The sequence below is a fragment of the Phyllobates terribilis genome, unplaced genomic scaffold (genome assembly GCF_046119375.1).
Source record: "Phyllobates terribilis strain yellow unplaced genomic scaffold, ASM4611937v1 Scaffold_19__1_contigs__length_20705806, whole genome shotgun sequence".
Lineage (NCBI taxonomy): Eukaryota > Metazoa > Chordata > Amphibia > Anura > Dendrobatidae > Phyllobates > Phyllobates terribilis.
In genome coordinates, this window is record NW_027362779.1 from 13,000,685 (window position 1) to 13,072,773 (window position 72,089).

The window sequence follows — 72,089 nt, forward strand, 5'->3', positions numbered from 1 at the left end:
CCCTCCATCCTGGTATATGCTCCCCCATCCTGGTATATACTTCCCCATTCTGGTATATGCTCCCCCCATCCTGGTATATGCTCCCTCCATCCTCATATATGCTTCCCCTATCCTGGTATATGCTCCCCCAATCCTGGTATATGCTCCCCCAATCCTCGTATATGCTCCCTCCATCCTTTTATATGCCCCCCCATCCTGGTATATGCTCCACCCATCCTGGTATATGCTGCCTCAATCCTCGTATATGCCCCCCCACCCTGGTATATGTCCCCCATCCTGGTATATGCTTCCCTACCCTGGTATATGCTCACCCAATTCTTGTATATGCTCCCTCCATCCTGGTATATGCTTCCCTATCCTGGTATATGCCCCCCCATCCTGTTATATGCTCCCTCCATCCTGGTATGTGTCCCCATCCTGGTATATGCCCCCCATTCTGGTATATGCCCCCCATCCTGGTATGTGCTCCCCCCATCCTGGTATATGCTCCCCCTATCCTGTTATATGCTCTCTCCATCCTGGTATATGCTCCCCCATCCTGGTATATACTTCCCCATCCTGGTATATGCTCCCCCCATCCTGGTATATGCTCCCTCCATCCTGGTATATGCTCCCTCCATCCTGGTATATGCTCCCTCCATCCTCGTATATGCTTCCCCTATCCTGGTATATGCTCCCCCAATCCTGGTATATGCTCACCCAATGCTAGTATATGCTCCCTCCATCCTGGTATATGCCCCCCTCATACTGGTATATGCTCCCCCTATCCTGTTATATGCTCCCTCCATCCTGGTATATGCTTCCCCATCCTGGTATATACTTCCCCATCCTGGTATATGCTCCCCCCATCCTGGTATATGCTCCCCCCATCCTGGTATATGCTCCCTCCATCCTGATATATGCTCCCTCCATCCTGGTATATGCTCCCCCATCTTGGTATATGCTCTCCCCATCCTGGTATATGCTCCCCCAACCTGGTATATACCCCCCCATCCTGGTATATGCTCCCCCCATCCTAGTATATGCTCCCCCCATCCTGTTATATGCTCCCTCCATCCTGGTATATGCTCCCTCCATCCTGGTATATGCTCCCCCATCTTGGTATATGCTCTCCCCATCCTGGTATATGCTCCCCCATCCTGGTATATACCCCCCCATCCTGGTATATGCTCCCCCCATCCTAGTATATGCTCCCCCCATCCTGTTATATGCTCCCTCCATCCTGGTATATGCTCCCCCATCCTGGTATATACTTCCCCATTCTGGTATATGCTCCCCCCATCCTGGTATATACCCCCCCATCCTGGTATATGCTCCCCCCATCCTGGTATATGCTCCCCCCATCCTGTTATATGCTCCCTCCATCCTGGTATATGCTCCCCCATCCTGGTATATACTTCCCCATTCTGGTATATGCTCCCCCCATCCTGGTATATGCTCCCTCCATCCTCATATATGCTTCCCCTATCCTGGTATATGCTCCCCCAATCCTGGTATATGCTCCCCCAATCCTCGTATATGCTCCCTCCATCCTTTTATATGCCCCCCCATCCTGGTATATGCTCCACCCATCCTGGTATATGCTGCCTCAATCCTCGTATATGCCCCCCCACCCTGGTATATGTCCCCCATCCTGGTATATGCTTCCCTACCCTGGTATATGCTCACCCAATTCTTGTATATGCTCCCTCCATCCTGGTATATGCTTCCCTATCCTGGTATATGCCCCCCCATCCTGTTATATGCTCCCTCCATCCTGGTATGTGTCCCCATCCTGGTATATGCTCCCCCATCCTGGTATATGCTCCCCCCATCCTGGTATATGCTCCTCCCCATCCTGGTATATGCTCCCTCCATCCTGGTATATGCCCCCCATCCTGGTATGTGCTCCCCCCATCCTGGTATATGCTCCCCCTATCCTGTTATATGCTCTCTCCATCCTGGTATATACTTCCCTATCCTGGTATATGCTCCCCCCATCCTGGTATATGCTCCCTCCATCCTGTATATGCTCCCTCCATCCTGGTATATGCTCCCTCCATCCTCGTATATGCTTCCCCTATCCTGGTATATGCTACCCCAATCCTGGTATATGCTCACCCAATGCTAGTATATGCTCCCTCCATCCTGGTATATGCCCCCCCATTCTGGTATATGCTCCCCCCTATCCTGTTATATGCTCCCTCCATCCTGGTATATGCTCCCCCATCCTGGTATATACTTCCCCATCCTGGTATATGCTCCCCCCATCCTGGTATATGCTCCCCCCATCCTGGTATATGCTCCCTCCATCCTGATATATGCTACCTCCATCCTCGTATATGCTTACCCTATACTGGTATATACCCCCCATCCTGGTATATGCCCCCCATCCTGGTATATCCCCACATTCTGGTATATGCTCCCCCGTTATATGCTCCCCCATCCTGGTATATGCTCCCCCATCCTGGTATATGCTCCCCCTCATCCTGGTATATGCTCCCCCCATCCTGGTATATGCTCCCCCCATCCTGGTATATGCCCCCCATCCTGGTATATGTCCCCCATCCTGGTATGTGCTCCCCCAATCCTGGTATATACCCCCCATCCTGGTATATGCTCCCCCCATCCTGGTATATGCTCCCCCTATCCTGTTATATGCTCCCACCATCCTGGTATATGCTCCCCCATCCTGGTATATACTTCCCCATCCTGGTATATCCTCCCCCCATCCTTTTATATGCTCCCCCCATCCTGGTATATGCTCCCTCCATCCTGGTATATGCTCCCTCCATCCTCGTATATGCTCCCCTATCCTGGTATATGCTCCCTCCATTCTGGTATATGCCCCCCCATTCTGGTATACACTCCACCCATCCTGGTATATGCTGCCTCAATCCTCGTATATGCCTCCCCACCCTGGTATATGCCCCCCATCCTGGTATATGCTTCCCTACCCTGGTATATGCTCCCCCAATTCTTGTATATGCTCCCTCCATCCTGGTATATGCCCCCCATCTTGTTATATGCTCCCTCCATCCTGGTATATTCTCCCCCCATCCTGGTATATGCTCCCCCATCCTGGTATATGCTCCCCCCATCCTGGTATATGCTCCCCCTATCCTGGTATATCCCCCCATCCTGGTATATGCTCCTCCCCATCCTGATATATGCTCCCCCCATACTGGTATATGTTCCCCCATCCTGGTATATGCTCCCCCCCATCCTGGTATATGATCCCCCAATCCTGGTCCCCTTCTTGGTATATGCTCCCCCCATCCTTGTATATGTTCCCCCAATCCTCGTATATGCTCCCCCCATACTGGTATAAGCTCCCCCCATACTGGTATATGCTCCCTCCATCCTGGTATATGCTCCCTCCATCCTGGTATATGCTCCCCCATCTTGGTATATGCTCTCCCCATCCTGGTATATGCTCCCCCATCCTGGTATATACCCCCCCATCCTGGTATATGCTCCCCCCATCCTGTTATATGCTCCCTCCATCCTGGTATATGCTCCCCCATCCTGGTATATACTTCCCCATTCTGGTATATGCTCCCACCATCCTGGTATATACCCCCCCATCCTGGTATATGCTCCCCCCATCCTGGTATATGCTCCCCCCATCCTGTTATATGCTCCCTCCATCCTGGTATATGCTCCCCCATCCTGGTATATACTTCCCCATTCTGGTATATGCTCCCCCCATCCTGGTATATGCTCCCTCCATCCTGGTATATGCTCCCTCCATCCTCATATATGCTACCCCTATCCTGGTATATGCTCCCCCAATCCTGGTATATGCTCCCCCAATCCTCGTATATGCTCCCTCCATCCTGTTATATGCCCCCCCATCCTGGTATATGCTCCACCCATCCTGGTATATGCTGCCTCAATCCTCGTATATGCCCCCCCACCCTGGTATATGTCCCCCCATCCTGGTATATGCTTCCCTACCCTGGTATATGCTCACCCAATTCTTGTATATGCTCCCTCCATCCTGGTATATGCCCCCCCAACCTGGTATATGCTTCCCTATCCTGGTATATGCCCCCCATACTGTTATATGCTCCCTCCATCCTGGTATGTGTCCCCATCCTGGTATATGCTCCCCCATCCTGGTATATGCTCCCCCCATCCTGGTATATGCTCCTCCCCATCCTGGTATATGCTCCCCCCATCCTGGTATATGCCCCCCATTCTGGTATATGCCCCCCATCCTGGTATGTGCTCCCCCCATCCTGGTATATGCTCCCCCTATCCTGTTATATGCTCTCTCCATCCTGGTATATGCTCCCCCATCCTGGTATATACTTCCCCATCCTGGTATATGCTCCCCCCATCCTGGTATATGCTCCCTCCATCCTGGTATATGCTCCCTCCATCCTGGTATATGCTCCCTCCATCCTCGTATATGCTTCCCCTATCCTGGTATATGCTCCCCCAATCCTGGTATATGCTCACCCAATGCTAGTATATGCTCCCTCCATCCTGGTATATGCCCCCCTCATTCTGGTATATGCTCCCCCCTATCCTGTTATATGCTCCCTCCATCCTGGTATATGCTTCCCCATCCTGGTATATACTTCCCCATCCTGGTATATGCTCCCCCCATCCTGGTATATGCTCCCCCCATCCTGGTATATGCTCCCTCCATCCTGGTATATGCTCCCTCCATCCTGGTATATGCTCCCCCATCTTGGTATATGCTCTCCCCATCCTGGTATATGCTTCCCCATCCTGGTATATACCCCCCATCCTGGTATATGCTCCCCCCATCCTAGTATATGCTCCCCCCATCCTGTTATATGCTCCCTCCATCCTGGTATATGCTCCCCCATCCTGGTATATACTTCCCCATTCTGGTATATGCTCCCCCCATCCTGGTATATACCCCCCCATCCTGGTATATGCTCCCCCCATCCTGGTATATGCTCCCCCCATCCTGTTATATGCTCCCTCCATCCTGGTATATGCTCCCCCATCCTGGTATATACTTCCCCATTCTGGTATATGCTCCCCCCATCCTGGTATATGCTCCCTCCATCCTGGTATATGCTCCCTCCATCCTCATATATGCTTCCCCTATCCTGGTATATGCTCGCCCAATCCTGGTATATGCTCCCCCAATCCTCGTATATGCTCCCTCCATCCTTTTATATGCCCCCCCATCCTGGTATATGCTCCACCCATCCTTTTGTATGCTGCCTCAATCCTCGTATATGCCCCCCCACCCTGGTATATGTCCCCCATCCTGGTATATGCTTCCCTACCCTGGTATATGCTCACCCAATTCTTGTATATGCTCCCTCCATCCTGGTATATGCCCCCCCATCCTGGTATATGCTTCCCTATCCTGGTATATGCCCCCCCATCCTGTTATATGCTCCCTCCATCCTGGTATGTGTCCCCATCCTGGTATATGCTCCCCCATCCTGGTATATGCTCCCCCCATCCTGGTATATGCTCCTCCCCATCCTGGTATATGCTCCCTCCATCCTGGTATATGCCCCCCATCCTGGTATGTGCTCCCCCCATCCTGGTATATGCTCCCCCTATCCTGTTATATGCTCTCTCCATCCTGGTATATACTTCCCCATCCTGGTATATGCTCCCCCCATCCTGGTATATGCTCCCTCCATCCTGTATATGCTCCCTCCATCCTGGTATATGCTCCCTCCATCCTCGTATATGCTTCCCCTATCCTGGTATATGCTCCCCCAATCCTGGTATATGCTCACCCAATGCTAGTATATGCTCCCTCCATCCTGGTATATGCCCCCCCATTCTGGTATATGCTCCCCCCTCTCCTGTTATATGCTCCCTCCATCCTGGTATATGCTCCCCCATCCTGGTATATACTTCCCCATCCTGGTATATGCTCCCCCCATCCTGGTATATGCTCCCCCCATCCTGGTATATGCTCCCTCCATCCTGATATATGCTCCCTCCATCCTCATATATGCTTACCCTATACTGGTATATGCCCCGCATCCTGGTATATGCCCCCCATCCTGGTATATCCCCACATTCTGGTATATGCTCCCCATTATATGCTCCCCCATCCTGGTATATGCTCCCCCATCCTGGTATATGCTCCCCCCATCCTGGTATATGCCCCCCATCCTGGTATATGCTCCCCCCATCCTGGTATATACCCCCCATCCTGGTATATGCTCCCCCCATCCTGGTATATGCTCCCCCTATCCTGTTATATGCTCCCACCATCCTGGTATATGCTCCCCCATCCTGGTATATACTTCCCCATCCTGGTATATGCTCCCCCCATCCTTTTATATGCTCCCCCCATCCTGGTATATGCTCCCTCCATCCTGGTATATGCTCCCTCCATCCTCGTATATGCTCCCCTATCCTGGTATAAGCTCCCTCCATTCTGGTATATGCCCCCCCATTCTGGTATACACTCCACCCATCCTGGTATATGCTGCCTCAATCCTCCTATATGCCTCCCCACCCTGGTATATGCCCCCCATCCTGGTATATGCTTCCCTACCCTGGTATATGCTACCCCAATTCTTGTATATGCTCCCTCCATCCTGGTATATGCCCCCCATCTTGTTATATGCTCCCTCCATCCTGGTATATTCTCCCCCCATCCTGGTATATGCTCCCCCATCCTGGTATATGCTCCCCCCATCCTGGTATATGCTCCCCCTATCCTGGTATATCCCCCCATCCTGGTATATGCTCCTCCCCATCCTGGTATATGCTCCCCCCATACTGGTATATGTTCCCCCATCCTGGTATATGCTCCCCCCCATCCTGGTATATGATCCCCCAATCCTGGTCCCCTTCTTGGTATATGCTCCCCCCCATCCTTGTATATGTTCCCCCAATCCTCGTATATGCTCCCCCCATGCTGGTATAAGCTCCCCCCATACTGGTATATGCTCCCTCCATCCTGGTATATGCTCCCTCCATCCTGGTATATGCTCCCCCATCTTGGTATATGCTCTCCCCATCCTGGTATATGCTCCCCCATCCTGGTATATACCCCCCATCCTGGTATATGCTCCCCCCATCCTGGTATATGCTCCCCCCATCCTGTTGTATGCTCCCTCCATCCTGGTATATGCTCCCCCATCCTGGTATATACTTCCCCATTCTGGTATATGCTCCCCCCATCCTGGTATATGCTCCCTCCATCCTGGTATATGCTCCCTCCATCCTCATATATGCTTCCCCTATCCTGATATATGCTCCCCCAATCCTGGTATATGCTCCCCCAATCCTCGTATATGCTCCCTCCATCCTGTTATATGCCCCCACATCCTGGTATATGCTCAACCCATCCTGGTATATGCTGCCTCAATCCTCGTATATGCCCCCCCACCCTGGTATATGTCCCCCCATCCTGGTATATGCTTCTCTACCCTGGTATATGCTCACCCAATTCTTGTATATGCTCCCTCCATCCTGGTATATGCCCCCCCATCCTGGTATATGCTTCTCTATCCTGGTATATGCCCCCCCATCCTGTTATATGCTCCTTCCATCCTGGTATGTGCCCCCATCCTGGTATATGCTCCCTCATCCTGGTATATGCTCCCCCCATCCTGGTATATGCTCCTCCCCATCCTGGTATATGCTCCCCTCATCCTGGTATATGCTCCCGCTATCCTGGCATATGCTCCCCCCATCCTGATATATGCTCCCCCATCCTGGTATATGCTCCCCCCCATCCTGGTATATGCCCCCCATCCTGGTATATCCCCCCATTCTGGTATATGCTCCCCCGGTATATGCTCCCCCATCCTGGTATATGCTCCCCCATCCTGGTATATGCTCCCCCCATCCTGGTATATGTCCTCCATCCTGGTATATGCTCCCCCTCATCCTGGTATATGCTCCCCCCATCCTGGTATATGCTCTCCCCATCCTGGTATATGCCCCCCATCCTGATATATGCCCCTCATCCTGGTATGTGCTCCCCCAATCCTGGTATATACCCCCTATCCTGTTATATGCTCCCTCCATCCTGGTATATGCTCCCCCATCATGGTATATACTTCCCCATCCTGGTATATGCTCCCCCCATCCTGGTATATGTCACCCCCCGATCGTGGTATGTGCTCCCCCCATCCTGGTATATGTCACCCCCGATCCTGGTATATGCTACCCCCATACTGATATATGCTCCCCCTCATTAGGTATATGCTCCCCCATCCTGGTATATGCTCCCCCTCATTCTGGTATATGCTCCCCCCATTCTGGTATATGCTCCCCCCATCCTGGTATATGCCCCCCCCCATCCTGGTATATGCTCCCCTTCATCCTGGTATATGCTTCCTCCATCCTTGTATATGCTCCCCCCATCATGGAGAACAAGGAAGCACAAAAGAACTTCATGAAAACATGAAAATACAAAATCTTTATTGAAAAAAATCAAGAATAGAAAAAATGGAAAACACTCAGAGGCATAAAATTAAAAACAATGGAGGAGCATGGAGACGAGGAACAGGTTAAATGTACTGCCCTATGTAAATCAATTGCCTGAAGGCAAAATATGGCACTGCAAAAACAGGTCATAAAGAGGTAGCTCAAGTGTCTATCCAATTGAAAGGTCGCACAGTGAGAGACTTCTGTTTAATGCAGGTTCTAATATAGAAGCATTTTCCCAAAGTGGATGCAAGTATGACACTCAGTACATTAATAGAAATAAGTGTCATGAAAGACAATATAGTCAAAGTGACAACCAATCCAATATATAATATGAAAAGGTTCCATACTTACAGCCGCTGTGGTTGCGTCGCCGCACCTCGCTCCTGCTCTACCCCAGCATCCTGGTATATGCTCCCCCCCATCCTGGTATATGCTCCCCCTCATCCTGGTATATGCTCTCACCCATCCTGGTATATGCTCCCCCTCATCCTGGTATATGCTCTCCCCCATCCTGGTATATGCTCCCCTCCATCCTGGTATATGTCACCGCCGAACCTGGTATATGCTCACCCCCATCCTGGTATATGTCACCCCCCAATCCTGGTATATGCTCCCCGTCATCCTGGTATATGCTCCCCCTCATTCTGGTATATGCTCCCTCCCATCCTGGTATATGCCCCCCATCCTGGTATATCCCCCATCCTGGTATATGCTCCCCTCATCCTGGTATATGCTCCCCCATCCTGGTATATGCTCCCCCCATCCTGGTACATGCCCCTCCATCCTGGTATATGCTCCCCCTCATCCTGGTATATGCTCCCCCTAGCCTGGTATATGCTCCCCCCATCCTGGTATATGCCCCCCATCCTGGTATATGCCCCCATCCAGGTATGTGCTCCCCCCATCCTGGTATATGCTCCCCCCATCCTTATATATGTCACCCCCATCCTGGTATATTCTCCCCCCATCCTGGTGTATGCTCCCCCCTATCCTGGTATATGTCACTCCCCGATCCTGGTATATGCTCCCCCCATCCTGGTATGTCGCCCCCTGATCCTTGTATATGCTCCCTCCCATCCTGGTATATGTCACCCCCGATCCTGGTATCTCGTCCCCCCCATCCTGGTATATGCTCCCCCTCATCCTGGTATATGCTCTCACCCATCCTGGTATATGCTCCCCCTCATCCTGGTATATGCTCCCCCCCATCCTGGTATATGCTCTCACCCATCCTGGTATATGCTCCCCTCCATCCTGGTATATGTCACCGCCGAACCTGGTATATGCTCCCCCCCATCCTGGTATATGTCACCCCCCAATCCTGGTATATGCTCCCCGTCATCCTGGTATATGCTCTCCCCCATCCTGGTATATGTCACCCCCCAATCCTGGTATATGCTCCCCGTCATCCTGGCATATGCCGCCCTCCATTCTGGTATATGTCACCCCCTCATCCTGGTATGTGCTCCCCCTCCATCCTGGTATATGTCACCCCGGATCCTGGTATATGCTCCCCCTCATCCTGGTATATGTCACCCCCAATCCTGGTATATGCTCCCCCTCATCCTGGTATATGCACCCCCCCATCCTGGTATATGTCACCCCCGATCCTGGTATATGTCACCCCCCCCCCCGATCCTGCCTGTCCTGCTCATCCATCCACAAACACTCCTACTCACCCTTCCCCCGCAGCACATCGTCTGTGTTAAATATGTAAATAAAATGGCGCTGGAGTCAGTGTGTGCACATACTGCGCTATTTGGCGCCATTTTGTTGAAGACACTGCGAATTTGTCTTCAACAAAATGGTGCTGGATATCGCTCTATGCGCTGGCTCCGGCACAGACTCCTCCTTAAGCCTCGCCGGAGACGTGGTCAGCGCCTATGCACATGGTGATCTCCGGCGACGCACTCTTCCTCCAGCCTCGTCCTCCCGGCGCAGACTATAGAGGCTTAGGACAGAAGGACACATCCCTGGATATATATATCTCATCTCTCCCAATTACATGGAGTCTATTAGGATCCCTGATCTATTATGTGTCGCCATCTGCACAGATCCAATGTCACACAAAAGGAAGCGACATTTTTAGCGAGTAAACAGCGCATTCCGTCCTGTGCTGATCTACAGCGCCATCTAGAGGCTGATCAGCGGCGCATCAGCTCAGCCTACTCGTTTTCATCTTCGCACCAGATGACGCGTTACCGGGATAAAATATGATTGGGTCCCAGTGAAAATACAAGACTGGGAGCCGGCTGCTCTGCTCCAATCGTCGCGCTTTGGAAGATACCAACTCTTTGTAGCCCTCAGGGGGAGCTGAGGAGAATAAATTGTTATTGTTTGTAAAAGTGCAGATATTTAATGAACTGATAGGTAAAATAAAGATGCGGCTGCGATCAGTGACGGGACAGAGTAAGAGCGGCCGCTGCAGCCCCCCCCCGTGCTCAGATCAGTGGTAGACGCGACTCCTCCTCCGCCTTCGGAAGCCGGAAGTTGCAGGCAGTGTTGTGAGAGAGGAGCAGAGAGTCAGGTGGGTGATTGGTGCTGTGTGCGCTGCCCCCTGCTGGTCGCATCACCGCAGTGCAGGTTGTTATGGGCTGATCAGGGGCCCCTATGCCGCTCTCCATGGTGCGACCCCCACTGCTGTGTCTTGGGGTCTGTTACACCTGATATATAGGAGCTGAGTACAGGCTGCTGCTGGGGCCCCTGATACCATTACTATGTGGCCCTTACACCTGATATATAAGGACTGAGTACAGGCGGCTGCTGGGGCCCCTGATACCATTACTATGTGGCCCTTACACCTGATATATAGGAGCTGAGTACAGGCGGCTGCTGGGGCCCCTGATACCATTACTATGTGGCCCTTACACCTGATATATAGGAGCTGAGTACAGGCAGCTGCTGGGGCCCCTGATACCATTACTATGTGGCCCTTACACCTGATATATAGGAGCTGAGTACAGGCGGCTGCTGGGGCCCCTGATACCATTACTATGTGGCCCTTACACCTGATATATAAGGGCTGAGTACAGGTGGCTGCTGGGGCCCCTGATACCATTACTATGTGGCCCTTACACCTGATATATAAGGGCTGAGTACAGGCGGCTGCTGGGGCCCCTGATACCATTACTATGTGGCCCTTACACCTGATATATAAGGGCTGAGTACAGGCAGCTGCTGGGGCCCCTGATACCATTACTATGTGGCCCTTACACCTGATATATAGGAGCTGAGTACAGGCAGCTGCTGGGGCCCCTGATACCATTACTATGTGGCCCTTACACCAGATATATAGGAGCTGAGTACAGGTGGTTGCTGGGGCCCCTGATACCATTACTATGTGGCCCTTACACCTGATATATAGGAGCTGAGTACAGGCGGCTGCTGGGGCCCCTGATACCATTACTATGTGGCCCTTACACCTGATATATAGGAGCTGAGTACAGGCGGCTGCTGGGGCCCCTGATACCATTACTATGTGGCCCTTATATCTGATATATAGGAGCTGAATACAGGCGGCTGCTGGGGCCCCTGATACCATTACTATGTGGCCCTTACACCTGATATATAGGAACTGAGTACAGGCTGCTGCTGGGGCCCCTGATACCATTACTATGTGGCCCTTACACCTGATATATAGGAGCTGAGTACAGGCGGCTGCTGGGGCCCCTGATACAATTACTATGTGGCCCTTAAACCTGATATATAGGAGCTGAGTACAGGCGGCTGCTGGGGCCCCTGATACCATTACTATGTGGCCCTTACACCTGATATATAGGAGCTGAGTACAGGCTGCTGCTGGGGCCCCTGATACCATTACTATGTGGCCCTTACACCTGATATATAAGGGCTGAGTACAGGTGGCTGCTGGGGCCCCTGATACCATTACTATGTGGCCCTTACACCTGATATATAGGAGCTGAGTACAGGCGGCTGCTGGGGCCCCTGATACCATTACTATGTGGCCCTTACACCTGATATATAGGAGCTGAGTACAGGCGGCTGCTGTGGCCCCTGATACCATTACTATGTGGCCCTTACACCTGATATATAGGAGCTGAGTACAGGCAGCTGCTGGGGCCCCTGATACCATTACTATGTGGCCCTTACACCTGATATATAGGAGCTGAGTACAGGCGGCTGCTGGGGCCCCTGATACCATTACTATGTGGCCCTTACACCTGATATATAAGGGCTGAGTACAGGTGGCTGCTGGGGCCCCTGATACCATTACTATGTGGCCCTTACACCTGATATATAAGGGCTGAGTACAGGCGGCTGCTGGGGCCCCTGATACCATTACTATGTGGCCCTTACACCTGATATATAGGAGCTGAGTACAGGCAGCTGCTGGGGCCCCTGATACCATTACTATGTGGCCCTTACACCAGATATATAGGAGCTGAGTACAGGTGGTTGCTGGGGCCCCTGATACCATTACTATGTGGCCCTTACACCTGATATATAGGAGCTGAGTACAGGCGGCTGCTGGGGCCCCTGATACCATTACTATGTGGCCCTTACACCTGATATATAGGAGCTGAGTACAGGCGGCTGCTGGGGCCCCTGATACCATTACTATGTGGCCCTTATATCTGATATATAGGAGCTGAATACAGGCGGCTGCTGGGGCCCCTGATACCATTACTATGTGGCCCTTACACCTGATATATAGGAGCTGAGTACAGGCTGCTGCTGGGGCCCCTGATACCATTACTATGTGGCCCTTACACCTGATATATAGGAGCTGAGTACAGGCGGCTGCTGGGGCCCCTGATACAATTACTATGTGGCCCTTAAACCTGATATATAGGAGCTGAGTACAGGCGGCTGCTGGGGCCCCTGATACCATTACTATGTGGCCCTTACACCTGATATATAGGAGCTGAGTACAGGCTGCTGCTGGGGCCCCTGATACCATTACTATGTGGCCCTTACACCTGATATATAAGGGCTGAGTACAGGTGGCTGCTGGGGCCCCTGATACCATTACTATGTGGCCCTTACACCTGATATATAGGAGCTGAGTACAGGCGGCTGCTGGGGCCCCTGATACCATTACTATGTGGCCCTTACACCTGATATATAGGAGCTGAGTACAGGCGGCTGCTGTGGCCCCTGATACCATTACTATGTGGCCCTTACACCTGATATATAGGAGCTGAGTACAGGCGGCTGCTGGGGCCCCTGATACCATTACTATGTGGCCCTTACACCTGATATATAGGAGCTGAGTACAGGCTGCTGCTGGGGCCCCTGATACCATTACTATGTGGCCCTTACACCTGATATATAAGGGCTGAGTACAGGTGGCTGCTGGGGCCCCTGATACCATTACTATGTGGCCCTTACACCTGATATATAGGAGCTGAGTACAGGCGGCTGCTGGGGCCCCTGATACCATTACTATGTGGCCCTTACACCTGATATATAGGAGCTGAGTACAGGCGGCTGCTGTGGCCCCTGATACCATTACTATGTGGCCCTTACACCTGATATATAGGAGCTGAGTACAGGCAGCTGCTGGGGCCCCTGATACCATTACTATGTGGCCCTTACACCTGATATATAGGAGCTGAGTACAGGCGGCTGCTGGGGCCCCTGATACCATTACTATGTGGCCCTTACACCTGATATATAAGGGCTGAGTACAGGTGGCTGCTGGGGCCCCTGATACCATTACTATGTGGCCCTTACACCTGATATATAAGGGCTGAGTACAGGCGGCTGCTGGGGCCCCTGATACCATTACTATGTGGCCCTTACACCTGATATATAGGAGCTGAGTACAGGCGGCTGCCGGGGTCCCTGATACCATTACTATGTGGCCCTTGCATCTGATATATAAGGGCTGAGTACAGGCAGCTGCTGGGGCCCCTGATACCATTACTATGTGGCCCTTACACCTGATATATAGGAGCTGAGTACAGGCTGCTGCTGGGGCCCCTGATACCATTACTATGTGGCCCTTACATCTGATATATAGGAGCTGAGTACAGGCGGCTGCTGTGGCCCCTGATACCATTACTATGTGGCCCTTACACCTGATATATAGGAGCTGAGTACAGGCAGCTGCTGGGGCCCCTGATACCATTACTATGTGGCCCTTACACCAGATATATAGGAGCTGAGTACAGGTGGTTGCTGGGGCCCCTGATACCATTACTATGTGGCCCTTACACCTGATATATAGGAGCTGAGTACAGGCGGCTGCTGGGGCCCCTGATACCATTACTATGTGGCCCTTACACCTGATATATAGGAGCTGAGTACAGGCGGCTGCTGGGGCCCCTGATACCATTACTATGTGGCCCTTATATCTGATATATAGGAGCTGAATACAGGCGGCTGCTGGGGCCCCTGATACCATTACTATGTGGCCCTTACACCTGATATATAGGAGCTGAGTACAGGCAGCTGCTGGGGCCCCTGATACCTTTACTATGTGGCCCTTACACCAGATATATAGGAGCTGAGTACAGGCGGCTGCTGGGGCCCCTGATACCATTACTATGTGGCCCTTACACCAGATATATAGGCGCTGAGTACAGGCGGCTGCTGGGGCCCCTGATACCATTACTATGTGGCCCTTACACCTGATATATAGGAGCTGAGTACAGGCGGCTGCTGGGGCCCCTGATACCATTACTATGTGGCCCTTACACCTGATATATAGGAGCTGAGTACAGGCGGCTGCTGGGGCCCCTGATACCATTACTATGTGGCCCTTACACCTGATATATAGGAGCTGAGTACAGGCAGCTGCTGGGGCCCCTGATACCATTACTATGTGGCCCTTACACCTGATATATAGGAGCTGAGTACAGGCGGCTGCTGGGGCCCCTGATACCATTACTATGTGGCCCTTACACCTGATATATAAGCTCTGCTGGGACTCTGTATCCCGCCTGCATTGCATAATGGGGCCCCTGAATACTCTGCACATAAGGGCCCATAGCTCTAATTATGTTGTTTGCAATAGTCGCCCTCCTGCCACCCTGTAATATCGGGTCCCTGCCTGGTGTGGCCCCTATGACTTAATGTCTCCCAGTAAGTGCAGCACACCAGTTATCAGTCTGCACGGCCAGGGTCCGGGACCCCTGTTGTTTTTGTACTGGCTTTGTAATATATGCTCATTATCAGGGCGCCCTCTTCTCAGCCATCCATCTAATCATCCGTCTGTCTCATCCATATTTGCCATATGGAGGTTTCCAGAAATAGGGCAGAACCTACTGGACTTCTGTGAAAGTTGACGAATCTGTTGAGCGCGGCTGAAGCCTCCTGGGAGCCGAGGTAAAATCAGTGGCCGTGGTAAAATTGTGGAGCGGTGGGGTCTGAAAAAGGAATCATGACTATAAGGACAACGTTTGCACAAAGTGATTTCTTTCGAGCCCAACAGCCACTGTGTAAACCTGACAAAAATGCCCCCATCTATCCATCCATTCATCACTCTCATACTCTGTCTATGCAGGTATGTATCTCATCATTCTTCCTTACGGAGTTTCACATTGACCAGTCGGGGCTTTGGTGCGAACTCCCTCACAAAACTGGATTCGGTAGTGTGCACTGACGAGGCCATAGGCTTAGTAGACTGCGCCTCCAGTAGGCGTACACACCTGATGCACGACAGAGGGCACATTCACTCTGTCTGGACCATTATAGTCTATGGCCACGTCAGATCATATGCCCGAATCCCGTTCAGGTGTAGGCTGCAGCAGGTGGCAGCTGCCTTCTGTGCCCCGCTCCTCCGCCACTGCCGTTCCCCCCAACACCCAGAGCCACAGTATATATATATATATATATATATATATGTGTACACTACTCAAAAAAATAAAGGGAACACTTAAACTACAGAATATAACTCCAAGTAAATCAAACTTCCGTGACATCAAACTGTCCACTTAGGAAGCAACACTGATTGACAATCAATTTCACATGCTGTTGTGCAAATGGAATAGACAATAGATGGAAATTATTGGCAATTATCAAGACACCCTCAATAAAGGAGTGATTCTGCAGGTGGGGACCACAGACCACATCTCAGTACCAATGCTTTCTGACTGATGTTTTGGTCACTTTTGAATGTTGGTTGTGCTTTCACACTCGTGGTAGTTTGAGATGGACTCTACAACCCACAGAAGTTGCTCAGGTAGTGCAGCTCATCCAGGATGGCACATCAATGCGAGCTGTAGAAAGAAGGTTTGCTGTGTCTGTCAGCGTAGTGTCCAGAGGCTGGAGGCGCTACCAGGAGACAGGCCAGTACACCAGGAGACGTGGAGGGGGCCGTAGGAGGGCAACAGCCCAGCAGCAGGACAGCTACCTCCGCCTTTGTGCAAGGAGGAACAGGAGGAGCACTGCCAGAGCCCTGCAAAATGACCTCCAACTGACCACAAATGTGGATGTGTCTGCACAAACGCTTAGAAACCCACTCCATAACGGTGGTATGAGAGCCCGACGTCCACAGATGGGGGTTGTGCTCACAGCCCAACACCGTGCAGGACTCTTGGCATTTGCCACAGAACACCAGGATTGGCAAAGTGGCAACTGGCGCCCTGTGCTCTTCACAGATGAAATCAAGTTCACACTGAGCACATGTGACAGACGTGACAGAGTCTGGAGACGCCGTGGAGAGCGATCTGCTGCCTGCAACATCCTTCAGCATGACCGGTTTGGCAGTGGGTCAGTAATGGTGTGGGGTGGCATTTGTTTGGAGGGCCGCACAACCCTCCATGTGCTCGCCAGAGGTAGCCTGACTGCCATTAGGTACCGAGATGAGATCCTCAGACCCCTTGTGAGACCATGTGCTGGTGCGGTTGGCCCTAGGTTCCTCCTAATGCAGCACAATGCCAGACCTCATGTGGCTGGAGTGTGTCAGCAGTTCCTGCAAGATGAAGGCATTGAGGTTATGGACTGGCCCACCCGTTCCCCAGACCTGAATCCGATTGAGCACATCTGGGACATCATGTCTCGCTCCATACACCAACGTCACGTTGCACCACAGACTGTCCAGGAGTTGGCGGATGCTTTAGTCCAGGTCTGGCAGGAGATCCCACAGGAGACCATCCGCAACCTCATCAGGAGCATGCCCAGGCGTTGTAGGGAGGTCATACAGGCACGTGGAGGCCACACACAATACTGAGACTCATTTTGACTTGTTTTAAGGACATTACATCAAAGTTGGATCAGCCTGTAGTGTGTTTTTCCACTTTAATTTTGGGGGTGACTCCAAATCCAGGCCTCCATTGGTTAATAAATGTGATTTCCATTGATGATTTTTGTGTGATTTTGTTGTCAGCACATTCAACTTTGTACAGAACAAAGTATTAAATGAGAATATTTCATTCATTCAGATCTAGGATGGGTTATTTCAGTGTTCCCTTTATTTTTTTGAGCAGCGTATATATAAATATACCAGGATGGGGGATATTAACAGAATTGGGGGACATTACCCCTATAACAGTGTAAGCAGCAGACCCCCTCCCCCTTAACAGGGCATAATGACCACATTTTTTGCTTCAATTTTTTTTCTATTTTCCTCCTCTAAAACCTAGGTACGTCTTATGGTCCGGTGCTTCTTATAGTCCGAAAAATACGGTATATGCATTCAGTATATATATACTATGGTAGATGGGCCCATTCAGTTGCACACAGAAGTAGCCACCGGAGCGCCGTCTCCTTAAGTCTCTCACTGGTTTATTTGAAGATGCTGCATAAGCCAGTGAGGAGTTAGCAAAAATAAATACGTGCTTTCTGACCTAAGGAAAAACAAAACATAACATACAGCCGTGTTGCTGTGGGGATCTGCCCGCTCAGGAGAACAACCATCCACTAGTTCAGCTTTTCCTTCTCAGGACACAAAGCGCTGGAGTTCCTCTCTACAGCCCTACTGAACACTGAATGCCTTAGAAGGACTATATACATCCTAGTCCCCACCCTGGGGTGGAGATATGGTGAAAGACCTCCCAAATGGTGAACAACCTCCCAACCCGTTCTATGGTCGTTCACAAAAACCCAGCCCTTAAAATGGCCGATTAATCCCTCTCAACACATAGTGTGCTGGTGGAAAACTTATGGGCTTCAAATCACTGAAGCTAACAGCCTCAGTGAAACATACCTCCCCTCCAGCACTTTGCCAGTGACTTTGTCACCATGTATATATAATCAGCATACTGTATATATATTATAAGCATACTGTATATATCCTTTTAAAAGCAGAAGTGTCAATAAATTATTTTTATCAGTTAACAAAATGCAGAGTAAAGTTTGATGCATGAACCAAGATCTCAGTAATAATAATTGTAATTTTTTTTTAATTAATATTAGGATAGAAGGGAGGGACAAAACCAGGAACAGAATCAGTAGGCAAACTCATAGTCAGGAGGACAGCCGGGGTCAGATACCAGGTGATCAGTAACCGCCACGTCTGCGAGCAGTATGAATACCGCGGAGCCTGGTGACAGAGGTGATACTGAGATTGTCCCGTCAGAGATGTAACAGTCAGAAGGCCACCGGTAGATGGTGAAGGTCCTTCTGTACAGCTCCAGCAGTGATGGTGGATCTGCTGGACTTCAGGGCGCTGGATGCGGAGGTTTCCCGTCTTTTAGATGTCTCTAGGGGAACGGTGACAACACGCAAATACGCGAGCAGCCCTGGATAATCCACGCCGGCAGGATGATAAGATCCGGCGGAAGATGGAACCTATGAGAAGAGAAGGAAATATAATGTAAGTGATGGGACTCCATATGACATGATACTACTGTGCGGTCACTGTGGCCGGACGGCAGAGGAATCTCATCACACAGAGGTCAGGGATCATCGTCAGCCATCATACATGTGACAATCCCATCTCCGACAGATGACATCTGCTCCACATGAATTATTCTCACTGACGACATCACACAACATGGAGATGACTCTCACACTTACCTCGTCTCTTTTTCCCCTTTTTCCCATTTTCTGATTTTTCGTCATCAGCTGGAAATTCTGATCAGAAAGAAGAAAAAACAACAACTCACTAAAGACATATTGTTATGGGATCTGCTTCGTATCTCTCCTGTGTATAGTATATAGATTGTTCTAGTCCTGTCCCCTATAGTCCTGACAATCTGGTATTACACAATAGGGCAGAATAAGTCCTATATACCGGACATGACCTCATATGAGGGGCATTAGATGTGTCACTAATATGGAGCAGTGAGCGCCCTGTGTGCCGCCATGTGGTGCATCCCTAATGAGCGATATTCTACTATAGGAGACGGTCTCATTATGATGACGGAGGTTACTGGATGCAACAATGTATCACAGAATCCATGATAATACTGTACAAAGTTGCAGAAATGGAGACACTGTATGGGCCCATGGGCAAAGTAATTGGGTTCCTTGAAACATGGATAACATAGGAGACCCATTAAAGAAAAACCATGTGGAAATATTTCACCCTTGATGACAACATTCACATTGTTTGTGCTATAGACATGTACATACCTGACAATGGGGACGAGGACGGCAAGCTGGTTATAGCATCGTCTCTAGCAGATTCAGGAGAAGATCCTTTCTGCCTGTTAGGAAGAAGAAAAATGTGTAAATCACAAGTAAATTCAGTATAAAAGGGATTGTCTCACTAGAAGAACCCCGACTATAAGGCCTAATAGGACATATGAAAGTCATAGTGGGGAAGTCTCCTGCTCAAAATGACCTTCTATGGAAACAACTAGCAAGAATGGCCGGCATGTAATACTACATATCTCCTGCAGTGTGGGCAAAACTAACAATGCCTGACCGGCAGCAATTATGGGTTGTTATCTCCAGCGGATTCTGAAGCCAATAGCCAATGACCGCTGATCATGGGGCGGTGGATGCTGCATTCAATATTATGGTATTTATGTCCTATATTTGGTGTTGTGCACATATATTAGCCTGGAGCTCCCAATAATGACCCCATAATCTACTCACATTTCTGAGATGTTTCTGCTGGATGCCGGGGTACACTCTGGAGGAAACTTGATAGCGGTGGTACATAGCTAAAAAATGACAAAAATAAGATATGAAATTCAATTTTTTACGTTTAGGGTATGTGCACACGATGCAGAAATGCTCAGGATTTTTTCCTGAGCGTTTCTGCATCTCTCTGGCAGGAAAAAACGCATGCGGATTGTACATGCGGTTTCCTGCCAGGGACATGCGGAAATGAAGCGGTCTTCACTTTCATTTCCGCATGTGGGTTGACAAGCGCTTCCCAAGCGATTTTAGCATCACTTGGAAAGTGCTTGTCAACTTCACACTATATAAATCCATGCAGCCGGCATGGATTTATATAGTGTGTGATGTCAAAAAATAAAAAATAAATATATACTTTACCCTCTGATGGCCCCCGGTGTCCTGCTTCATCGGTCCCGGCTGCCGGCAGTGAAGACTGTAGGACCTTCCGACGTCAGCGTCACGTGACCCGTCACATGACTCTGACGTCAGCGAAGGTCCTTCATTCAACCGCGAAGTGCGCGGGAAGCCGGCAGGACGCAGCGCGGGCCGTCAGAAGGTGAGAATATATATATTTTTTATTTTTTTTTTAATGGTACCTGGGTCTGGATGAGAGTCCTCTCATCCACACCCGGGTACCATCCGCACATTAGACCGCATGAAAAGCGCATCAACATATACAGTGATGCGGATTCCATGCGGTCTAATGCAAGTCAATGGCGGCAAAAGAGCAGCGTTTCCGCAAAATTAATTGACATGCTGCGGATTTTTGACCGCAGCGTTTACGCTGCGGAAAAATCCGCATCATGGGCACAGCACATGCGGATTTCCATTGGGGAACATTGCTGCCCTTCTACCATGCGTTTTTCATGCGTTTCCGCGGCGTTTACGCAACTGCAAAGACGCCGCGGAAACGCATGAAAAACGCATCGTGTGAACTCAGCCTTAGAGGTCTTTTTATGTATTCTGGATTTATTGATCACTTACTTTAGAAAGCCTTTTAGAGGATGTTGTAAAATTTTGGAAGAAAAGGCTCTCATTATCCTCACTTGTGTCCTCCTCCTCTGAGACAATAGGCTTGTTTGTATCAGCGTGATCTACAAGACATAGGTAATGAAGTGTTATTAGCGGTTGTCAGTATAACACAGTCACCATTTATCTACTAACTACTATTAATGGGAACCGATTGTCACATATTATTGAAGACGAGACAAACAGCCGCTTAGTCTAGATGACGTCTTCTACTTACTGATAAATAAGCTGGTGTCCTCATCTGAAACAAGCCGAGGAATGTACTCCGGCTTCTGACTTAGAAGGTTTTCAAATTCTAAGTCACTCAGGAATGGATAACTCTTGATCTCAAATGCTCCTCCTGGAAAAAGAAAAACAAAAGTGATGCGGACATTGTTAGAGGCTGCTCCATATCTGAACAGTATATCTTAATCTTAAGTAATGACAAAACCGAAGGAAACAAACTGAAAGTTATATTATGGAGAACTAGAAATAGGCAAGCAGATAGAGAAGTGCTGATCCTCATGGACAGGAGCGAAGAGTCCTCGTTGTAAAAAGTGAATATTAATACTAATAAAGTATATCAGTTACCTGTCCCAAGTCTTTGTGCAGGATTTGTTCTGAGCAGGTCATTAATAAGGTCCTGAGCATCGGGGGGAGGAGCGCGATCCCAATCCCAAATTATGTCTCCTGTTATATAGAAAATTACAGAAAATAAAACCTCTGTTTTGGACTGTAAGATAAAGTAGAGGAAATAACTAAATTCATGTAACCAGTCAAAGCAATGATCGGATTATTCTACTTACCAGTGACAATATTTTTATAGAGCTCAGATAGGGAATCCCCATGAAATGGTACATATCCCACCAGAAACTCATGCAGGATGATTCCCATTGACCACCAGTCGGCAGGTCTTCCATAGCCTTTCTTCAGAATGATTTCTGGGGCCATGTAAAGCGGGGTGCCACAGTCCTGGAAACCGACAGAAGGTAGAAATGAGAATCAATTAAATAATTATTATGGCAAGTTCTCGACATAAAAAGCCAATGACAGAAGATAAAATATCAGTTGAAAAGTTCTCTAGAAATGAAGAACGTAGAGAAGAGACAATAGTGTGATGAGATTTGTAAAGAACCATCTAAGTTCCTGTAAGTGATGCCGACCTCATGGTCCTGGAACTCTCTGGCGATGTCCTCCAATGATTCCTTGTGGGTGTTGGTTTCTGGTATCATGACACCAACTTTTGAAATCCCAAAATCGGCGACTTTAATGTGTCCAGCCGGTGTAATCAGGAGGCTGTGAAAGAGAAGATGGTTTTAGGCTCACGGGCTGTGTGGTAATAAATGATAACTTTCCCCCCTTTATTATACTATAGGGGGCACTTACTTCTCTGGCTTCAGGTCTCTATGCAACACACCATAGCTGTGCAGGTATTCTACAGCAAGTATCGCTTCTGCAAAGTACAGGCGGGCCAAGGGGACAGATAAAGGACCCCTGGTGCTTAGGAGGGTCCCACAGTCTCCACCTATAGAAGAAAGGAAATATGAACGGTGAGGGGTTTATACAGCAGATCACCATGATGGATCATGAGAAGTGAGCGGAGACATTGGGGCAGGAGAGAATATATACAGATATAATGTATAGAGCACAGAATATTAGTCTGAGGTCATGGTGAGATGTCGTCCATGTCACTAATAAAGTGATGTCTCATCTCGTCTACAGCTGGCGATACTGACGTGCTCAGTGCGGACATACAGGGAGATCACACACATCAATGACTTTCCATAATATCTATAGTAAATGCTGTGCGGGGATGTAACCGTCCACGGGGACAAGTCCTAATGATATGAGCGGTGATAAGATGTCAGCAGACATGGGCTGAATATAATACATGTACATGTCCTACCTCCTACATACTCCATGACCATACACAGGTGAGATCTAGTAGGGAAGGAGCAGAGCATGGAGGTCACAAAGGGACAGTCAGCGAATGTCAGGATGTCCCTCTCCAGATAGGCCGCTTCCACATGTTTTGGAGTATCCAGGTCCCGCTTGGCAATTTTCTTCATAGCGAAGATCTTCTGTGAGTCTTTATGGTGAACTAAGTGGACAGACCTGGAGAGAAGAAGAAACCATGGTTTATAGTGAATCCTTATTAACAGTCCGTCTATAGAAGTCATTATATGGTCTTCTGTTCTAATGTTTAATACCAGAAGTCCGACCATTACTAGAAATCCACATCTAGAAATACATGAAATAATACTACATAGATCATCTATGGGAGGGTCTACACAATGCCACGTCTGCCAGACCCTCACTCAGGTCACATTATCACCTATGAGAAGTCTGCACAATGCCACGTCTGCCAGACCCTCACCCAGGTCACATTATCACCTATGGGAAGTCTACACAATGCCACGTCTGCCAGACCCTCACCCAGGTCACATTATCATCTATGGGAAGTCTGCACAATGCCACGTCTGCCGGACCCTCACCCAGGTCACATTATCACCTGTGGGAGGTCTGCACAATGCCACATCTTCCACACCCTCACCCAGACCACATTGTCACCTATGGAAGGTGTGCACAATGCTAGGTCTGCCAGACCCTCACCCAGGTCACATTATCACCTATGGGAAGTCTGGACAATGCCACGTCTGCCGGACCCTCACCCAGGTCACGTTATCACCTTTCACCTCAGATCATGTCCCTATGATAACACTGAATGGCAAAGCACAGAGGATGAAGCATTATCGTAGGGAACCCTGAGAAATGTGGCTTATGCTAACTGAAATCTCACCCAAAAGATCCGCTGCTGATCAGCTTAGATGTTTCGTAGTCGCTCATACGCGGCTTTCTCGCCGGGATCAATGATTCCATCAAGTCCTTGAAAAGAAGAAGAAGAAGAAATGATATTAAGATCTAGAAGCTGCTGGAGAAAATCTCCAGATGCAGAAACGTCTCCCCCTATATTATGTCCCAGCTGATGTCACTGATCCGATAGGTGAGCAGAAACCTGCTGACGGATTCCCTATAATATAAACGCTATTATCTAATGCAATAGTGTCATCTCCTCTAATAATAGAGGCGCCCCCTGGTTATATGGGGGATAATACTGGACGGGTCATTCACACCCCATGATCTGGTGATACACAGACATCTCCCTCTATAATACTTACACCGGCAGGTTCTTGGATCTCCGGGATCTCTAAGATTACACTGTCAGGATCCAACAGCTCAGTTGTTTCTAAAATAGTGATAAAATTATGAAGAAATAAAATGTATTAGAGGATATTAATCCTACACAAATAATACAGCAATATAATGGAGAAATGACTTCTGTATGGAGGACGATGTGGGGCCATTATTCTTTATGGAGGACTATGTGGGGCCATTATATTGTATGGAGGACTATGTGGGGCCATTATTCTGTATGGAGGACTATGTGGGGCCTATTATTCTGTATGGTGGAATATGTGGGGCCCATTATTCTGTATGGAGGACTATATGGGGCCCATTATTCTGTATGGAGGACTATGTGGGGCCCATTATACTGTATGGAGGACTATGTTGGGCCTATTATTCTCTATGGAGGACTTTGTGGGACCCATAATACTTTATGGAGGACTATGTGGGCCCATAATACTGTATGGAGGACTATGTGGGGCCTATTATTCTCTATGAAGGACTATGTGGGGCCCTTTATACTCTACGGTGGACTATGTGGGGCCCATAATACTGTATGGAGGACTATGTGGGGCCCATTAATCTCTATGGAGGACTATGTGGGGCCCATTATTCTGTATGGAGGACTATGTGGGGCCCATTATTCTGTATGGAGGATTATGTGGGGTCAATTATCCTGTATGGAGGACTATGTGGGGCCATTATAGTGTGTGGAGGACTGTGTGGGGCCATTATTCTGTATGGAGCACTATGTGGGGCCATTATTTCATAAGGAGGACTATGTGGGGCCATTATTCTTTATGGAGGACTATGTGGGGCCTTTATATTGAATGGAGGACTATGTGGGGCCATTATTCTGTATGGAGGACTATGTGGGGCCTATTATTCTGTATAGTGGAATATGTGGGGTCCATTATTCTGTATGGAGGACTATATGGGGCCCATTATTCCGTATGGAGGACTATGTGGTGCCCATTATACTGTATGGAGTACTATGTGGTGCCCATTATACTGTGTGCCGGACTATGTGGGGCCCATTATTCTGTATGGAGGGCTATCTGGGGCACGTTATACTGTATGGATGACTTTGTGGGACCCATTATTCTGTATGGAGGACTATCTGGTGCCCATTATTCTGTGTGGAGGACTTTGTGGGGCCCATTATTCTGTTTGGAGGACTTTGTGGGGCCCATTATTCTGTATGGAGGACTATGTGGGGCATTATTCTGTATGGAGGACTATGTGGGGCATTATTCTGTATGGAGGACTATGTGGGGCCCAATATTCTGCATGGAGCACTATGTGGGGCCCATTATTCTGCATGGAGGACTATGTGGGACCCATTATTCATTATGGAGGACTTTTTGGGACCCATTATTCGTTATGGAGGACTTTGTGGGACCCATTATACTGCATTCTGGTTGGCTCGTGACTTTTTCCAAGTTTTTCATTTTGGTTCTCTGTATGTTTGATTAGAGAGTGGAAAGAGTAAATGTGAAATGATCCCCTGTTCTCTTTAATATCCGGATATCTCCTGTAGAAGGTTGTGTGATCGGCTCACCTGTAGTCAGATCGCTGCTCGGCCCCGGCTGACTCGTACTAGGGTCAGGGGTTTCTGGGGTCACATTTTGCTCGTCTTCGGTGTCGCCTTCTGGTGTCTCCTGATTGATAGAATATATAGAATTACCACGAGGAACCTTCCACTAAATCACCAAATCCACAAATCAGGAAGGACTAAACCCGCATTTACAGACGCACCAACTGTAACTATACAGATCAGCCGCCATCATGAGGACTTTTATCAGATAAAATGGATTAAGATGAGGTAGCATTGCAAAAACATTAATATGGATAATAGAGGGAGACAGAGGCGGAAATACAGACTTCCCACCACTGAGCTGTGACTACATCAGCAGAATACAGACTGCCATCAGCAGAGACAGGCGGCCATATTACCTCCTGTGCTTGCCAGGGGCTGACAGGGAGGCCGATAAGATCTAACACCAGATCTTCTGATATCTGGCTGGTGATCTGGAGAAGATCAGAAAACAAGGACGTGTGATAGAGAAGATGATGGATCCTTACCGGGCGTTCCGATGAGCGGGCCGGTCCTTCCAGTACACACAGGACTTTTTCGGCCAGTTCTTTAACAAAAGACAAATCTCTATATTGAGATCTTTTTTCAGCCTATAAAGAAGAAAAGAAACACAAATGAAAAATCTCGAGATGAGAAAGATCACAATGAAGGCGGCCATTGTATCTGACATCTGCTCCTCTCTGCAGATACAATGACTACATATCTGGGGTCTTGTCCTGTTTTATATTGGAAGAAAGAAGAAGCTTCTATCCCACCGTTATTATCCATTATTGTGGAGAAGACTTGTGCGGAGCGTCCACCATTTACCTGCTGTAGTAATGTCCTGATGTTCCATAGCGAGAAACTGCAAGTGCTCAGTCACTATGGAGCCAACAACGGCAGCCATGACCCTGTGTAGATTGTACACAGTGACTGTGAGCTCTGATGTCATAATGGCCGACCATCACTAGTGATGTCATCATGGAATCTTGTGATGGAATCTTATAGCGGCTGCTCTGCACAAATACATGCTGCCAAGCAATATTTAAAGTGTGTGGGGGCTCATGCTGTATATAGGGGGCTATGTGAGGGCTCAGCTATTTATAGCGGGCTATGTGAGGGCTCATACTGCATATAGAGGGCTATGTGAGAGCTTGGCTGTATATAGTGAGCTATGTGAGTGCTCATACTGTATATAGAGGGCTATGTGAGAGCTTGGCTGTATATAGAGGGCTATGTGAGGGCTCATACTCTAAATAGGATTCTGTGTGTGAGCTCATACTGTACATTGGTGCTATGTATGGGCTCTTACTGTATAAAGGGTGCTGTGTGTGGGCTCTTACTGTATATAGGGTATGTGTGTGGGCTCTTTCTGTATGTAGGGGGATGCCAGCACACTTAATTCTGCTCAATAATAAGTGATACAGTTAATAATATAAAATATAATTAATATGTTAATATTGAGCAGAATTATTTTCAGCCTATTGATTCGGCCTACACAACAGTCACATTTCTCATGTGGCCCCTCAGTAATATTACTTTCCCACCCCTGCTCTATTATGTATAGCGCTCTGTTATGTGTAGTGCACCCGAGCACCTGCATGTTAATCGAATGACTTATCACATGATCTATCAAAGGGAATTATGTGCCATGTCATGTGATACATCGGCTGCTGGGAGGTCACGGCTCCTAAACTGCCCAGGGCCCTGGCTACTCTTAATACGTTCCTGCTTCTATCCCACCATTATTATCCATTATTGAGAAGTTTTATGCGGAGCTTCCGCCACTTACCTGCTGTAGTAATGTCCTGATGTTCTGAGGTAAATCCGTCAGATACTCTGAGGTGAGATGACCTCGGTGGTATTTGGTCAGGCAGTCCCTTACAAGCTCCACCACCAGCCGGTGAGTGAAGCTGAGGACGCCATCGGGTGGTAGAAGCACAATTTCAGGGCGATTGGTGGTAAGAATCTCCCATAGAGCTTCTACTTGAAGATTGTCCAAAAGTAATTCAGCCATAGAAACTGCAAGTGCGATCAGTCACTATATATAATAGCGAGAAACTGCAAGTGCGCTCAGTCACTATGGGATAGCGAGAAACTGCAAGTGCGATCAGTCACTATAGAATAGCGAGAAACTGCAAGTGCGCTCAGTCACTATGAAGCCAACAAAGGCAGCCGCGACCCTGTGTACATTGTATATATAGTGACTGTGAGCTGTGATGTCATAATGCCCGACCATGACCTGTGATGTCATCATGGAATCTTGTGATGGAATCTTCAAGGAGTGGCTCTACACACATACTTGCTGCCTAGCAATATGCTTTTTTGGCCGTCCTCTTTTATTTCCAAATACAACACAACCAGGATAAGGGAATGTTCACACGTTGCGTTTTTGCAGCATTTTTTTCCACACCAAAAACCAGGTTGTACTCAGGAAAAACACTGCATACAATCCACACTTATTTGCTGTGTTTTTGCAGTGTTTATACTTGTGGGTTTTTTTTTTCATTCATTTGAATGGGTGAAAAATGTTGCAAAACCCCTGAAAGAATTAACATCCTGCAAATTTAAAATAAAAAAAGGAAAAAAACACAGCATGTGAATGAGACTTTAGAAATCTCATTCTCTAAGCTGGTACTGTAAAACGCAGTGTTTTAGCAGCAGAAAAATAACCCTGAAAAAAATGCCACTTGTGAACATTCCTCAAAGATATAATAGTCATATTATGGGAAATATTGTGTATATTTATTCCTCGCGTGTCTTTTTTTACCAAATAACATTTACCTCATTGGTTGGAGAGTTTACTATTAACAACTGTGACAAATATTGAAGAATTAATGATAAGTGCCCCAAGTGATCAATCATTTACGTCATTAATGGTGATGGGCGAGCACTAAAATGCTCGGGTGCTCGATGCTCGGGTCGAGCACATTGGAATACTCGGCTGCTCGACCCGAGCAATGAGCCCAATGTAAGTCTATGGGAAACTCGAGCATTTTTCAGGCGGCTCCCCCCGGCGGTCTGCAGAGGGCCTAAAAATTGCCCAAATCGATGGGAACAGTGCTCAAATGACATGGGAACAGCATGGGGAAGACCCCTAGAAGCATTTCTGACTCCCAGGTCACTGCTGTCAACAATGTTGTCAGAAGTATTTACGCCACTTTTACGGACTCACAATAAAATATACAAAAACGAAACCAAAATGGATTTTCCTGGGAAGTATGTTAAGGAACATCCTTTCCAGAGTTATAACTTGTATATAAGGGAAAATAAATAACCAAAAACAAAAATACTCCTCCACACCTTGGGCTATGTTCACACGTAGCGTTTTTGATGCGTTTTTGCACTTTTGCATTGCTTTCAACCAACACAAATGCATTCACCAGGAAATGTCATTTTAACATTTTACAACCTTATCTGGCCATGTGGTGTGTGACACATCATCAGACACATGCATACAGTGCTGAAAAGACATGGGAACAGCATGGAAGCATCTCTGACTCCCAGGTCACTGTCTAAAAGTGTGCCCATCATAAGAGATGCTTGGCGCATGCGAAGATGCCTCCCGCCATGGACCTGTCGTTACAGACTTGCAACAATCACCATCCACGTCCTTGTCCCTCCTCAGCGTTCAGTTCCTTGGAATGCAAGTGCAAGTATGCAGGCAGCCACCAACCTACCCACCGGCTGCAATACTATACTGACAAATTTTTGACAGCTACTTGCACTTGAAATGTAGCCTTTTAGGCTCGTGGAGGCGGAAGCTTTTCATAACCTCATGTCGGCGGCGGCCGGGTGTCCATACTCTTTCCCCAGCCACCACTATATTTCCCGGTTTCGCCTCTGCCTTCCACAAGCACGGGTCCCACAACATTACCCGTGCCCTCCCCAGTGCACTTACTGGGAAGGACCGCCTAACCACAAACATGTGGACAGGTGAACGTGGCCAGGGACGGTACATAGCCAGTCCACAACTTTTTTTTGCTGACAGTTGTATTTAGTTCGGTGAAAGGACTGGCATAGAGGGAAACCGTATCTACCCTGGGTGTCATTTCTCCCAGGAAGTCCTGTAATTCAGCTTGTTGCAGAAGCAATGGCAGTCCGTCCAACATCAACTCGCACTTGTCGGTGGTGCTTTAACACACACACATCTTTCTTTTCGCATTTTATTTCTTGAATACAGAGTTGGACAATGGCCTGATCTGTAATGCTTTTTGAGAAATAACATGCATAAGCATGGCCGATCCACATTAAAAAAGCAGCCACAGAGTGTCCGGAAACCTTCCCCCACAATTTTATTAGCCAGGGCAGCTTTTCGGCAGGGTTGGACGGGCCCACCAGAGAACCGGAGACTACTCCGACGGGCCCTGGCTTCTCCTTCTGGAGAGTTCATAGTGCCGAGGTGAGGCCATGATGATGATAGAGGCCACCATCTGCTTAGTTTTCTGTTACTTGGATTGCAATTGCAAGTATGCAGCCATCCACCCACCCACAGGCCGCAACACTAAACTGCCAGATTTCTGGGCAGCTGCTTGCACTTGAAATATGGCTTTTTAAGCTCGTGGAGGCGGAAGCTGTCCACAATCTTATGGCGGCGGCGACTGGGTATCTATACTCGGTCCCCAGCCGCCATTATTTTTTCCGGTATTGTCTCCTCCTTCCACAAGCATGGGTCCCACAACATTACCCGTGCCCTCCCCAGTGGAAGGACTGCCTAACCACAAACACGTGGACAGGTGAATATGGCCAGAGACGGTACGGAGCCAGTCCACAACTTTTTTTGCTGAGAGTTGTATTTAGCTCAGTGAAAAGACTCGCATAGAGGGGAACATCATACTGTGTGTGGGGGAATGTACTGTGGGAGCATCATACTGTATGGGGGGAATGTACTGTGGGGACATCATACTGTGTGTGTGGGGGAATGTACTCTGGGGACACCATACTGTGTGTTGGGGGGAAATGTACTGTGGGGACATCATACTGTGTGGGGGGAATGTACTGTGGGGGCATCATATTGTGTGTGAAGGAATGTACTGTGGGGGCATCATACTGTGTGTGGGGGAATTATACAGTATGTTGGAGGAATGTACTGTGGGGGCATCATACTGTGTATGTGTGGGAATGTACTGTGGGGGCATCATACTGTGTGTGGGGAGGAATGTACTGTGGGGAATCATACTGTCTGTGGGGGGAATGTACTGTGGGGACATCATACTGTGTGTGGGGGAATGTACTGTGGGGACATCATATTGTGTGTGAGGGGAATGTACTGTGGGGGTATCATACTGTGTGTGGGGGAATGTACTGTGGGGACATCATACTGTGTGTGGGGGAAATGTACTGTGGGAGCATCATACTGTGTGTGGGGGGAATGTACTGTGGGGACATCATACTTTGTGTGGGGGGGATGTACTGTTTGGACATCATACTGAGTGTGGGGGAATTTACTGTGGAGGCATCATACTGTGTGTGAGAATTTACTGTGGGGACCTCATGCTGTGTAGGGGCATTATATTGTGTGTGAGGGGGAATATACTGTGGGGGCATCATACTGTGTGTGTGGGAATGTACTGTGGGGGCATCATACTGTGTGTGGGGAGAAATGTACTGTGGGGGCATCATACTGTGTGTGTGGGGGGAATGTACTGTGGGGGCATCATACTGTGTGTGTGTGGGGGGAATGTACTGTGGGGACATCATACTGTGTGTGTGAGGGAATGTACTGTGGGGGCATCATACTGTGTGTGGGGAGGAATGTACTGTGGGGCCATCATACTGTGTGTGGGGGGATGTACTGTGAGGACATCATACTGTGTGTGGAGGAATGTACTGTGGGGGCATCATACTGTGTGTGTGAGGGAATGTACTGTGGGGGCATCATACTGTGTGTGGGGAGGAATGTACTGTGGGGGCATCATACTGTGTGTGGGGGGGAATGTACTGTGGGGACATCATACTGTGTGTGGGGGGGAATGTACTGTGGGGGCATCATACTGTGTGTGGGGGGGAATGTGCTGTGGGGACATCATACTGTGTGTGTTGAAATGTACTGTGGGGACATCATACTTTGTCGGGGGAATGTACTGTGGGGGCATCATAATGTGTGTGTGAAGAGCTGTTTATCATCGTACAATGATTGAATAACGGGAGCAGATGATTTATAAAAAGCACTGAATTATATGGTGTGGATTTGCTGCTACTGTGTCACCCCAGGCCTGGATGCCACAAACTTGTAAGGCTGTGTCTGAGAGCAGGAGGGAGGTTCTCTGGTCATGGACCATTAGCATGCAGCACCTCCTGTCCCAGGCCAGTAGGGGAAGCAGGCTGCCCCTATAAAAGCTGGTACTGAGGGCAGGGTTAGGGAGACCAGGACCCACTTCTGAAGCATCCAGAAGGGTTCCCAGGAGAGAGGGACAGGTCAGCGGCAGCTGAGGAGTCCAGGAGGCTAAGGAGGAACAGCAAGCCAGGGACATAGGCGACGAGAGCTGGTCCTGGCTGAGAGAGAACAACATACCGGACACTGGGATCCGAGGCTGTCAGAATTGCAAGTCCTGCAGCAGATCATCTACTTGCGAGGGATTTTAGGTCCCTTGGCCTAAGAAGCCTGGAAGGTCCGCCACACAGAGGGACCAGTACAGCACAGACAAGCTATAGGTACCTAGGGCCCGAGTCGCAAGCCATACAGGCGTAGTACACGGCCAGCTCAGGGACGTGGGCTATCATACCACTAAAGGGGGAGATAGTCAGCAAGGGCAGAGAGAGAACGGTAGGCCTACCCACTCACCCTGACCAGTGGAGCTCGCCCGAATGCCCTCAGACACCCAGGTCCATTCCTCCCTGTACTCCTGGTGGGTCTGTGATAAGATCTGCAGTAAAAGACCCTGGACTGCATTATTGGACTCTGTGTGATTACTGCTGCGCCTGCACCATCACCCCCAGCATCCTATTACACTGCCCTGAGGCTACACTCCTCCCATGGGGAGTTGTACTATTCCCTGCTGCACCCCCAACACCAGCCTCAGCGGTCTACCCCGCAGCGGCGGTCCTCCCTGACCGCAATCCACAGGTGGCGTAGTCGGACTTTCAAAACCTACAAATACACTGCCACAGCATTTGGTCTGACCACCCTGAGCCACGGGACCGGGTCGCCACTACTACTCCCAGCATTGCCCTGTTGTCTGGTTCCGAGAGCCCCACGGCCCAGGGGGCGAGTCACTACAAGTAAGGATAGACGATACAATAAGCTCTATCGTAACATGTAGCAGCGAGTCAGCGGAATGTATCAATTCTAATATTGAGCAGAATTGATTTCAGCCTGTTGATTTTTCCCTCCAGAACAGTGGAGGGCTCCTCGGGAAAATAAATTGGCCATCCCTGGTATAACGTAATACTAAAATCTCACATTTTATGAGAGAAAACTGTATTTTATAACGATGCTTCCGTACATAAATCGAGAGAACTTCTTTTCATCAGACGACCCCTTTATCACCTATCCAAGGTGATCGGTGGTGTCCAACAGCTTAGAGCGGCACTGATGGGCAGAATGTGGCACTTTTATCACTTTTGGAATTGGGCAGCGGTGCACATGCTCAGTCTGACCTCCATTCTTGCCCTTTGGGGCTGCAGAGCGCTCTGCTTTTTCCAACAGCTCCATTGAGAATGAATGGATCAGTGGTCGGGCATCCAACCAGACGCTCCATTTTGTAACAGGGATAGAAATAGATGAGAAGATGCACTTAACTGTTTGGCCGCAGCAAGAGTGCATCGAGTGCCTGTGCTTGGTTTGAACAGTCATTCTGTGCTGACAGAGTCCCTTTAAGGCCTCAAACCTATTAGATAATTGTCAGCCCTACATTGTTTCTGGGCAGACAGTTACACAAGATTATGTCCCATTTCATGAAGATTGGCCTTTTACACGCCTGTTTTAGTGAAGGATTAGCTGGAAAAACCTGCGGCGCTGTTAAGCCTCTCCCCAAGAAGCTCCGCAAGGCTTCAAAATTTTGCCGGTGCTGGTCAAGACTGGTGGACACATGGGAAAAGTCAAATTTTGGCAAAATTGAACAATCTGCATTGTGTGTAATATTTTATGATACAATAAATGATTAGAAAAATGCAAGTTTTATTAATGAGAAAAAAACTGAACTTTGCAGAATTTGTTGGCGACATAAAAATATGTAAAAAATATAAAAGTGTAAAAAAATTTTTACAATTTTTGATGCTTCCATTAAAAACTTGAGCAATTCCCCCAAAAATCATTAGAGCCATGAAATCAATACATATACAGATGAAACCAGAAGTTTCCATCCACTATATAAAGAGACACATCTGCATGTTTTTATCAATATCTGACATGAAATCAGAATAAATCTTTCCCGTTTTAGGATAATTAGGATTACCATCATTTTTGATATTTTCCAAATGCCAGAATAATGAGAGAGAGAGAATGTTTTAAGGCATTTTTATTACTTACTGCAAAGTCTTAACATTATTCTAATCACTAATCAGTGTGTATATTTGTTCACTACACAATAGAATCCCATAATTTCTGCCTATTCACATCTTAGTATTATGTATGATCAGGTTAGAGTGTATGGCTGCTGAGCGCTAGCATTTATGGGCGCCTCCCCCTGACCTTGGCTGTTTCTGGCTCTTAGACCCTTCTGGTACGCACTGCCGTCATGTCCGTGACTGCACTGCCGGCTTGCGGGTCAAATGCCAGAAGCCGCAGAGTCACATGCATTGGGGCGGGCACAGAATGTCTCACGCCGTATACCAGCCAGAACACATACCGGAAAGTCAGGTGACACACTTTTTCTCTCCGGCTCGGTTCATGATTGGATTAGGCTCCCTATATAACATCTGGCGTTCCCCTCCCTGGCACGACCCCTGAGGAAGTGTTGATGAAACGCGCGTCGGGGTGGAGGGACGGGTGCTTACCCTGCCTAGAAGCTGCCATTCTAACCAGGTATTTCTTTCTCATGATGTGTTGAGCTGTTTTGTCTATTTGTGGACAGTGCCACTATTACACTATAGTTATTCTATGGGACCGTACCCAGCCTCTTTTATGTACCCAGTCTCCCCTAATAGATATACTAACATTATTAACCGCTATATGCATTAGTTTCTTTGAGGCTGGAAACAATACGTTATCTTTATCTAAGCACTTTGCACTTTTTTGCTGGACAGTCGACTCTATATCATCATATGCACTGCCGCTTTACATTTTATAGGCGTATCTCAAACTCATCAGTGATAGTCTAGTGACCGTTATAATAGCATATGTATTTCTTTCTTTCTATTTTTGCCACATGAGCGGTTATTCAGATTGAAATCTTTTGTAGTGCATTTGTATAGTCACATTATTTCAGTAATGGGGTAATATATGGTTATTACTCTTGCTGCGCAGATATAGGGTACAGCATTTGTTTGTCCCTCACATTTGAGGCTCCTGGTATTTTAATTATTGTTATTTTATGTTCTAATAAAATTATATTGTTAATATTATTTGAAGTGTTCATGGTTTTGTTTATCCTACCAGGGTTCTGGTTATAGCAGAATCAATTTTTGATATATATAAAGTCAAAAGTTTACATACATTTCATTAGTATTTGGTACCATCACCCTTAAACTGAATGACTTGGGTCAAACTTTTGGGATATCCTTCCACAAACTTCTCACAATAGTTGGTCGGAATTTGGACCCATTCCTCCTGGCAAAACTGGGGTAACAGATCCAGGTTTGTAGGTCGCCTTGCTTGCAGCAAGAGTGCCCATAAATTTTCAATAGGATTGCAATCAGAGCTTTGTGATAGCCACGCCGAAACATTGACTTTGTTATTCTTAAGCCACTTTGTTCCCATTTTGTCAATATGCTTCGGGTCATTGTCCATTTGCAATACCCATTTCCGCCCAAGCTTTAACTTCCTGGCTGATGTCTTGAGATGTTGCTTCAGTATTGCCACATAATCTTCTTTTCTCATGGTGTCATCTATTTTGTGAAGTGAACCAGTCCCTCCTGCAGCAAATCAACCCCAGATCATGATGCTGCCACCCCCATGTTTCACAGTTGGGATGGTGTTCTTAGGCTTCCAAGCTTCTCCCTTTTTCCTCCAAACGTAGCGATGGTCATTATGCCAAAAAAGTTCAATTTTAGTTTCATCAGACCACAGACATGTCTCCAAAAATTAAGGTCTTTGTTCCTGTGTGCATTTGCAAACATTAATTTGGCTTTTTTATGTTTCTTTTGGAGTAATGGCTTCTTCCTGGCAGAGTGGCCTTTCAGCCCATGTTGATACAGTACTCGTTTCACTGTGGTTATTGACACAATCTTACCAGCTTCCGCCATCATCTTCACAAGGTCTCTTGCTTTTGTCCTTGGGTTGATATGCACGTGTCGGACCAAAGCACGTTCATCTCTGGGACACAGAACCCGTCTCCTTCCTGAGCGATAAGATGGCAGTACATTCCCATCTTGTTTGTACTTGCGTATAATTGTTTGTACAGATGACCGAGGCACCGTCAGGTATCTTGAAATTGTATCTAAGGATGAGCCAGACTTGTGCAAGTCCACAATTCTCTTCCTGATATCTTCGCTAATTTCTTTAGACTTTCCCATGATACTACAGAAAAAAAAACTATTAGAAGTTCCAAACACATTACATCATCATATTGGCAGTCCAGAATTGTTTAAAGGCATAGTAATCTTAGTGTGTGTAAACTTTTGACTTTGCAGTAAGTAATAAAAATGACTTAAACATTCTCTCTCTCTCATTATTCTGGCATTTGGCAAATTTTAAAAATTATGGTAATCCTAATTGACCTAAAACGGGAAAGGTTTATTCTGATTTCATGTCAGATATTGAGAAAAACATGCAGATGTGTCTTTTTATATAGTGTATGGAAACTTCTGGTTTCAACTGTATGTGTGTGTATGTATATATATATGTATATATTACACATACAGTTATGGCCGAAAGTGTTCACTCCCTTGAAATTGTTTCAGAAAATGAAGTATTTCTCCCAATTATTGCTGTTACACATGTTTTGCTATACACACTTTATTTTCTTTGTGTGTATTGCAACAACACAAAAAAGCAGAAAAAAAGGCAAATTGGACATAATTTCACACACAGCCCCAAAAATGGTCTGAACAAAATTGTTGGCACCCTCAACTTTAATATTTGGTTGCTCACCCTTTGGAATAAAATAACTGCAATCAATCGCTTCCTATAACCATCAACAAGCTTCTTACACCTCTCAGCTGGAATTTTGACCACTCTTCTTTTGTAAACTGCTCCATGTCTCTCATAGTTGCTGCTACTTCATACCTCTCCAGCGCTATGTTTCCATCCATTTCTGCGGGCTTCTTGAAGTATGTTTGGGGTCATTCTCCTGGAAGAACCATGACCTAGGACGCAAACCCAGCTTTCTGACACTGGGCACTACATTGCGACCCAAAATCCGTTGGTAATATTTTTCAACAATTTTGGTTCTCAAGTACTCAGACAGTTCTCTTCTCTTTCTGTACTCCATGCTTAGTGTGGCACACACAGACACAATGCAAAGATTGAGTCAATTTCTCCACTTTTTATCTGGTTTCAGGTGTGATTTTCATATTGCCCACACCTGTTACTTGCCACAGGTTAGTTTGAATGAGCATCACATGCTTGAAACAAAGTTGTTCACCCACAATTTTGGAAAGGTGCTATCAATTTTGTCCGGCCCATTTTTGGGGTTTTGTATGAAATGATGTCCAATTTGCCTTTTTTCCTTTTGTTTGTTTTTTTCTTTTGTTCCAATACACACAAAGAATATTAAACATGTGTATAACAAAACATGTGTAATTGCAATAATTTTCTGGGAGAAATACTTCATTTTCTGGAACAATTTTAAGATTGCCAACACTTTCGGCCGTGGCCATATATAGTAGCTGAGTACAGGTGGCTGCTGGGGCCCCTGATACCATTACTATGTGGCCCTTACACCTGATATACAGTGGTGGCCAAAAGTATTGGCACCCCTGCAATTCTGTCAGATAATACTCAGTTTCTTCCTGAAAATGATTGCAATCACAAATTCTTTGGTATTATTATCTTCATTTAATTTTCTTGCAAAGAAAAAACACAAAAGAGAATGAAACAAAATTCAAATCAATGATCATTTCACACAAAACTCCAAAAATGGGCCAGACAAAAGTATTGGCACCTTCAGCCTAATACTTGGCTGCACAACCTTTAGCCAAAATAACTGCGAACAACCGCTTCCGGTAACCATCAATGAGTTTCTTACAATGCTCTGCTGGAATTGTAGACCATTCTTCTTTGGCAAACTGCTCCAGGTCCCTGATATTTGAAGGGTGCCTTCTCCAAACTGCAATTTTGAGATCTCTGCACAGATGTTCCATGGGATTCAGGTCTGGACTCATTGCTGGCCACCTTAGAAGTCTCCAGTGCTTTCTCTCAAACCATTTTATAGTGCTTTTGGAAGTGTGTTTTGGGTCATTGTCCTGCTGGAAGACCCATGACCTATGAGGGAGACCCAGCTTTCTCACACTGGGCCCTACATTATGCTGCAAACTTTGTTGGTAGTCTTCAGACTTCATAATGCCATGCATACGGTCAAGCAGTCCAGTGCCAGAGGCAGCAAAGCAACCCCAAAACATCAGGGAACTTCCGCCATGTTTGACTGTAGGGACCATGTTCTTTTCTTTGAATGCCTCTTTTTTTTCCTGTACACTCTATGTTGATGCTTTTTCCCAAAAACCTCTACTTTTGTCTCATCTGACCAGAGAACATTCTTCCAAAACGTTTTAGGCTTTCTCAGGTAAGTTTTGGCAAACTCCAGCCTGGCTTTTTTATGTCTCGGGGTAAGAAGTGGGGTCTTCCTGGGTATCCTACCATACAGTCCCTTTTCATTCAGACGCCGACGGATAGTACGGGTTGACACTGTTGTACCCTCGGACTGCAGGGCAGCTTGAACTTGTTTGGATGTTAGTCGAGGTTCTTTATCCACCATCCGCACAATCTTGCGTTGAAATCTCTTGTCAATTTTTCTTTTCCGTCCACATCTAGATAGGTTAGCCACAGTGCCATGGGCTTTAAACTTCTTGATGACACTGCGCACGGAAGACACAGGAACATTCAGGTCTTTGGGGATGGACTTGTAGCCTTGAGATTGCTCATGCTTCCTCACAATTTGGTTTCTCAAGTCCTCAGACAGCTCTTTTGTCTTCTTTCTTTTCTCCATGCTCAATGTGGTACACACAAGGACACAGGACAGAGGCTGAGTCAACTTTACTCTGTTAGAACCCTCCTGTTAGTTTTTGCTATCTTGTGTTTTGCGGTCACGTGACTAGCTGCCTATATATTCCAGCTCCGCCCTTCTGGCTTTGCTGGACTTCAGTGTTTTTTGCCTGTCTCTCTAGCCAGGTGCTTCGGTGCCTATCTCTGTCTAGTTTGCTTGGTCCTCTGGACCTCTAGTACTTTTTGTTCAGTTTGTATTTTTGCTCTGCAACAACTTCTGTTAGGAGGTGTCCATTTTTTGTCCCAGTCCTTAGTTCTTTTAGGGACCCCTCCCTTTATTCTATAGGTCTCTGTTCAGACTAGCCGAGGATGAAGGCGGGTCTGTTCACAAGGAACAGGCTGCCCGCTACATCGTAGGGATTCAGCTTAGTCTTACTGTAGGGACAGCTTTTCCCTTGCTTTCCTTAGTTTATGTTGCAGATCATAACATAATCCATGTTAACTGGCTGCAAGTGTGATTTAGTTATTGCCAATTGTATCCAATTTGGCTTTAGGACAATTCTTTTTGTGTTTTTTCATTGAAGACAAATTAAATGAAGATAATAAGACCAAAGAATTTGTGATTGCAATCATTTTCAGGAAGAAACTGAGTATTATCTGACAGAATTGCAGGGGTGCCAATACTTTTGGCCACCACTGTATAGGAGCTGAGTACAGGCAGCTGCCGGGGCCCCTGATACCATTACTATGTGGCCCTTACACCTGATATATAGGAGCTGAGTACAGGCGGCTGCTGGGGCCCCTGATACCATTACACTGGTGCCTTGTTATTAGGTCAATTCCATTATAAAACATTGTATCCGTCATTGTTGAGCTCTGCTGGGACTCTGTATCCCGCCTGCATTGCATAATGGGGCCCCTGAATACTCTGCACATAAGGGCCCATAGGTCTAATTATGTTGTTTGCAATAGTCGCCCTCCTGCCACCCTGTAATATCGGGTCCCTGCCTGGTGTGGCCCCTATGACTTAATGTCCCCCTGTAAGTGCAGTACACCAGTTATCAGTCTACACGGCCAGGGTCCGGGACCCCTGTTGTTTTTGTACTGGCTTTGTAATATATGCTCATTATCAGGGCGCCCTCTTCTCAGACATCCATCTAATCATCCGTCTGTCTCATCCATATTTGCCATATGGAGGTTTCCAGAAATAGGGCAGAACCTACTGGACTTCTGTGAAAGTTGACGAATCTGTTGAGCGCGGCTGAAGCCTCCTGGGAGCCGAGGTAAAATCAGTGGCCGTGGTAAAATTGTGGAGCGGTGGGGTCTGAAAAAGGAATCATGGCTATAAGGACAACGTTTGCACAAAGTTATTTCTTTCCTGCCCAACAGCCACTGTGTAAACCTGACAAAAATACCCCCATCTATCCATCCATTCATCACTCTCATACTCTGTCTATGCAGGTATGTATCTCATCATTCTTCCTTACGGAGTTTCACATGGACCAGTCGGGGCTTTGGTCCGAACTCCCCCACAAAACTGGATTCGGTAGTGTGCACTGACGAGGCCATAGGCTTAGTAGACTGCGCCTCCAGTAGGCGTACACACCTGATGCACGACAGAGGGCACATTCACTCTGTCTGGACCATTATAGTCTATGGCCACGTCAGATCATATGCCCGAATCCCGTTCAGGTGTAGGCTGCAGCAGGTGGCAGCTGCCTTCAGTGCCCCGCTCCTCCGCCACTGCCATTCCCCCCAACACCCAGAGCCACAGTGTATGTGTATATATATATATATATATATATACACAAAAAAATAAAGGGAACACTTAAACAACAGAATATAACTCCAAGTAAATCAAACTTCTGTGAAATCAAACTGTCCACTTAGGAAGCAACACTGATTGACAATCAATTTCACATGCTGCTGTGCAAATGGAATAGACAATAGATGGAAATTATTGGCAATTATCAAAACACTCTCAATAAAGGAGTGGTTCTGCAGGTTGGGACCACAGACCACATCTCAGTACCAATGCTTTCTGGCTGATGTTTTGGTCACTTTTGAATGTTGGTTGTGCTCTCACACTAGTGGTAGCTTGAGATGGACTCTACAACCCACAGAAGTTGCTCAAGTAGTGCAGCTCTTCCAGGATGGCACATCAATGCGTGCTGTGGAAAGAAGGTTTGCTGTGTCTGTCAGCGTAGTGTCCAGAGGCTGGAGGCGCTACCAGGAGACAGGCCAGTACACCAGGAGACGTGGAGGGGGCCGTAGGAGGGCAACAACCCAGCAGCAGGACCACTACCTCCGCCTTTGTGCAAGGAGGAACAGGAGGAGCACTGCCAGAGCCCTAAAAAATGACCTCCAGCTGACCACAAATGTGGATGTGTCTGCACAAACGGTTAGAAACCCACTCCATAACGGTGGTATGAGGGCCCGACGTCCACAGATGGGGGTTGTGCTCACAGCCCAACACCGTGCAGGACGCTTTGCATTTGCCACAGAACACCAGGATTGGCAAAGTCGCCACTGGCACCCTGTGCTCTTCACAGATGAAAGCCGGTTCACACTGAGCACATGTGACAGACGTGACAGAGTCTGGAGACGCCGTGGAGAGCGATCTGCTGCCTGCAACATCCTTCAGCATGACCGGTTTGGCAGTGGGTCAGTAATGGTGTGGGGTGGCATTTCTTTGGAGGGCCGCACAGCCCTCCATGTGCTCGCCAGAGGTAGCCTGACTGCCATTAAGTACTGAGATGAGATCCTCAGACCCCTTGTGAGACCATGTGCTGGTGCGGTTGGCCCTGGGTTCCTCCTAATGCAGGACAATGCCAGACCTCATGTGGCTGGAGTGTGTCAGCAGTTCCTGCAAGATGAAGGCATTGAGGTTATGGACTGGCCCGCCCGTTCCCCAGACCTGAATCCGATTGAGCACATCTGGGATATCATGTCTCGCTCCATCCACCAACGTCACGTTGCACCACAGACTGTCCAGGAGTTGGCGGATGCTTTAGTCCAGGTCTGGGAGGAGATCCCACAGGAGACCATCCGCAACCTCATCAGGAGCATGCCCAGGCATTGTAGGGAGGTCATACAGGCACGTGGAGGCCACACACAATACTCAGCCTCATCAGGAGCATGCCCAGGCATTGTAGGGAGGTCATACAGGCACGTGGAGGCCACACACAATACTGAGACTCATTTTGACTTGTTTTAAGGACATTACATCAAAGTTGAATGAGCCTGTAGTGTGTTTTTCCACTTTAATTTTGGGGGTGACTCCAAATCCAGGCCTCCATTGGTTAATAAATGTGATTTCCATTGATGATTTTTGTGTGATTTTGTTTTCAGCACATTCAGCTTTGTACAGAACACAGTATTCAATGAGAATATTTCATTCATTCAGATCTAGGATGTGTTATTTCAGTGTTCCCTTTATTTTTTTGAGCAGTGTATATATAAATATACCAGGATGGGGGATATTAACAGAATTGGGGGACATTACCCCTATAACAGTGTAAGCAGCAGACCCCCTCCCCCTTAACAGGGCATAATGACCACATTTTTTGCTTACATTTTTTTTCTATTTTCCTCCTCAAAAACCTAGGTACGTCTTATGGTCCGGTGCGTCTTATAGTCCGAAAAATACGGTATATGCATTCAGCATATATATACTACTAGCTATTGAACCCGTTCTACGCCCGGGTGCCGAGCATTTTTATTGGTATATGGTCTCCCATGCTGGTATGTGCTGCCCCCCTCCTTGTATTTGTGCTGCCCCCATCCTGTCCCCACCATCCAATCCTGGTATGCGTGGTACCCCTCACCCCCAATCCTGGTATGCGTGGCACCCCTCACCCCCAATCCTGGTATGCGTGGCACCCCTCACCCCCAATCCTGGTATACGTGGCACCCCTCATCCCTATCCTGGTATGTGTGGCACCCCTCATCCCTATCCTGGTATGTATGGTACCCCTCATCCGTATCCTGGTATGTATGGTACCCCTCATCACTATCCTGGTGTGTATGGTATCCCTCATCCTGGTATGCATGGTACCCCATCCCTCATCCCGGTATGCATGGCACTCCATCCCTCATCCCCAATCCCGGTATGCGTGGCACCCCTCATCCCCAATCCCGGAATGTGTGGCACCCCTCATCCCCAATCCCGGCATGCGTGGCACCCCTCATCCCCAATCCCGGCATGCGTGGCACCCCTCATCCCCAATCCTGGCATGCGTGGCATCCCTCATCCCCAATCCCGGCATGCGTGGCACCCCTCATCCTCAATCCTTGTATGTGTGGCACCCCTCATCCCCAATCCCGGTATGCGTGGCACCCCTCATCCCCAATCCCGGTATGCATGGTCCCCTCACCCCCCAATCCTGGTATGCGTGTTACCCCTCACCACCCAATCCTGGTATGCGTGGCACCCCTCACCCCCGCAATCCTTGTATGCGTGGCACCCCTCACCCCCCAAATCCTGGTATGCGTGGTACCCCTCACCGCCCAATCCTGGTATGTGTGGCACTCCTCACCCCCCAATCCTGGTATGTGTGGCACCCCTCACCGCCCAATGCTGGTATGCATGGTACCCCTCACCCCCAATCGTGGTATGTGTGTTATCCCTCACCCCCCAATCCTGGTATGCGTGGTACCCCTCACCCCACAATCCTGGTATGTGTGGTACCCCTCACTCCCAATCTTGGTATGTGTTTTACCCCTCACCCCCAATCTTGGTATGTGTGTTACCCCTCACCCCCAATCCTGGTATGTGTGGTACCCCTCACCCCCAATCCTGGTATGTGTGGTACCCCTCACCCCCCAATCCTGGTATGTGTGGTACCCCTCACCCCCCAGTCCTGATATATGCATGGTACCCCTCACCCCCCAGTCCTGATATATGCATGGTCCCCTCACCCCACAATCCTGTTATGTGTGGCCCCCTCATCCCTTTCACACTGTACACACATACACAAAAAAAAAACAGTTATACTCACCTTTCTTCTCTGTACTCCAGCGCTGCTGCGTCCTCTTCTGCCAGAGGCCGGGGGAGGAGTGCGGCGCTGGAGCACCGCACTGTCCGGCGCCATTTTGCTGAAGACACACTGTAAATGTGTCTTCAGTAAAATGACGCCGGATAGCGCAATGCGCATGCGTCGATCTGACGCCTTCACTCCGCCCCCGGTCTCCAGCGAAGAGAGGCGCCGCAGCAACGCTCCTCCCGGTCAGGTAAGTATGTAAGTATGGCGCCGGAGATCGCGGTATGCGTTCAGTGTCTACGCATCCCGCGATCTCCGGCGCCATACACCTCCTCTTACCTGTAACGGCTGGATGCCTGCTTCTCTCTGGAGCCAGGCTGCGCATCACGCATGCGCAGTTTATCGAATCTTCAGACAAAGACACGCATGCCGCCTTATATATACTATGGTAGATCGGCCCACTCAGTTGCACACAGAAGTAGCCACCGGAGCGCCGTCTCCTTAAGTCTCTCACTGGTTTATTTGTAGATGCTGCATAAGCCAGTGAGGAGTTAGCAAAAATAAATACGTGCTTTCTGACCTAAGGAAAAACAAAACATAGCATACAGCCGTGTTGCTGTGGGGATCTGCCCGCTCAGGAGAACAACCATCCACTAGTTCAGCTTTTCCTTCTCAGGACACAAAGCGCTGGAGTTCCTCTCTACAGCCCTACTGAACACTGAATGCCTTAGAAGGCCGACTATATACATCCTAGTCCCCACCCTGGGGTGGAGATATGGTGAATGACCTCCCAACCCGTTCTATGGTCGTTCACAAAAACCCAGCCCTTAAAATGGCCGATTAATCCCTCTCAACACATAGTATGCTGGTGTAAAACTTATGAGCTTCAAATCACTGAAGCTAATAGCCTCAGTGAAACATACCTCCCCTCCAGCACTTTGCCAGTGACTTTGTCACCATGTATATATAATCAGCATACTGTATATATATTATAAGCATACTCTATATATCCTTTTAAAAGCAGAAGTGGTAATAAATTATTTTTATCAGTTAACAAAATGCAGAGTAAAGTTTGATGGATGAACCAAGATCTCAGTAATAATAATTGTATTTTTTTTTTATTAATATTAGGATAGAAGGGAGGGACAAAACCAGGAACAGAATCAGTAGGCAAACTTATAATCAGGAGAACAGCCGGGGTCAGATACCAGGTGATCAGTAACCGCCACGTCTGCGAGCAGTATGAATACCGCGGAGCCTGGTGACAGAGGTGATACTGAGATTGTCCGGGCAGAGATGTAACAGTCAGAAGGCCACCGGTAGATGGTGAAGGTCCTTCTGTACAGCTCCAGCAGTGATGGTGGATCTGCTGGACTTCAGGGCGCTGGATGCGGAGGTTTACCGTCTTTTAGATGTCTCTAGGGGAACGGTGACAACACGCAAATACGCGAGCAGCCCTGGATAATCCACGCCGGCAGGATGATAAGATCCGGCGGAAGATGGAACCTATGAGAAGAGAAGGAAATATAATGTAAGTGATGGGACTCCATATGACATGATACTACTGTGCGGTCACTGTGGCCGGACGCAGAGGAATCTCATCACACAGAGGTCAGGGATCATCGTCAGCCATCATACATGTGACAATCCCATCTCCGACAGATGACATCTGCTCCACATGAATTATTCTCACTGACGACATCACACAACATGGAGATGACTCTCACACTTACCTCGTCTCTTTTTCCCCTTTTTCCCATTTTCTGATTTTTCGTTGTCAGCTGGAAATTCTGATCAGAAAGAAGAAAAAACAACAACTCACTAAAGACATATTGTTATGGGGTCTGCATTGTATCGCTCCTGTATATAGTACATAGATTGTTCTAGTCCTGTCCCCTATAGTCCTGACAATCTGGTATTACACAATAGGGCAGAATAAGTCCTATACACCGGACATGACCTCATATGAGGGGCATTAGATGTGTCACTAATATGGAGCAGTGAACGCCCTGTGTGCCGCCATATGGTGCATCCCTAATGAGCGATATTCTACTATAGGAGACGATATCTCATTATGATGGCGGAGGTTACTGGATGCAACAATGTATCACAGAATCCATGATAATACTGTACAAAATTACAGAAATGGAGACACAGTATGGGCCCATGGGCAAAGTAATTGGGTTCCTTGAAACATGGATTACATAGGAGACCCATTAAAGAAAAACTATGTGGAAATATTTCACCCTTGATGACAACATTCACATTGTTTGTGCTATAGACATGTACATACCTGACAATGGGGACGAGGACGGCAAGCTGGTTATAGCATCGTCTCTAGCAGATTCAGGAAAAGATCCTTTCTGCCTGTTAGGAAGAAGAAAAACGTGTAAATCACAAGTAAATTCAGTATAAATGGGATTGTCTCACTAGAAGAACCCTGACTATAAGGCTTAATAGGACATATGAAAGTCATAGTGCGGAAGTCTCCTGCTCAAAACTACCTTCTATGGAAACAACTAGCAACAATGGCCGGCATGTAATACTACATATCTCCTGCAGTGTGGGCAAAACTAACAATGCCTGACCGGCAGCAATTATGGGTTGTTATCTCCAGCGGATTCTGAAGCCAATAGCCAATGACCGCTGATCATGGGGCGGTGGATGCTGCATTCAATATTATGGTATTTATGTCCTATATTTGGTATTGTGCACATATATTAGCCTGGAGCTCCCAATAATGACCCCATAATCTACTCACATTTCTGAGATGTTTCTGCTGGATGCCGGGGTACACTCTGGAGGAAACTTGATAGCGGTGGTACAGAGCTAAAAAAGGACAAAAATAAGATATGAAATTCAATTTTTTACTTTTAGAGGTCTTTTTATGTATTCTGGATTTATTGATCACTTACTTTAGAAAGCCTTTTAGAGGATGTTGTAAAATTTTGGAAGAAAAGGCTCTCATTATCCTCACTTGTGTCCTCCTCCTCTGAGACAATAGGCTTGTTTGTATCAGCGTGATCTACAAGACATAGGTAATGAAGTGTTATTAGCGGTTGTCAGTATAACACAGTCACCATTTATCACTACTATTAATGGGAACCGATTGTCACATATTATTGAAGACGAGACAAACAGCCGCTTAGTCTAGATGACGTCTTCTACTTACTGATAAATAAGCTGGTGTCCTCATCTGAAACAAGCCGAGGAATGTACTCCGGCTTCTGACTTAGAAGGTTTTCAAATTCTAAGTCACTCAGGAATGGATAACTCTTGATCTCAAATGCTCCTCCTGGAAAAAGAAAAACAAAAGTGATGCGGACATTGTTAGAGGCTGCTCCATATCTGAACAGTATATCTTAATCTTAAGTAATGACAAAACCGAAGGAAACAAACTGAAAGTTATATTATGGAGAACTAGAAATAGGCAAGCAGATAGAGAAGTGCTGATCCTCATGGACAGGAGCGAAGAGTCCTCGTTGTAAAAAGTGAATATTAATACTAATAAAGTATATCAGTTACCTGTCCCAAGTCTTTGTGCAGGATTTGTTCTGAGCAGGTCATTAATAAGGTCCTGAGCATCGGGGGGAGGAGCGCGATCCCAATCCCAAATTATGTCTCCTGTTATATAGAAAATTACAGAAAATAAAACCTCTGTTTTGGACTGTAAGATAAAGTAGAGGAAATAACTAAATTTGTGTAACCAGTCAAAGCAATGATCGGATTATTCTACTTACCAGTGACAATATTTTTATAGAGCTCAGATAGGGAATCCCCATGAAATGGTACATATCCCACCAGAAACTCATGCAGGATGATTCCCATTGACCACCAGTCGGCAGGTCTTCCATAGCCTTTCTTCAGAATGATTTCTGGGGCCATGTAAAGCGGGGTGCCACAGTCCTGGAAACCAACAGAAGGTAGAAATGAGAATCGATGAAATTATTATTATGACAAGTTCTCGACATAAAAACTCAATGACAGAAGATAAAATATCAGTTGAAAAGTTCTCTAGAAATGAAGAACGTAGAGAAGAGACAATAGTGTGATGAGATTTGTAAAGAACCATCTAAGTTCCTGTAAGTGATGCCAACCTCATGGTCCTGGAACTCTCTGGCGATGTCCTCCAATGATTCCTTGTGGGTGTTGGTTTCTGGTATCATGACACCAACTTTTGAAATCCCAAAATCGGCGACTTTAATGTGTCCAGCCGGTGTAATCAGGAGGCTGTGAAAGAGAAGATGGTTTTAGGCTCACGGGCTGTGTGGTAATAAATGATAACTTTCCCCCCTTTATTAAACTATAGGGGGCACTTACTTCTCTGGCTTCAGGTCTCTATGCAACACACCATAGCTGTGCAGGTATTCCACAGCAAGTATCGCTTCTGCAAAGTACAGGCGGGCCAAGGGGACAGATAAAGGACCCCTGGTGCTTAGGAGGGTCCCACAGTCTCCACCTATAGAAGAAAGGAAATATGAGCGGTGAGGGGTTTATAAAGCAGATCACCACGATGGATCATGAGAAGTGAGCGGAGACATTGGGGCAGGAGAGAATATATACAGATATAATGTATAGAGCACAGAATATTAGTCTGAGGTCATGGTGAGATGTCGTCCATGTCACTAATAAAGTGATGTCTCATCTCGTCTACAGCTGGCGATACTGACGTGCTCAGTGCGGACATACAGGGAGATCACACACATCAATGACTTTCCATAATATCTATAGTAAATGCTGTGCGGGGATGTAACCGTCCACGGGGACAAGTCCTAATGATATGAGCGGTGATAAGATGTCAGCAGACATGGGCTGAATATAATACATGTACATCTCCTACCTCCTACATACTCCATGACCATACACAGGTGAGATCTAGTAGGGAAGGAGCAGAGCATGGAGGCCACAAAGGGACAGTCAGCGAATGTCAGGATGTCCCTCTCCAGATAGGCCCCTTCCACATGTTTTGGAGTATCCAGGTCCCGCTTGGCAATTTTCTTCATAGCGAAGATCTTCTGTGAGTCTTTATGGTGAACTAAGTGGACAGACCTGGAGAGAAGAAGAAACCATGGTTTATAGTGAATCCTTATTAACAGTCCTTCTATAGAAGTCATTATATGATCTTCTGTACTAATGTTTAATACCAGAAGTCCGACCATTACTAGAAATCCACATCTAGAAATACATGAAATAATACTACATAGATCATCTATGGGAGGGTCTACACAATGCCACGTCTGCCGGACCCTCACTCAGGTCACATTATCACCTGTGGGAGGTCTGCACAATGCCACATCTTCCACACCCTCACCCAGGCCACATTGTCACCTATGGAAGGTGTGCACAATGCTAGGTCTGCCAGACCCTCACCCAGGTCACATTATCACCTATGGGAAGTCTGCACAATGCCACGTCTGCCGGACCCTCACCCAGGTCACGTTATCACCTTTCACCTCAGATCATGTCCCTATGATAACACTGAATGGCAAAGCACAGAGGATGAAGCATTATCATAGGGAACCCTGAGAAATGTGGCTTATGCTAATTGAAATCTCACCCAAAAGATCCGCTGCTGATCAGCTTAGATGTTTCGTAGTCGCTCATACGCGGCTTTCTCGCCGGGATCAATGATTCCATCAAGTCCTAGAAAAGAAGAAGAAGAAGAAATGATATTAAGATCTAGAAGCTGCTGGAGAAAATCTCCAGATGCAGAAACGTCTCCTCCTATATTATGTCCCAGCTGATGTCACTGATCCGATAGGTGAGCAGAAACCTGCTGACGGATTCCCTATAATATAAACGCTATTATCTAATGCAATAGTGTCATCTCCTCTAATAATAGAGGCGCCCCCTGGTTATATGGGGGATAATACTGGACGGGTCATTCACACCCCGTGATCTGGTGATACACAGACATCTACCTCTATAATACTTACACCGGCAGGTTCTTGGATCTCCGGGATCTCTAAGATTACACTGTCAGGATCCAACAGCTCAGTTGTTTCTAAAATAGCGATAAAATGATGAGGAAATAAAATGTATTAGAGGATATTAATCCTACAGACATAATACAGCAATATAATGGAGAAATGACTATTCTGTATGGAGGACTATGTGGGGCCATTATTCTTTATGGAGGACTATGTGGGGTCATTATATTGTATGGAGGACTATGTGGGGCCATTATTCTGTATGGAGGACTATGTTAGGCCTATTATTCTGTATGGTGGAATATGTAGGGCCCATTATTCTGTATGGAGGACTATATGGGGCCCATTATTCTGTATGCAGGTCTATGTGGGGCCCATTATACTGTATGGAGGACTATGTGGGGCCTATGATTCTCTATGGAGGACTTTGTGGGGCCCATAATACTTTATGGAGGACTATGTGGGCCCATAATACTGTATGGAGGACTATGTGGGGCCTATTATTCTCTATGAAGGACTATGTGGGGCCCTTTATACTCTACGGTGGACTATGTGGGGCCCATAATACTGTATGGAGGACTATGTGGGGCCCATTAATCTCTATGGAGGACTATGTGGGGCCCATTATTCTGTATGGAGGACTATGTGGGGCCCATTATTCTGTATGGAGGATTATGTGGGGTCAATTATCCTGTATGGAGGACTATGTGGGGCCATTATACTGTGTGGAGGACTGTGTGGGGCCATTATTCTGTATGGAGCACTATGTGGGGCCATTATTCCATAAGGAGGACTATGTGGGGCCGTTATTCCTTATGGAGGACTATGTGGGGCCATTATATTGTATGGAGGACTATGTGGGGCCATTATTCTGTATGGAGGACTATGTGGGGCCTATTATTCTGTATGGTGGAATATGTGGGGTCCATTATTCTGTATGGAGGACTATGTGGGGCCCATTATTTCGTATGGAGGACTATGTGGTGCCCATTATACTGTATGGAGTACTATGTGGTGCCCATTATACTGTGTGCCGGACTATGTGGGGCCCATTATTCTGTATGGAGGGCTATCTGGGGCACGTTATTCTGTATGGATGACTTTGTGGGACCCATTATTCTGTATGGAGGTCTATCTGGTGCCCATTATTCTGTGTGGAGGACTTTGTGGGGCCCATTATTCTGTTTGGAGGACTTTGTGGGGCCCATTATTCTGTGTGGAGGACTATGTGGGGCATTATTCTGTATGGAGGACTATGTGGGGCCCATTATTCTGCATGGAGCACTATGTGGGGCCCATTATTCTGCATAGAAGACTATGTGGGACCCATTATTCATTATGGAGTACTTTGTGGGACCCATTATTCGTTATGGAGGACTTTGTGGGACCCATTATACTGCATTCTGGTTGGCTCGTGACTTTTTCCAAGTTTTTCATTTTGGCTCTCTGTATGTTTGATTACAGAGTGGAAAGAGTAACTATGACATTATCCCCTGTTCTCTTTAATATCTGGATATTTCCGGTAGAAGGTTGTGTGATCGGCTCACCTGTAGTCAGATCGCTGCTCGGTCCCGGCTGACTCGTATTAGGGTCAGGGGTCTCTGGGGTCACATTTTGCTCGTCTTCGGTGTCGCCTTCTGGTGTCTCCTGATTGATAGAATATATAGAATTACTACGAGGAACCTTCCACTAAATCACCAAATCCACAAATCAGGAAGGACTAAACCCGCATTTACAGACGCACCAACTGTAACTATACAGATCAGCCGCCATCATGAGGACTTTTATCAGATAAAATGGATTAAGATGAGGTAACATTGCAAAAACATTAATATGGATAATAGAGGGAGACAGAGGCGGAAATACAGACTTCCCACCACTGAGCTGTGACTACATCAGCAGAATACAGACTGCCATCAGCAGAGACAGGCGGCCATATTACCTCCTGTGCTTGCCAGGGGCTGACAGGGAGGCCGATAAGATCTAACACCAGATCTTCTGATATCTGGCTGGTGATCTGGAGAAGATCAGAAAACAAGGACGTGTGATAGAGAAGATGATGGATCCTTACCGGGCGTTCCGATGAGCGGGCCGGACCTTCCAGTACACACAGGACTTTTTCGGCCAGTTCTTTAACAAAAGACAAATCTCCATATTGAGATCTTTTTTCAGCCTATAAAGAAGAAAAGAAACACAAATGAATAATCTCGAGATGAGAAAGATCACAATGGAGGCCGCCATTGTATCTGACATCTGCTCCTCTCTGCAGATACATTGACTACATATCTGGGGTCTTGTCCTGTTTTATATTGGAAGAAAGAAGAAGCTTCTATCCCACCGTTATTATCCATTATTGTGGAGAAGATTTGTGCGGAGCGTCCACCATTTACCTGCTGTGGAATGTCCTAATGTTCCTTAGCGAGAAACTGCAAGTGCTCAGTCACTATGGAGCCAACAACGGCAGCCATGACCCTGTGTAGATTGTACACAGTGACTGTGAGCTCTGATGTCATAATGGCCGACCATCACTAGTGATGTCATCATGGAATCTTGTGATGGAATCTTATAGCGGCGGCTCTGCACAAATACATGCTGCCAAGCAATATTTAAAGTGTGTGGGGGCTCATGCTGTATATAGGGGGCTATGTGAGGGCTCAGCTATTTATAGCGGGCTATGTGAGGGCTCATACTGTATATAGAGGGCTATGTGAGAGCTTGGCTGTATATAGAGGGCTATGTGAGGGCTCATACTCTAAATAGGATTCTGTGTGTGAGCTCATACTGTACATTGGTGCTATGTATGGGCTCTTACTGTATAAAGGGTGCTGTGTGTGGGCTCTTACTGTATATAGGGTATGTGTGTGGGCTCTTTCTGTATGTAGGGGGATGCCAGCACACTTAATTCTGCTCAATATTAAGTGATACAGTTAATAATATAAAATATAATTCATATGTTAATATTGAGCAGAATTAATTTCAGCCTATTGATTCGGCCTACACAACAGTCACATTTCTCATGTGGCCCCTCAGTAATATTACTTTCCCACCCCTGCTCTATTATGTATAGCGCTCTGTTATGTGTAGTGCACCCGAGCACCTGCATGTTAATCGCGTGACTTATCACATGATCTATCAAAGGCAATCTTGTGACATGTCATGTGATACATCGGGTGCTGGGAGCCCACGGCTCCTAAACTGCCCAGGGCCCTGGCTACTCTTAATCAGCCCCTGCTTCTATCCCACCATTATTATCCATTATTGAGAAGTTTTATGCGGAGCTTCCGCCACTTACCTGCTGTAGTAATGTCCTGATGTTCTGAGGTAAATCCGTCAGATACTCTGAGGTGAGATGACCTCGGTGGTATTTGGTCAGGCAGTCCCTTACAAGCTCCACCACCAGCCGGTGAGTGAAGCTGAGGACGCCATCGGGTGGTAGAAGCACAATCTCAGGGCGATTGGTGGTAAGAATCTCCCATAGAGCTTCTACTTGAAGATTGTCCAAAAGTAATTCAGCCATAGAAGCTGCAAGTGCGATCAGTCACTATATATAATAGCGAGAAACTGCAAGTGCGCTCAGTCACTATGGGATAGCGAGAAACTGCAAGTGCGATCAGTCACTATAGAATAGCGAGAAACTGCAAGTGCGCTCAGTCACTATGAAGCCAACAAAGGCAGCCGTGACCCTGTGTACATTGTATATATAGTGACTGTGAGCTGTGATGTCATAATGCCCGACCATGACCTGTGATGTCATCATGGAATCTTGTGATGGAATCTTCAAGGAGTGGCTCTACACACATACATGCTGCCTAGCAATATGCTTTTTTGGCCGTACTGTTTTATTTCCAAATACAACACAACCAGGATAAGGGAATGTTCACACGTTGCGTTTTTGCAGCATTTTTTTCCACACCAAAAACCAGGTTGTACTCAGAAAAAACACTGCATACAATCCACACTTATTTGCTGTGTTTTTGCAGTGTTTATACTTGTGGGTTTTTTTTTTCATTCATTTGAATGGGTGAAAAATGTTGCAAAACCCCTGAAAGAATTAACATCCTGCAAATTTAAAATAAAAAAAGGAAAAAAACGCAGCATGTGAATGAGACTTTAGAAATTTCATTCACTAAGCTGGTACTGTAAAACGCAGTGTTTTAGCAGCAGAAAAATAACCCTGAAAAAAATGCCACTTGTGAACATTCCCCAAAGATATAATAGTCATATTATGGGAAATATTGTGTATATTTATTCCTCGCGTGTCTTTTTTTACCCAATAACATTTACCTCATTGGTTGCAGAGTTTACTATTAACAACTGTGACAAATATTGAAGAATTAATGATAAGTGACCCAAGTGATCAATCATTTACGTCATTAATGGTGATGGGCGAGCACTAAAATGCTCGGGTGCTCGATGCTCGGGTCGAGCACATTGGAATACTCGGCTGCTCGACCCGAGCAATGAGCCCAATGTAAGTCTATGGGAAACTCGAGCATTTTTCAGGCGGCTCCCCTCGGCGGTCTGCAGAGGGACTAAAAATTGCCCAAATCGATGGGAACAGTGCTCAAATGACATGGGAACAGCATGGGGAAGACCCCATGGGGAGTTGTACTATTCCCTGCTGCACCCCCAACACCAGCCTTAGCGGTCTGCCTTGCAGCGGCGGTCCTCCCTGACCGCAATCCACGGGTGGCATAGTCGGACTTTCAAAACCTACAAATACACTGCCACAGCATTTGGTCTGACCACCTTGAGCCACGGTACTGGGTCGCCACTACTACTCCCAGCATTGCCCTGTTGTCCGGTTCCGAGAGCCCCACGGCCCAAGGGGCGAGTCAGCTTTGGCGTAGTCGGCAGGATTGTGACCAACCCGCCACGAACGGGTATTGCGTGCCTGAAAAAGACTGTACACGTACCTTAAAAGGAGGTTTGCCGCCATCCGGAGCCGTTTCCCGCCATTTTCAGCCGTCTCCCGCCATCTTCAGCAGTTTCCCGCCATCTTCAGCCGTTTTCCCGCCATCGGACGCCATCTGCAGGACGCCGCACGGGAAGAAGAGGGGCGTGGACGCCCAAAGCGCGCGAGGCTTGAAGCCCCGCCCTACGCACCGACGCTGCGCAAGGTCCTGGAAGGAGAGAGAGCGAAGCTGACGTCACCAGGACCTCGTCCGGAGCAGCACCAGCGGAGCCGCGGCCTACGGAAGAGGATCAACGGAAGGTAGGCCACGCTTAACTAGGGGGGAGGAAGATGACGGACGCGGAGGGGCCCTCTACAACCAGCGGGGCTGCAGCAGCAGTGATGCCGTTCTCTATGCCCTACATCCCCGGAGCAGCCTGGCTGCCCCAATACTCAGGGGACTCCCATACCTTGACTGACTTTAGGGAAAGACTGCACAGTTTATTTAAAGTTTATCCCCTGACAGAAGAACAGAAAGTGAGCATTCTAACGGGGCAGCTCACCGGTGCAGCCCAGCGGGAAGTGAAATCATGGTCAGATGAGGAGAAAAGGACAGTAAAGGACATTCTGACCCGGCTGCGGAGTACTTTTGATACCCGTACCTCAGCAGAAATCAAAATGCGGTTCTATGGCTGTAAGCAGCGGGCCCAGGATAGTATCAGAGACTATGCCTTGAACCTGCAAGAAGCCCTGAGAGCTATCAAAATAGCTGACCCTGGCAGCGTACAGGACACCGATAAACTGTTGACTGACCAGTTCATAGAAGGTCTGCTGTCCAGCGCCCACAGAACCCGGCTGCGCCTCATGTCCCTACAGAACCCTGATTTGACTTTTGCGCATTTCAAGGATAGGGCCATCCGGGTGCTCAGAGAACCCGCACCAGTAGGCGCTGTAGCTTCCCGGCGCCCTGCCATCACTTACCACCAGGGGGCAGCGCCCTACCCCGCAGACCTTGTGGGGGCTGATGCACAGGCCCTAAATCCATCCCAGCCTGCAGAACTGCACCATCAGGTCCCGGAGCTAACAAAGAGTGTGGCTGCATTGACCAGGACTGTACAGTCGTTGCAGGTGGAACCGTCAATTCCCATCAAGCTGGCTTCCAGTCCGGAGGATGTCCCGTGGCGTCGACAGAGGAGGATCCCGTCGTTCAGAGGGAGGCCCGCCGACCGCTACACTGAGGATGGACAGCCGATTTGCCGCCGTTGCAGTCAGCCGGGACACATAGCAAGGTACTATACTTTAAATGGGTCCGACCTGGGGCAGAGGGCCAACCCCCAGGCATAAGGTCATCAGGCCCATCTAATTGGCGTGATAAGTACGTGGGGGGACGCCCAGTCTTACCCGTAGTGCTAGACGGTATCCCCATGAGTGCACTGCTGGACACCGGGTCTCAAGTGACTACCATCCCCTACGTACTTTTCAAGCGGTACTGGAGTGACGCTGACATAACCCGCTATCCAGACGATGACTTAAGCGTCATTGCCAGCAATGGCCCACCCGTGTCGCAGGTGGGGTTCAGAGAGATGACCATCAAGATTGGAAAGGTGGAACTGCCGGCACAGGGAGTGATCATTGTGGACATTGACCGTCGTGAGAGTCACCCTAAAATAACCTTGGGTACTAATGTAATTGAAAACTGTCTTTCAGAAGTAATTATGATTTTGCAGCAGGTGGGTCCTCCAGAAAGAGATAAGAGCCCTGATGAGACGGCAGCAGGTAGAACTGTCTGGTGGTGAGATCGTTAGCGTAAGAATGAGTGACCCATTCCCCATTTCCTTGCCTCCCAAAAGTGAAATGGTGATATGGTGTCGGACTGCAATCGGGTTGAGAGGCAGAGACTACCAAGCCATGGTAGAACCCGTGTACTCAGACAGCAGGCCCGCCATTTTGACAGCCCGGGGGGTGGTTGATGTCCGTCATGGGAGGGTGCCCGTTCGCATTCTCAACATTGGGGAGAGGGAGGTACACTTACCCAGGTACGCTACACTTGCCAAACTGTTTGCTGTTGAGCACAAAGCTATCAGGGCCATGGAACCGTTGCCTCCATCTCCACAGGCGGAGGGTAATGGCTCCCAGAAACAAAAGGAGGACTGGTGCCAGAAACTCCATGTGGGTGCTGACTCCACTCCCCTGCACCAAAAACAAGGAGTCTACCGGGTGGTACAGGAGTACGAGAGAATCTTTAGTAAGCACCCGCTAGACTTCGGCAGAGTAAAAGGGATAGAACACCATATCCCCACGGGGAGCCATCCACCAATAAAAGAGAGACACAGGACTGTACCCCCTGCACATTATCAGAACGCAAAGGGTATGCTGAGAGAAATGAAAGAAGCTGGGGTCATTAGAGATAGCTGTAGCCCCTGGGCAGCCCCCTTGGTTCTGGTAAAAAAGAAAGACGGTACCATGAGAATGTGCGTGGACTATAGACAAATCAATTGTATCACCCATAAAGATGCGTACCCGTTACCTAGGATAGAGGAGTCTTTAGCAGCTCTAAAATCAGCTAATTTCTTCTCTACTTTGGACCTTACTAGCGGGTACTGGCAGGTTCCTGTGGCAGAGGCTGACAAGGAGAAGACCGCCTTCACCACCCCGATGCGATTGAGCGAGTTCAACTGTATGCCCTTCGGGTTCTGCAACGCACCAGGGACCTTCCAGAGGCTGATGGAATGCTGTCTAGGGCACCGAAACTTCGAAACGGCCTCCTTTACCTGGACGACGTGATCGTCTACTCGAAGACTTACGAGGACCATCTAAAGCACCTGGCCGAGGTGTTCGAAGCCCTGGCAGGCTATGGCCTGAAAGTGAAGCCTTCAAAGTGCCACCTGTTAAAACCGAAGGTCCAATACCTAGGACACGTGGTGAGTGCAGAGGGAGTAGCCCCCGATCCCGACAAAGTTACAGCCATCAAGAGCTGGCCAAGCCCCTCTAACATCAAGGAAGTGAGGCAATTCCTCTGGTTGGTAGGCTACTACCGAAGGTTCATCCCCGGGTTCACTAAGATGGCAGCCCCTATGCAGGACCTCCTGATAGGGTAATCTAAATCCAGAAGTCACAAGCCACCCTTGAAGTGGGACAAGCCGGAAGAGGAGTCCTTCCGCCAGTTGAAGATGGCCCTCACGGGGGATGAGATCCTGGCCTACCCCGATTATGGCCAGCATTTTATCCTCCACACAGATGCCAGTATGTGGGGCTGGGAGCCGTACTTTCACAGAACCAACAGGGCAGAGAAAGGGTGATCGCGTATGCCAGCCGGAAGCTGAGGCCCACTGAAAGAAACCCGGAGAACTACAGCTCCTTCAAGCTATAATTCTTGGCAGTGGTGTGGGCCGTCACAGAGCCGTTTAAGCATTACCTGGCCTCCGCAAGGTTCACCGTGTACACGGACAACAACCCGTTGACACATCTGGACAATGCAAGACTAGGTGCCCTAGAACAGCGGTGGATGGCCCGGTTATCCAATTATGACTTCTCAATCAAATACCGGGCAGGCAGAACCAACGCCAACGCAGACGCCCTATCAAGAATGCCTCACCTACCTGAAGGAGAAGACGACTCGGAAGAGCTGGAGGAAATAGAGCTCCCTGCGTTCCACCGGTATGGGGCCATTCAGCATTCTCATCGGGTAAGAGACAAAGACTTAACCACCATCATGTTCAACCCCTTACCCCACCACAGCTGGGCTGAAACGCAAGACAGCGACCCTGCAATACGCCTGGTGAAAGACATGTTAACCCAGGAAGACGCTAGCCCTGGCCCGGACGCTCCAGAGGAAGCCAAGCAGATATGGAAGGAGAAAAGCAGGCTATTCCTCTATGAGGGTAAGCTGTGCAGAAGGCTTGTCAACCACTGGACGCACGAGCTGACCTGGCAGATAGTGGTCCCAAGGCGAGATGCAGCAATGGTCCTGGAGGCCTACCATGACAGAGCGGGACACTTCGGGTGGAAGAAACTGGAGTTCCTACTGAGGGAGCGGTTCTATTGGGTCGGCATGAGAAGGGCCATAGAGAAGTGGAGCAGGGACTGCGGCCCATGTCACCTCAGAAGGAAGGACCGTACCAGCCAGCAGACACCCCTGAGGCCCATCGTCACCAGGCAGCCTCTTGAGCTGGTAGCTCTGGACCATGTGAAATTGGCTCCAAGCCGATCGGGCTACGTCTATGCCCTGACAATTGTGGACCATTACTCCCAGTTCCTGGTAGTGGTTCCTGTTAAAGACCTATGTTTGTTACCTGTAGCTAATAGTGTTTTCTCCAGTTTTTCTAGATATATGGACTGACAGGTTATGAACTTTGGATAACCGAACTACCTTGTAAATAGTTGCACTTGGTGCCTCTTGCGAAGATGGCCACGGAAGAAAAACCTGTCTGGCGTGGCCCCGAGTGGTCCAAAGTAGTTTGCTTCGCCTTGCAGCCACGCCCAGGGCCAACGCTTGGGGTTTGCTTTGGACATGTCCCCGCACCGGTTAAGACTTCGCCTTACTGGGTGAAACGGACACCCGGTCACAGACCACGCTGTGACCTAAAGAACTCAATATGTGGTGTTGTTTGTTGTTTTCTTCTCTGTTGTGTTTATGTTATAATTTATACCCGGTATTCGTGTTTCTTGTTAGTCCCGGAGTACTAAACTTTACTAGGGGGGAATGTGTCACCCCATGTCTGGATGCCACAAACTTGTAAGGCTGTGTCTGAGAGCAGGAGGGAGGTTCTCTGGTCATGGACCATTAGCCTGCAGCACCTCCTGTCCCAGGCCAGTAGGGGGGGCAGGCTGCCCCTATTAAAGCTGGTACTGAGGGCAGGGTTAGGGAGACCAGGACCCACTTCTGAAGCATCCAGAAGGGTTCCCAGAAGAGAGGGACAGGTCAGCGGCAGCTGAGGAGTCCAGGAGGCTAAGGAGGAACAGCAAGCCAGGGACAGAGGCGACGAGAGTCGGTCCTGGCTGAGAGAGAACTACATACCGTACACTAGGATCCGAGGCTGTCAGGATTGCAAGTCCTGCAGCAGATCATCTACCTGCGAGGGATTTTAGGTCCCTTGGCCAAAGAAGCCTGGAAGCTCCGCCACACAGAGGGACCGGTACAGCACAGAGAAGCTATAGGTACCTAAGGCCCGAGTCGCAAGCCATACAGGCGTAGTACACGGCCAGCTCAGGGACGTGGGCTATCATACCACTAAAGGGGGAGATAGTCAGCAAGGGCAGAGAGAGAACGGTAGGCCTACCCACTCACCCTGACCAGTGGAGCTCGCCCGAATGCCCTCAGACACCCAGGTCCATTCCTCCCTGTACTCCTGGTGGGTCTGTGATAAGATCTGCAGTAAAAGACCCTGGACTGCATTATTGGACTCTGTGTGATTACTGCTGCGCCTGCACCATCACCCCCAGCATCCTATTACACTGCTCTGAGGCTACACTCCTCCCATGGGGAGTTGTACTATTCCCTGCTGCACCCCCAACACCAGCCTCAGCGGTCTGCCCCGCAGCGGCGGTCCTCCCTGACCGCAATCCACAGGTGGCGTAGTCGGACTTTCAAAACCTACAAATACACTGCCACAGCATTTGGTCTGACCACCCTGAGCCACGGGACCGGGTCGCCACTACTACTCCCAGCATTGCCCTGTTGTCCGGTTCCGAGAGCCCCACGGCCCAGGGGGCGAGTCACTACAAGTAAGGATAGACGATACAATAAGCTCTATCGTAACATGTAGCAGCGAGTCAGCGGAATGTATCAATTCTAATATTGAGCAGAATTGATTTCAGCCTGTTGATTTTTCCCTCCAGAACAGTGGAGGGCTCCTCGGGAAAATAAATTGGCCATCCCTGGTATAACGTAATACTAAAATCTCACATTTTATGAGAGAAAACTGTATTTTATAACGATGCTTCCGTGCATCAATCGAGAGAACTTCTTTTCATCAGACGACCCCTTTATCACCTATCCAAGGTGATCGGTGGTGTCCAACAGCTTAGAGCGGCACTGATGGGCAGAATGCGGCACTTTTATCACTTTTGGAATTGGGCAGCGGTGCACATGCTCAGTCTGACCTCCATTCTTGCCCTTTGGGGCTGCAGAGCGCTCTGCTTTTTCCAACAGCTCCATTGAGAATGAATGGATCAGTGGTCGGGCATCCAACCAGACGCTCCATTTTGTAACAGGGATAGAAATAGATGAGAAGATGCACTTAACTGTTTGGCCGCAGCAAGAGTGCATCGAGTGCCTGTGCTTGGTTTGAACAGTCATTCTGTGCTGACAGAGTCCCTTTAAGGCCTCAAACCTATTAGATAATTGTCAGCCCTACATTGTTTCTGGGCAGACAGTTACACAAGATTATGTCCCATTTCATGAAGATTGGCCTTTTACACGCCTGTTTTAGTGAAGGATTAGCTGGAAAAACCTGCGGCGCTGTTAAGCCTCTCCCCAAGAAGCTCCGCAAGGCTTCAAAATTTTGCCGGTACTGGTCAAGACTGGTGGACACATGGGAAAAGTCAAATTTTGGCAAAGTTGAACAATCTGCATTGTGTGTAATATTTTATGATACAATAAATGATTAGAAAAATGCAAGTTTTATTAATGAGAAAAAAACTGAACTTTGCAGAATTTGTTGGCGACATAGAAATATGTAAAAAATATAAAAGTGTAAAAAATTTTTTACAATTTTTGATGCTTACATTAAAAACTTGAGCAATTCCCCCAAAAATCATTAGAGCCATGAAATCAATACATATACAGATGAAACCAGAAGTTTCCATCCACTATATAAAGAGACACATCTGCATGTTTTTCTCAATATCTGACATGAAATCAGAATAAATCTTTCCCGTTTTAGGTCAATTAGGATTACCATCATTTTTGATATTTTCCAAATGCCAGAATAATGAGAGAGAGAGAATGTTTTAAGGCATTTTTATTACTTACTGCAAAGTCTTAACATTATTGTAATCCCCAATCAGTCTGCATATTTGTTCACTACACAATAGAATCCCATAATTTCTGCCTATTCACATCTTAGTATTATGTATGATCAGGTTAGAGTGTATGGCTGCTGAGCGCTAGCATTTATGGGCGCCTCCCCCTGACCTTGGCTGTTTCTGGCTCTTAGACCCTGCTGGTACGCACTGCCGTCATGTCCGTGACTGCACTGCCGGCTTGCGGGTCAAATGCCAGAAGCCGCAGAGTCACATGTATTGGGGCGGGCACAGAATGTCTCACGCCGTATACCAGCCAGAACACATACCGGAAAGTCAGGTGACACACTTTTTCTCTCCGGCTCGGTTCATGATTGGATTAGGCTCCCTATATAACATCTGGCGTTCCCCTCCCTGGCACGACCCCTGAGGAAGTGTTGATGAAACGCGCGTCGGGGTGGAGGGACGCGTGCTTACCCTGCCTAGAAGCTGCCATTCTAACCAGGTATTTCTTTCTCATGATGTGTTGAGCTGTTTTGTCTATTTGTGGACAGTGCCACTATTACACTATAGTTATTCTATGGGACCGTACCCAGCCTCTTTTATGTACCCAGTCTCCCCTGATAGATATACTAACATTATTAACCGCTATATGCATTAGTTTCTTTGAGGCTGGAAACAATACGTTATATTTATCTAAGCACTTTGCACTTTTTTTCTGGACAGTCGACTCTATATCATCATATGCACTGCCGCTTTACATTTTATAGGCGTATCTCAAACTCATCAGTGATAGTCTAGTGACCGTTATAATAGCATATGCATTTCTTTCTTTCTTTCTATTTTTGCCACATGAGCGGTTATTCAGATTGAAATGTTTTGCAATGCATTTGTATAGTCACATTATTTCAGTAATGGGGTAATATATGGTTATTACTCTTGCTGCGCAGATATCATAGAATCATAGAATCATAGAATGGTAGAGTTGGAAGGGACCTCCTGGGTCATCTGGTCCAACTCCCTGCTCAAAGCAGGATTCACTAGATCATCTCAGACAGATGTCTGTCCAGCCTCTGTTTGAAGACGTCCATTGAAGGGGAACTCACCACCTCTCGTGGCAGCCTGTTCCACTCATTAATCACCCTAACTGTCAAAAAGGTTTTTCTAATATCTAATCTGTGTCTCCTCCCATTTAGTTTCATCCCATTGCTTCTAGTCTTTCCTTGTGCAAATGAGAATAAAGATGATCCTTTACAATGTGACAGCCCTTGACATATTTGTAGACAGCTATTAAGTCTCCTCTCAGTCTTCTTTTTTGCAAGCTAAACATTCCCAAATCCTGCAACCGTTCCTCATAGGACATGGTTTGCAGACCAGTCACCATTCTGGTCGCTCTTCTCTGAACTTGCTCCAGTTTGTCTATGTCTTTTTTAAAATGTGGTGCCCAAAACTGTACACAGTATTCCAGATGAGGTCTGACCAAAGAGGAGTAAAGACCGATAATGACTTCACGTGATCTAGACTGTATGCTTCTGTTAATACATCCCAGAATTGTATTTGCCTTTTTTGCTGCTGCATCACACTGTTGACTCATGTTCAGTCTATGATCTATTAGTATACCTAAGTCTTTTTCACATGTACTGTTGCTTAGCTCTATTCCTCCCATTCTGTATATGCTTTTTTCATTTTTATTGCCCAGATGTAGTACTTTGCATTTTTCCCTGTTAAAAACCATTCTGTTGGTTGCTGCCCACTGCTCCAGTTTATTTAGGTCTTTTTGAATCCTCTCTCTCTCTTCTCTAGTATTAGCTATCCCTCCTAGCTTTGTGTCATCAGCAAATTTAATCAGTTTACCCTCAATTCCTTCAGGAATAGGGTACAGCATTTGTTTGTCCCTCACATTTGAGGCTCCTGGTATTTTAATTATTGTTATTTTATGTTCTAATAAAATTATATTGTTAATATTATTTGAAGTGTTCATGTTTTTGTTTATCCTACCAGGGTTCTGGTTATAGCAGAATCAATTTTTGATATATATAAAGTCAAAAGTTTACATACATTTCATTAGTATTTGGTACCATCACCCTTAAACTGAATGACTTGGGTCAAACTTTTGGGATATCCTTCCACAAACTTCTCACAATAGTTGGTCGGAATTTGGACCCATTCCTCCTGGCAAAACTGGTGTAACAGATCCAGGTTTGTAGGTCGCCTTGCTCGCAGCAAGAGTGCCCATAAATTTTCAATAGGATTGCAATCAGAGCTTTGTGATGGCCACGCCAAAACATTGACTTTGTTATTCTTAAGCCACTTTGTTCCCATTTTGTCAATATGCTTCGGGTCATTGTCCATTTGGAATACCCATTTCCGCCCAAGCTTTAACTTCCTGGCTGATGTCTTGAGATGTTGCTTCAGTATTGCCACATAATCTTCTTTTCTCATGGTGTCATCTATTTTGTGAAGTGAACCAGTCCCTCCTGCAGCAAATCAACCCCAGATCATGATGCTGCCACCCCCATGTTTCACAGTTGGGATGGTGTTCTTAGGCTTCCAAGCTTCTCCCTTTTTCCTCCAAACGTAGCGATGGTCATTATGCCAAAAAAGTTCAATTTTAGTTTCATCAGACCACAGACATGTCTCCAAAAATTAAGGTCTTTGTTCCTGTGTGCATTTGCAAACATTAATTTGGCTTTTTTATGTTTCTTTTGGAGTAATGGCTTCTTCCTGGCAGAGTGGCCTTTCAGCCCATGTTGATACAGTACTTGTTTCACTGTGGTTATTGACACAATCTTACCAGCTTCCGCCATCATCTTCACAAGGTCTCTTGCTTTTGTCCTTGGGTTCATATGCACATGTCGGACCAAAGCACGTTCATCTCTGGGACACAGAAAACGTCTCCTTCCTGAGCGATAAGATGGCAGTACATTCCCATCTTGTTTGTACTTGCGTATAATTGTTTGTACAGATGAACGAGGCACCGTCAGGTATCTTGAAATTGTATCTAAGGATGAGCCAGACTTGTGCAAGTCCACAATTCTCTTCCTGATATCTTCGCTGATTTCTTTAGACTTTCCCATGATACTACAGAAATAAGCAGTGTGTTTCAGGTGTGCATTAAAATACATCTACACGTGTGTCTCTAATTAACTCAGATGTTGCCAAAAAAACTATTAGAAGCTTCCAAACACATTACATCATCATATGGGCAGTCCAGAATTGTTTAAAGGCATAGTAATCTTAGTGTGTGTAAACTTTTGACTTTGCAGTAAGTAATAAAAATGACTTAAACATTCTCTCTCTCTCTCATTATTCTGGCATTTGGCAAATTTTAAAAATTATGGTAATCCTAATTGACCTAAAACGGGAAAGGTTTATTCTGATTTCATGTCAGATATTGAGAAAAACATGCAGATGTGTCTTTTTATATAGTGTATGGAAACTTCTGGTTTCAACTGTGTGTGTGTGTGTATGTATATATGTATATATTACACATACAGTTATGGCCGAAAGTGTTCACTCCCTTGAAATTGTTTCAGAAAATGAAGTATTTCTCCTAATTATTGCAGTTACATCTGTTTTGCTATACACACTTTATTTTCTTTGTGTGTATTGCAACAACACAAAAAAAGCAGAAAAAAAGGCAAATTGGACATAATTTCACACACAGCCCCAAAAATGGTCTGAAGAAAATTGTTGGCACCATCAACTTTAATATTTGGTTGCTCACCCTTTGGAATAAAATAACTGCAATCAATCGCTTCCTATAACCATCAACAAGCTTCTTACACCTCTCAGCTGGAATTTTGACCACTCTTCTTTTGTAAACTGCTCCATGTCTCTCATAGTTGCTGCTACTTCATACCTCTCCAGCGCTATGTTTCCATCCATTTCTGCGGGCTTCTTGAAGTATGTTTTGGGTCATTCTCCTGGAAGAACCATGACCTAGGACGCAAACCCAGCTTTCTGACACTGGGCACTACATTGCGACCCAAAATCCGTTGGTAATCTTCAGATTTCATGATGCCTTGCACACAGTCAAGGCACTCAGTGCATGAGGCAGCAAAACAACCACAAAACGTCTTTGAACTTACACCATATTTGACTGTAGGTAGTGTGTTCTTTTCTTTGTAGGCATTATTCCATTTTCGGTAAACAGTAGAATGATGTGCTTTACCAAAAAGCTCTGTCTTGGTCTCATCTGTCGAAAAGATGCTTTCCCGGAAGGATTTTGGCTTGCATACATTTTGGCACACTTCAGTGTAGCTTTTTATGTCTCTGTTTCAGCAGTGGGGTTCTCTTGGGTCTCCTGCCTTAGCGCTTATTTGCGCTAACACTGATGCACCCTGAGCTTGCAGGACAACTTTGAATTTCTTTGGAACTTGATTGGCACTGCTTATCCATCATCCGGACTATCCTGCGTTGCAACCTTTCATCAATTTTTCTCTTCCATCCACGTCCAGGGAGATTAGCTACAGTGCCATGACTTGTAAGCTTCTTAATTATGTTTCGCACCGTGGACAAAGGGACATCAAGATCTCTGGAGATGGAATTGTAACTTTGAGATTGTTGATATTTTTCAACAATTTTGGTTCTCAAGTACTCAGACAGTTCTCTTCTCTTTCTGTTCTCCATGCTTAGTGTGGCACACACAGACACAATGCAAAGATTGAGTCAACTTCTCCACTTTTTATCTGGTTTCAGGTGTGATTTTCATATTGCTCACACCTGTTACTTGCCACAGGTTAGTTTGAATGAGCATCACATGCTTGAAACAAAGTTGTTCACCCACAATTTTGGAAAGGTGCTATCAATTTTGTCCTGCCCATTTTTGGGGTTTTGTATGAAATGATGTCCAATTTGCCTTTTTTCCTTTTGTTTGTTTTTTTCTTTTGTTCCAATACACACAAAGAATATTAAACATGTGTATAACAAAACATGTGTAATTGCAATAATTTTCTGGGAGAAATACTTCACTTTCTGGAACAATTTCAAGATTGCCAACACTTTCGGCCGTGGCCATATATAGTAGCTGAGTACAGGCGGCTGCTGGGGCCCCTGATACCATTACTATGTGGCCCTTACACCTGATATACAGTGGTGGCCAAAAGTATTGGCACCCCTGCAATTCTGTCAGATAATACTCAGTTTCTTCCTGAAAATGATTGCAATCACAAATTCTTTGGTATTATTATTAGAGATGAGCGTTGTTCTACTTGAACTGTTCGCCAATCTCAAATTCGAGCTGTTTTGGGCGGTGTTCGAGCCGTTCGGCGAACACGAACAATTTGAGAAAAATTCGGCTGTTCGAGGTTATGTTCGATAACTGTTCGTGCACCAAAATCATAACTGGATTTTTTCTCAGTAATGATGAAAATTAATGTTAATACGCAGTTTGAGTGTACAGCTGGGTGGGGGGAGGGGCAGGGGATGGATCTCTGCAGGAACAATGAAGATCTCCATTTTTTTTTCTCTTTCCCGCATTTGCAGTGGGGAGGTGCAATCTGTCAGCCTATCAGCAGCGCACACACGGAGCGAAGTGCTTTTTTTCACACAAGCAAGGGCATGTGTCATTGGCAGTGTATGTCACATGTCCTTACCCTATAAGACCAAGCCATTTTCCCCGTCGCCACCATTTTCTCACTGCTGCAGCTGCGTGTTAGACGGCACCGCTGTTGCTGTGTGCGCTATACCTTGTTAATTTCAAGCCAATTTTCGCACAAATATACAGATAGCTTGGGAGTAGGGAATAGTTGTGATTGCAGTCCTTTTAAGGACTAGGTTACAGCATTTCCTACGACTTTTATCAGGCAGGTCTGTGCTCTTAAATAGATAGGTTGTGGGAGTAAAGACTAATTGTAATTGGAGTCCTTTTCAGGACTAGGTTACATCAGTTCCTATCAGTTTTTGCCAGGCAGGTCTGTGCCAGTGCTGTGCAAGTTTTTTTCACAGCATTTGGCTGAATCTAGCAAAGCTAATCCTTTTTGGCCTATTGCAGAGTGTGTTAGTCAGTGGAGTAGCCTATCTGTGTTGCAAGATATACCACCTGTGTATAGAATACCAATTTTTTTACTGCACCTAGTGAAGTAAAATCTTTTGGGCATAGCATCATTCTATTAGTCCATCTATACTGACCTCCATCAGGTTGCAAACTGAATATATTTTTTTCTGCATCTACCTCTGAAAAAATATTGGGCTTCTAGCTGTGTGTGGGACTTGTTGTATTAGTCCATCTATACTGACCTCCATCAGGTTGCAAACTGAATATATTTTTTTCTGCATCTACCTCTGAAAAAATATTGGGCTTCTAGCTGTGTGTGGGACTTGTTGTATTAGTCCATCTATACTGACCTCCATCAGGTTGCAAACTGAATATATTTTTTTCTGCATCTACCTCTGAAAAAATATTGGGCTTCTAGCTGTGTGTGGGTCTTGTTCTATTAATCCATCTATACAGACCTCCATCAGGTTGCAAACTGAATATAATTTTTTTCTGCATCTAGCTCTGAAAAAATATTTGGCCTTCTAGCAGTGTGTGGGACTTGTTCTATTAGTCCATCTATACTGACCTCCATCAGGTTGCAAATTCAAAATAATTTTTTGTATGCATCTAGCTCTGAAAAAATATTTGGCCTTCTAGCTGTGTGTGGGACTTTCTCTGTTAGTCCATCTATACTGACCTCCATCAGGTTGCAAACTGAATATAATTTTTTTCTGCATCTAGCTCTGAAAAAATATTTGGCCTTCTAGCAGTGTGTCGGACTTTCTCTATTAGTCCATCTATACTGACCTCCATCAGGTTGCAAATTAAAAATAATTTTTATCTGCATCTACAATACCTCTGAAAAAATATTTGGGCTTCTAGCTGTGTGTGGGACTTGTTGTATTAGTCCATCTATACTGACCTCCATCAGGTTGCAAACTGAATATATTTTTTTCTGCATCTACCTCTGAAAAAATATTGGGCTTCTAGCTGTGTGTGGGACTTGTTGTATTAGTCCATCTATACTGACCTCCATCAGGTTGCAAACTGAATATATTTTTTTCTGCATCTACCTCTGAAAAAATATTGGGCTTCTAGCTGTGTGTGGGACTTGTTGTATTAGTCCATCTATACTGACCTCCATCAGGTTGCAAACTGAATATATTTTTTTCTGCATCTACCTCTGAAAAAATATTGGGCTTCTAGCTGTGTGTGGGTCTTGTTCTATTATTCCATCTATACAGACCTCCATCAGGTTGCAAACTGAAAATAATTTTTTTCTGCATCTAGCTCTGAAAAAATATTTGGCCTTCTAGCAGTGTGTGGGACTCTCTCTATTAGTCCATCTATACTGACCTCCATCAGGTTGCAAACTGAATATAATTTTTTTCTGCATCTAGCTCTGAAAAAATATTTGGCCTTCTAGCAGTGTGTCGGACTTTCTCTATTAGTCCATCTATGCTGACCTCCATCAGGTTGCAAATTAAAAATAATTTTTATCTGCATCTACAGTACCTCTGAAAAAATATTTGGGCTTCTAGCTGTGTGTGGGACTTGTTGTATTAGTCCATCTATACTGACCTCCATCAGGTTGCAAACTGAATATATTTTTTTCTGCATCTACCTCTGAAAAAATATTGGGCTTCTAGCTGTGTGTGGGACTTGTTGTATTAGTCCATCTATACTGACCTCCATCAGGTTGCAAACTGAATATATTTTTTTCTGCATCTACCTCTGAAAAAATATTGGGCTTCTAGCTGTGTGTGGGTCTTGTTCTATTAATCCATCTATACAGACCTCCATCAGGTTGCAAACTGAATTTAATTTTTTTCTGCATCTACCTCTGAAAAAATATTGGGCTTCTAGCTGTGTGTGGGACTTGTTGTATTAGTCCATCTATACTGACCTCCATCAGGTTGCAAATTGAATATAATTTTTTTCTGCATCTAACCCAGCCAATAGTTTTGGCCTAATACCACAGTTTGGCCACTCAGCTCTGCTCGGTTACCATCCATTGTTTTTTTGTGCAAACAACTCCAGAGTTGTGAATTAGTTAACCACCAAAATGAGTGGAAAAAGGCCTGCTGCTGGTGGAAAGGGGAATAGGCGTGTTGGGAAGGGGAAAAAAGGTTGTGTCCGTGGGGTAGGTGTTAAAGCAACAGTAACATCTGCAGAAGAAAGACCATCTTCCAGCCAAACTAAAATGTCTACTTCTTTTAGCGGACAATGTGATAAGATCCCTTTCTTACGGCCACGCCAATCGCTACAAATTCCAGATGAGGCACAAAAACAGCAGGTGCTTCAACGGATATCAAGTGCTCCTTTAAGTGGGCTCTCCTCCACATCAACTTCAACATCATAAATACTCCAGTCCTCAAAGGTGTCACCCCAATCGCACTTGCTTCCTCACAGCTCCCAAATCTCCAGCTGCCCGTCTGAGTATGAGGTAGAACAGATGGTTGAGTCTGCAGAGCTGTTTACTCATAGTATAGCCTGGGAATCAGAGGTCGACTCCAGCGCTTCTGTGAATCCAGACGAGGAAATGATCTGCACTGATGCCCAGAATCTTTATGAGTCGGATCCAGGACCAGACGCAGAAGGTTCTGACCATAATGTAGACCCTCATTCCCAAACTGTAACTCCTGTTGGTGGAGACAATGAGGAAGAAGATGATAAGACTCAAATACCTGATTGGAGCGACAACTTTAGTTTTTTGTCAGGGCAGGAACAGGTTGGCTCTGAGGACGACGGGTGTGATAACGCACAGGGTGATGATGATGAGGTTGGAGATCCCACTTACTGTCAACCCACAGTCAGCCAAGAGATGAGGTCAGCAGAGGAGGTGGAGGAAGATGCTAGTGACTACGAGGTCAGGTTGCGCCTTCCTGGACAGAGACGTAGTACTGGAAGCACGTCAACAACTGCATCCTCAAACACAACTCTGCCTCTCACCACAAGTCGTGGTGGCTCTTCAGGTCGCATGGGTGCTAAGCCTTGCATAGCCTGGGCATTTTTTCAGATCGATAAAGATGACCCAACTCGTGTTATCTGTAACATTTGTCAGCAAAAGCTAAGTAGAGGCCAAAAAATACATAGTTTGAGTACTTCATGCATGAACCGACACATGGACATGAAGCATAAGTTGCAGTGGGAAGCTCAGTGTGCTACAATGCGGCCTAGCCGGCCGGGCCAACCACCGTCTGCCATATCTTGTGCATCCTCTTCATCCTCTGTGACTGGGGGGACAGCAGTCACACCTGTTTTGGGGCGCAGACCTGCCACCTCTTTACCCGCAACAGCCAGCGTGATTGGCAGGTCATCATTTTCTTTGGAGGTGGGAACACCAGCTGGTGTTGAGCGCTGTCCGACATCGATAGCACCACCTTTGGATCAAGGCAACCTAACATGTCCGCCTGCATCTTCCTCACAGACCGGCAGTTTGCCGGGGACACCCTTATCAACCCCGTCTAAGCACAATAGCCAGCCCTCGGTCCCTCAGATGTGGACAAGTAAAAGACCATTTCCTCTTAGCCATGAGAAAGCTAAGAGATTGAATTTCACCATCTGCAAGCTCTTGGCTACAGAAATGCTGCCTTTCCGCCTGGTGGACACAGAGGATGTCCGTCGCAGTGCCCCAGTACCAGATGCCCAGTCGGCACTACTTCTCAAAGAAAGGTGTGCCTGCGCTCCACCAGCATGTCGCACACAACATCACCGCTTCTTTGAGAAACTCTGTGTGTGACAGGGTGCATTTCACCACAGACACTTGGACGAGTAGGCATGGACAGGGGCGTTACATGTCGCTGACTGGGCACTGGGTAACTATGGTGACAGCAGGACAAGGGGCTGCTGTCCAAGTCTTGCCGTCCCCACGAGTTGTGCGTCAATCCTCTTTATGTCAAAGTTCCTCCACTGCTTCTGCCTCCTCAACCTCCTCTCGGTCTTCCACCTGCACCCAAAGCCTGT